At 40.3% G+C, this 56,639-nt stretch overlaps 3 protein-coding genes across 4 annotated transcripts in view; 2 read left to right on the top strand and 1 right to left on the bottom strand.

The window, feature by feature from the left end:
• Window positions 1-3,064, bottom strand: part of emp2 (epithelial membrane protein 2) — a 12,072-nt gene extending 9,008 nt beyond the window's left edge. The window contains exon 1 of the mRNA XM_040156615.1: window positions 2,870-3,064. The gene's annotated coding sequence lies outside the window, so the exon portion shown is untranslated. The remainder of the gene's footprint in view (window positions 1-2,869) is intronic.
• A 17,107-nt stretch (window positions 3,065-20,171) lies between these two features.
• Window positions 20,172-31,446, top strand: nubp1 (nucleotide binding protein 1 (MinD homolog, E. coli)). Its single transcript, XM_040123959.1, has 10 exons — window positions 20,172-20,318; window positions 21,400-21,504; window positions 21,766-21,899; window positions 25,139-25,207; window positions 25,436-25,468; window positions 25,583-25,673; window positions 25,757-25,911; window positions 28,294-28,404; window positions 29,346-29,532; window positions 30,014-31,446. Exons 1-10 carry the CDS (start codon window positions 20,288-20,290, stop codon window positions 30,064-30,066), a joined length of 969 nt encoding a protein of 322 aa, XP_039979893.1. The 5' UTR covers window positions 20,172-20,287; the 3' UTR covers window positions 30,067-31,446.
• Window positions 31,447-33,514: 2,068 nt separating this feature from the next.
• Window positions 33,515-56,408, top strand: ciita (class II, major histocompatibility complex, transactivator). 2 transcript variants are annotated; one of them, XM_040123923.1, is made up of 22 exons: window positions 33,515-34,968; window positions 44,593-44,655; window positions 45,798-45,836; window positions 46,019-46,075; window positions 46,960-47,064; window positions 47,260-47,325; window positions 47,857-47,904; window positions 48,730-48,930; window positions 49,887-49,937; window positions 50,074-50,187; window positions 50,286-50,345; window positions 50,448-50,665; window positions 50,860-52,214; window positions 52,502-53,038; window positions 53,615-53,794; window positions 53,919-53,990; window positions 54,077-54,157; window positions 54,265-54,348; window positions 54,517-54,600; window positions 54,749-54,832; window positions 55,218-55,301; window positions 55,804-56,408. In XM_040123923.1, the coding sequence occupies exons 1-22, from the start codon at window positions 33,561-33,563 to the stop codon at window positions 55,877-55,879; spliced, it is 5,067 nt and encodes a 1,688-aa protein (XP_039979857.1). In that variant the 5' UTR covers window positions 33,515-33,560; the 3' UTR covers window positions 55,880-56,408. The 2 variants fall into 2 exon arrangements, with proteins under 2 accessions (XP_039979857.1, XP_039979858.1); XM_040123924.1 differs by lacking the exon at window positions 33,515-34,968 and adding an exon at window positions 43,151-43,313.
• Window positions 56,409-56,639: the final 231 nt, after the last annotated feature.

The raw sequence follows: 56,639 nt of genomic DNA, 5'->3' as shown, positions 1-56,639 counted from the left end.
TACATCACAATGGCCAAAATGGCTGTCGCACTTCAAAGACTCCTTAACATGCAGACGAGAAACACAGCCTTCTTTTGACTGAATTTGATGGATGCAAAAAGTAAATGGTGAAGCCCCCAACAAAAGGTTTTTCATCCTGAAATCACAGCCAGTAAGACCGGCTGTGGAAACGCCACATAGGGAATTAATGCAATTCAGGATCTGTAGTCGACAATTTGAATTCGAAGAAAATCGTTACAGCCACATTTAGGTATAGCTGCAAACATCTAGTGGCTAAGGAGTTCATAAACCCCAGATCAACATTTTTGACTGCACACAAATGAGGTATTCATTCACGGTGATGCATTCACATCACAAATTGACAAAAACTTTTGAAGCAACCAAAACTTAATAGTCATGAAACTATCTTATTACTGAAAACACAAGCCTAGTGCCTCAACATCCACTAAGTCTTTTACCATAACTCACAAATCTCTAAGTGCATCTGCACTGTTCATATAAAGTTTTAAAACACTTGAGAAATAAAATATTTTAGCTATGTTGAGTTTTGTTGAATAACAGGAGAGAATGGACAGTCAACACAGCAGACGTTGTTGTAAACAATGAAGCCTACATGGTTGCAGGGGCATATGCTGTTTGTGTGTGTGTGTGTGTGTGTGTGTGTGTGTGTGTGTGTGTGTGTGTGTGTGTGTGTGTGTGTGCGGTGTGTACTACATGCCTCCTTCCGGAATAAGAAACCTAGAAAATGGACAAACGCACACACAGACAGACACACACACACACATATGCACACAACTGTTTTCCTGCTGGGTTTAGAGACTTCCCTCTGACACAGGAATTCTTTCATCTTGGACACTAACACGGTTTTTAGGTGTGTGTGTGTGTGTGTGTGTGTGTGTGTGTGTGTGTGTGTGTGTGTGTGCGTGTGTGCGTGCGTGCGTGCGCCCGCTGTCACATTCCTAATGTGACAGCACTGAGTAATGACTCCCACATGGCAGAGAGAAGTTGGGGACCACCTGATGGAGAGGTAAAAAGGAGAACCCCCCCCCCCCCAATTCTCTTCCTTTTGTCTATTCTACCCTCCGTCACTTTGCACTTGTTCCCTGATAGTTTTCATCGGTCGGTACCTTTTAAGACTGCACACTAACCCACGCAACTAATCCACCCCCTATCAAATGTCACACACCTCTCTCCTCCGGTTATGTTCGGTATGACTGAAAATACTTTCAAATTAGCACGAGCGCTCTTGAGGCTTTCTGTCCCCTCACGTCAAAACAGTAGGAGCCAGAAGGCGAGTAACCAAATGTGCAGCACTGTCCAAATACTTAGGGAGCTTTGCTACTGCTTGCTACTTGATTCTGCAGGGACTCAGACACACCGCCTTTACTGTAGATTCCTTTCTTAAGACCAGTAGCGCGCCATCAGCTGCACCCCGGAGACTATTGTCTGTCTTGGCTACAACGATATATGAATGAGCGACAGTGGCCATCAAAAAGCTACCACATTTCATGCTGCGCGTCGAAACTTTCATCCATTCATGCATTCATTCATTCACTTAGCTGCTCATTCATGCCTCCATTCATTCAGCTGCCTCCAGGGTCGCGTAACACTTTACTTCGCATATTTGCATGTCTGATGACTGTGGGGCTTACAAAGCTCAACTAAAAGCTGGAAGAGAAGAGAAGAGACATTCTGTTATTGTCTACATCCGTCTCTGCCTTTTTTCCATGCATTCTGTTGAACAGTTCATGACTGCATGTCAACAGGGGGGATACAAATTAGTTTCCAGTGATTCTTTTTTTTTTTTTTTTTTATAACGGAGCCTTCCCATTTCATATGACACCGTTTTTCTGTGGCTTTCCACGGGCTCCATTCTCCCTCCGATTCCGTGCAACTTCACCACTGATACACTGTCCGGTGAGAACGCAGCCCAGTCCCCCCCTCCCCCCCCGCAACCGCAATCAACAGCCTCATCACGGCTGAAACGCAGCCGACAGCGGAAGATTGGGGAAACGGTTTCCAGCGTTACGGTGCAGAGAGCGCACGTCAACGGGACGCTGGACGATCATAGACCTAAGATCGTCTGATTATGTTCCGTTTAATAGTGCGCTTGCACTTGCGTAATCCTAAAGTAGTGTTACCCCCAAAACTAAAAGATAGCTGCACGAAAATAAGCAACAGCAACAATTAAATAAACTTGTTTCAAGGCACTGCAAAAAATAAGGTCACAGGGAACTAACAAAAGCAAAAGTCCGAAGGAATATGAATTTAGTGTTACCACACTAGCAGGCTTACAGAAACAAAGTACCTGAACTTTTTTTTTTTTTACCGGAAAGTCGTATGATTAATACAGCAGATACACTTTAAGTCCCAGTGAGACACACACACGGACACACTTCCTGTGTAAACTGGGGAAAGAAAAAGGGGAAAAAAGACCAATTAACCTCCCTCGAGACGCATTAAACACTGATTCTGTGAACTCAGAAAGACATAAATGTTAACTCTCTCACACACACACACACACACACACACACACACACACACACACAGGCCCACACACTGGTGAGTGACAACGCCCCTTTCATTTCCAAAGTCTGAGACTTGGAGCCAGAAGCTGAGTTATGATCTGCGTAAAAAGAAAAATACCTTCAGTCAGCAAAGCCTCCTGAAAACTACTCAGTGATAAAATATTAACAAATAAAAATAAACCTATACTAGTTTTCGGAGACGTACACATGTCCTGACAGAGCTCCAGTTAAAATCCAATTATTAGTGGATCATTGGATTTGGAGGGGACGCGAATCCCATTTAGAAAGTTCCGCGCAGCATTCAGACAATATGCAAACCAAAAATACCTCAGTTTACTCACCGAGTTCGGAGCGAAGGGGCAAGCTGTGTGGAGCTCCAGATGGGACTGTGTGTCTAGGTGGAAGAGAAAGGGGAATTGTGGGGATATGGAAAGTGAAAAAGTGTTGCAAGAAAGCAGCCTCCAAACGGGACAAAACGCGAGCTGGAGATCTTACTAGCAGTGCCAAAATAAAAAAGTTAGAAGCGCACGTTCTCAGGCACGGGCACTGTCGTGAGCGCGCGTGGGAGGGTTCGAGAGGTGAAGCTGGGTGTGGTTTGGGATTTAATATGCTGGCAAGTGTGTGTGTGTGTGTGTGTGTGTGTGTGTGTGTGTGTGTGTGTGTGTGTGTGTGTGTGTGTGTGTGTGTGTGTGTGTGAGTGTGTGTGTCCATCTACATGTCTTTATATGGTTGTGTGGACACATTTTAGTTCTAAACCATCGTTGTGAGGACATTTCACAGCTTCAAAAGGCTGTTTGAGGGTTCAGACTTGGATTTAGGGGTTCAGGTTAGATTGAGGTTTAGGTTGAGGGTTGGGGTTGGGTACTGAGTTGTGATGGTTAAAGTTAGGGGAAGGGAATTAGGAATGCATTATGTCAGTGAGGGTCCTCACAAAAATAGAAGCACAAACGCGCGCGCGTGTGTGTGTGTGTGTGTGTGTGTGTGTGTGTGTGTGTGTGTGTGTGTGTGAGAGAGAGAGAGAGTGTGTGTTTAAAAGTGACACGTGAGAAGACAGGTTTAGAGCTTGGCGGGAAAAATGTCTATAAAAAAAGTCATAGTGGGAGGTTTAAAAGTCAGTTTCCTCACAGGGCAGACAGACTGAAAAAGACAAAAGCAAAAAAAATGGCAGAGGTCAGACGGGGAGGGAGACAAAAGGAAATTAAAAAGATAAAAAGGGATGAATAGTGAAGAAGAGGAAGGCATGAAGAATGGAACAAATGCTGAAAATGGGGACAGGAGAAGAGCAATGGGAGGAAATGTGGATAAAAGAGAAATGAAGAGGTGAAAATGAGCAATGAATATGAGCAGGTTTTGCACACACTTTCCCCTGCACTCTCACTCTCTCCTCTACATGTACATATTTGTCATCATTCCCTTCTTCTGCTTTTTTTTTTTTTTTTGCAGGGAAAGTTCTACCGTTGCTCCTCTCGCTGTCGAGCACCACCAGCTGTCGCGCACAGTTTCCTTTATGGCAGTTTCTACACTCATTCTTACCCACAAAAGCATATTTGGTCAGAGATTGCTCGAGTGGTCCAGGCTTTACACTGACACCGCTGGTCATGCGTGCAGTCTCGTCTCTGAGATGTCACAGGTTTGCATTTTTTTGTACGGTGCATGATCCGTGTGGTTTTCGACTAAATGCTATGTTTTACATGGCTCTGCAAACATCGGTGTTATTTGAAGGGATATTTTTGACATTTTAGAAAATTTTTCTTCTTTGTTGAGAATTAGATGGGAAGATTAATACCCCCGAACTAGGCCAAGAATAGTCCTGCACTAACTCCCCATAAACACTGCGACATGCCATATTTATGCTTCGGTTTTTGTACCAGTTGAAACACAGGAGAAATAACAAGTGAGATTTAAAGGTGTTGGTTACCTTTGGAAAGAGCCAGGCCAGCTGTTGCCCCCTGTTTCTAGTCTTTTTGCTTAACTAAGCTATACGGCTGCCAGCCACAGCATCATGTTGAACTGACTGATGTGTGAGTGGTATCGATTTTCTCATCTAACTCTCAGCAAGACAGCATATTTTCTCAAGAAGTAAAACTATTCCTTTAATTTCAAATGTTAATCTCAGTGGGACCAACCAGCCTAAATAAAGGTCAGATAAATAAACGAAGGTCTGGCAGGAATTTAATGAGTGGTGCAGTAGAGGCATAGTGTCTTTTTGTGGGGTCACACTTTCAAATATGAAGACAGTCTAATGATGTTGTTCCAAAGGAGTAATTCTCAGAGGGTTTCAACTTTTCTCAGTGTCACTGCATTATTGTTTGTATTAATTTACTGCTGAGGGTGTAAAAAGCCTGTGTTTATACAATGCCACACCCGTCTCTAAAGGCATATCATCTCTGGGGCTGAGTCGACACAAAATAATTGATAATAATTATAATAATAAACAATAACTGAAAAGTCAAGACTTGACTGAAACTTCAGCAACTATCAAACATGCAAACTAAGTTTACATTGTGACCTCAGGATGTCAGGTTCTTTGTCCTCTGTACTCAGTGGTCCGAGCTTACCACTGTGACTGGATAGGATTCTTTCGTGGGGTCATACAGAAACGGTTAGCTCCAAATGGCGTGAGGGAATGAAGAGGGCATTGTCAAGGTCTCTGCAGCACATAATTCTTGGCATTTTCCTGGCAACTCGGGACTGCCACCGAGAATGAGTGTGAATGGTTTGGCCTGATGTCCACAGGTTGACATTCAAAGTTAAAAATCTTTACATTTGAAGTGAAGCGAGAGTGGCACTGGACTGCCTAGTTCAAGTGCCATAATTAAAATTGGGGGGGGAATGAAACATAGATGTGTCATGTTAATATCTGCTTGAATAAATGGCCCAAAAAAAAAGGACGTGGACTTGATGTCAAGAGAATCTGACAGTTCACAGTTGATTTTTCACTGATCAGCGCATATTTTCAGGTCTCCAAAGAGTTCAAGCGTTGGATTAAAAATAAGAATTTCAGGCTTTAAAAAAGCCATTACTATGATTTTGCTCAACCCCAGCATGTATACATGTTCTTATAACAGACAGCAGGAAGTAAGGTTATTGGGATTTTTCTAAAAAAAAATCTCCTCGTGTTTCTGCGTACGAATAGCAGGTTGCCAAGGTCAGCAGTTCTCGTTAGACCAAAAATTGCTCTCTGAATGTTTGCACACATGCAGTATGCACACACTCATACACATCATCTAGCAGTATCACATAATATATGTATACTATTAGCAATACACACACACATAATATGATGTGCAGTCAGGAGAAGAATGGATGGAATCTGTATGTTGAGCTGATGACACCACATCGTAACACTTACTACAAGGGAACTTCTCTCTCATTCGCTCTCTGTTTTTTCCCCATCAGACCTGCTAGTAGACATCCAAGTGTGTGCACACACATCCAAACACACATTTTCTTGCATTCTCTCTCCCATTTATATGTTTGTATATGTTTGTCAATGTTTCCTAAAGCCTACAAGTAGTAAATGCCTGTGAATTGGCACACGATTGCAGGATTATCTCTCCTTGGAGGTGATATCACAAAATTTAAAGAAAAAACAAAAAAAAAAACAGATCCCAGGATTTTTATAGGCAGAGTAGTCTTTTGGAAAATATTACCACCAAACCAGATATCATTGCCTGTCTGCCACCTGTGTGTTAGCCAGCTGCAAGTTTGTTGTTCATTTCAACATAGCATTGCTGCATGTAACAGCACACGCACACATACATAGGCCCACAGCTAGTGCCTGGTCCAATAACAAAGCAATCCTCATCACATTCGTCACCACTCTCATCCAACTACACTGTTGCACACGAACACACACAGGAGTGGTGGGAACAAGTTTCACCTCTCTGCCAGGTGTCAAGTGTCACACCGCAAACATCAGCGACCCACTTACATAAATACACACACACACACACACACACACACACACTACACTGTACGTCACTGTCAACATATTCCAGTTACCTGCTATCGAACCATAGGTGGAAACAATAAGTTGTACACATCACCACCCAATAACCCCCCCTGCCTTGTGCTTCTTCTGTGTGTAGTTTTCACATTTAAGTCATTCCTTTAGTATTAAGCCACATTTTATTCTGTAATCCTTCATCAACACAAAGTCATTAAGAAGTGTTCCTGTGAATAGATTATGGATGTTCTCACTCCATGCTTTTCTCTTTGTCAAAAGGTGAGTGGGAGCTTTTGTCTTATTAAAAGAGGAATTCCACCCAAAACTCAAAGTGTAATGAAGGGATGTGCTCCATTTGTAGCAATATACTGTAGCATGTAAAATTTTATGATAATAAATGCAAACTTAGTTTCAGAAGCAAGACAGAGCCATCCCAAATGGTGAAACACAGTGCTTTGAGTGTTTTGAATGTTTTCCCATTCCAGCAGCATATGACCCAGAAGCGAAGAGTATTGCATAAAACGTGGAAGAGGCCCAACTGCGGCAAATCTACATGTGCACGTCAAACATGACTATCATGGTGGACGAAGTGAGGAAGTCTTCCAAACCTTTATCTAAGTAAAAATACTTAATCCTTCCAGTCGTATGTAAGTATGTAAGCACTATCACCAGATAAAAGTGCTGCTTATGCAAAATGCCCTCTTCCAGGGTGCTGTATTATCGTATTAAAGAGAAATAATATAATATGCCATATATGTGAGTAACATTTTCATGTTATATCTGGTTACATGCTATTTTAAAAGGTTTTAAATAACATTGGGTAGTTTAATCTGTAACACTGAATTACAGTTATAAAATGTTTCATGTTTGTGTAATATCTTCAAATCGGCAAAGCAACTGTCACTGACAAATAAATGTAGTGGTGTGAAAAGCACATCTGTAGAAAATTATGGACTGTTATTGGCTACAAAGGCCAGACCTCTTACCCTACCCCCAGTCTGTGCATCTCATGTATTACATTCAAGTCACAGAGATAAGCTCCTTATTCTCCAAAAAGTAAATACCCAGCAATCGTTGAAAAACCTCAGAAGGTTGTTTATTGACATTTATTGCTGTGCTGAATGCATTTCCATAATTCTCAAGCATTTCTTCTAATCATCTTCATCTTGTCCAATGAAAAAGATTTTTCACCCATATCCCAAGCTGTGCCTTTTTTTTCCACATCCAAACAATTATGGTAGCCCAAAATGGCATATCTCCCTACTCAAGTTGTACAAAGTGAACCAAAATTTAAAACTTTATTATCATTTATATTCGTATCAATTGATGTTTATTTCCAACATTTATATTTTTGAACAAAATAACGCATTAATATTAGGTTGCGTTTTACAAAAAGAGCAAGGTCATGTGTCATTTCTAGCTATCTTCAGAACGGTGGCCAGTGTTTTCTAGACCTTGTATATTTTTAAAAACATTGCCTGGTATTTATTTTTCAGAAAACTGGGTGCAGAGCTCTGTGACTTGAATTTAATGGTAATACATGAGGGCACAAACTACCCTTGCCCTTCTTTCATGTGTCCTGCATTAGCACAACTTTTTATAGAGTTCCTTCTGAAGTGACATCCTGCGCAGACCAGCAGTGCAGCACGTATGTAAGAGTGGGAGATTAAATCTAAATTTTCTTGCAAATAGTGAGTGAAATGTTAGTCATTTAAAAATATATGACGTGCATATTTAGGCATGTATTTTCATGAAACTTTACACAAAGACTAACTGGAGCTTCCTACAACAGGCTGCTTCTGTTTCTTTCATCTACAGTAGTGCCTCCGACACTTCTACGACCTGGATGTGTGCCAGAAACACATTCACATACACACACACACACGCACACACACACACACACACACACACACACATGAAAACACACACAGATCTAGAGCCAGACAGGAAGCACCCCCCACCTCCCATGTTCCTGTTTCTCACAGCATGCATGCGTGTGTGTGTGTGTGTGTGTGTGTGTGTGTGTGTGTGTGTGTGTGTGTGTGTGTGTGTGTGTGTTTCTTAGTGAGTGTGTGTGAGTGTGTGTCCACTCGAGGCCCACTACTGCCGGCAATCGGCAGGAGGCAGATTGAACAGCACAGGAAAAAAACCACACAAAGAAATGAGATAGAAGATAGTGGAGGATAGAAGCATTATCACTGGAGAGGAAAAAATATGTAGAAAATTATACAGAGAGCAACAGACAGTGATAGTGACCAAGTCAGAAAGATGTGATTATGGAACAATGCTGGCGGTCAAAATGTTTTCTACACCTCTATCCTCCCTCCCTTCCTCTGGGTTAGGCTCAGGCAGTGTTAGCACTGTTGCACATAATCAGTGTTCTCCATTCTCAGTGCGAGGCAGCAAACAATTTTAAATATGTTAAGTCTCTTCTTCCATTTTTAGCTTGATGAAAGATGTACATTTATGCCATCATCCAAACCTTTCTGATAAACACTGACATATAGAACAAGAAATATAGAGGCACTGTCATTGCAACATTTTTACAGTTGATGTCAAACAGCTGCCTGATTATGAAATAGTGGCTTTATGGAGGGTCATACATACTACAGCACATACAAGGGAGTCTTCCCTGCACGTGACAACACAAGACATTTCTTCAAATGTATCCACTTTGGAGATCCACTTTTGGTGGTCAAAAAAACTGTCTAAGTGGGGACTGGTGGCTGGGGGGAAAAAAAAAAAGGAACACATGCCCTAAAGATGAGGCGCTTTAGGGTGATTACTGTCTCAGAAATAAAAAGAAAGTTGAAATGACACTTTTAATTATGTAACTAAGGTCACTGGGAACGCATTCGTGAACGCAAACAGAAAGAAGTAAAAAAAAATTCAGCAGGTACATACCTCTTACCAATGTTGCTTCCACCTGTCGGTAGAGATACACACAAGATCACACACATACAGTCACACAAACACGTGCTACTTTCCATTGCATTTGCATCCCCATATTTTCATTCATTTGCTTAGACACCTGGCCACAGGAGGCAATGTTGGACACAGAAAGAGTCCATAGAAGCACAGTGGGGGGGGGCTGACTGCAAATTTTAGGTCATGAGCAAGACGATATCAGGGTTTGTTCCTTTGCAAACACCCGCACACACAAAAAGAAAAGGAGCAGAAACACCCAAACCCCACAAGTCAACAAGGAAATGACCACTGGCACAAGTACTACACTGATAAGAAGGCCGCCATTAGCGATCTGTTATTCACACAGTCATCATGGTTTACCAGCACTTTCTCTCCCAGCTAATGGACACACAAACACAGGCGCACCCACAAAAAGACACACTCATACACACACCCAGGTGTGTACACAATAGACACACACAGTTTAATCAAATAATCACAAACTTCTGTCTAAACCAAATATTTTTTGACACATTTAGGTTACGTGTGTGTGTGTGTGTGTGTGTGTGTGTGTGTGTGTGTGTGTGTGTGTGTGTGTGTGTGTGTGCCTGTGATTGAAAACCTTTGCTAATTTTTTTCATCAACACATTGTCTGAATTGTTATTGTTTTTGAGAACAATTTTATGGCATTACAAAATAATAAAAAGCAAAAATAAGAGTACTATTAACTGAACTCCTGTAAAAAACATCATTTTTATAATGAGTGCAAAATACATTTTAATAGTTTATGAACACATATATAAATTTGTATTGATGCTGAAAATATTTTGCTAGCTGAAAATAATAATTTGCAGTAAAAATGCATTTGTCAAATAAATTATTATTAATTAATTACTGACCATTCAAAAGCAGATATGGATGTTCCTAAGTATCAAACATATATAATAATAATAGTTTCATGTTTAGGAACCACTCTCATGTAAAGCTACAGCCAGGAGCCATTTAGCTTAGCTTAGCCTAAAGACTGGAAACAGGGGGAAACAGCTAGCCGTTCTCATCAGAAGATATTAAGATCTGCTTACCAGCATCTCTCAATCTCACTTATTAACACACTGTACTCTGTGGGTTTTTTGAATCCAGACAAAAAAACCAAAAAAAAAATGAACTGAGGGTTAAGTGCTGGGCTATTTTTATTTTGTTCAGGGAGTCACCGAACCCGGCCAAGAAACAGTCCCGCTTGAGAGCGGCATTGATCGCCTCGGCAGTAAATGGATAAGCATATTTTCCAAAATGTTGAACCAGTCCTCTAACCCCAGTTTTGAGAGATATTTCCTTTTTACTTGAGGGGTTATTATGCACTAAGCCTATTTATTTGATTTAGTCCCTGTGTGCCTCTAATGCACTCAGCCTATTCCAGTTTAATTTATGTTGCATTTCAAAAGTGCACTTGACAGCTTGACTTGACAGCTAAATAACTTACAGTATATCCCTGTATATCCTCCTGATTCAAACAGGAGATGCCCCTAAACACAGAACATAAGGTTTGGAAACTATCTCCTCAGTGTCAAAATGTATGTAATTTAAAAAGCTTTACAAATGCAAAATGGAATAAATAAATAATGATAAAAATAGCCCTACTTTGCTACAGGAATCAGCTCCTGTTTGTGATTATGTATATTTATTTCACTATATAGCAGATATTGTATTTTTCCTTTCAATGGCAGGAAATCCTGTGTTCAGAGTTTAAGACCATTGTGTATGTGTGTAGAAATGCAGAGGAAAACACTTTTATCTTACACTGTGTGAACAGAAATAGGCTGTTAGCCCAGCTAATCTTCCTTCCTTTACATAAATACTCTGACATGCGAGGACACCCACACATAACTGGCTTTCCTTCCTTGGAACTAAGATATTTTCATCATCATCACAACTGCCCTCCAGCTGTTGAGTTCAGACACACACACACACACACATAATAAAGCCAGACAGAGAGATAACAACAGTTATTCTGGGGTTATTCTGTTCAGACAGTGAGTCAGGACATCTGAGAGGGAGCAGGGGACACCGCCATCAACCAACATATGACCTCTCCTCTCCAATGACCCCTCACCTCGTCAGATTCTATATGTGTATGTGTGCCTGTTTGTTCACATGTACACAAGCTTTCCTGCTCTCAGCGTCGTGATGGAGGCTGTTGGAAGTGTTAAGGTTGAGGCAGGTGAAATGTCTAGTAAGCGTGCTACTCCCACACCAAAACACACCAAAACACACCACCATCTTATATTCACACATGCCAACAGTACATTGTTCTCCATATTAAAACAACGTCACAGTGAGTGCTGCTACTTCACTAATCTTTCTGTTGTCACTTCTTCACAAGATGCTGTTGTCTTAATTACGAGCATCGAGCCACATTAGGAGCATCTACCAAAAGTTAAAAACATTAATCCATGAACTCCGAGCTCAGCAGCATTCTGAGGCTGAGCTCTGATTTGGAGGGATGAGGTAAAAAGCTGCAGCCCATGGAGGGTTAGCCCTGGTCTTAGCTGTTTGGGTTGGGGAGGGGCTGTCTGATTTGTTTGGTCCAGCGAGTGCAGGGCTGTATGTGGTCACTGGTTCAAGTTGCAGGCCGGTGAGATGGAGGCTCGGGGATGGAAGCAGGAAGATAGAGCCACTTTCTTGGATTCCTTTGGCTTCAGACTGACCAGAATAACTGCAAGAAGCATCTGAAATTCCTTTTACACATTTGCTCTGTATGTGTGGGTGCAAATGCTATCTATTGCTCAACTACTGTATGTAGTACAATATTGTATAGATACTGCCTCTAACATTCTAAAATGAATAATTTTACATTGTGTTGAGAGGGAATGTGAATAATTTTGTCAAAGAAACAAACCAACAAACAAAAAAACAAGACCATTGCCAAGAAGTATGATCGCTTCTTCTTGCCTTCACATTGGTTTTGTAAAGTGTGCCAGTGGACTAGATTTTGTAGTGGAGCGCAAGTGGGTTTCACAGTAATGTTTTTGGTGTGTGTGGGAACCTGTTGAGGGATCATGTCTATGGTTAGTTTAGTTTGGCATAAAGACTGCAAATAATGGGACACATCTAGCCAGGCTAAGTCAGAAGGTAACAGAAATTTGCCTCCCAGCTCACTTATTAACTCTCACTTATTAACACATCTTGTCTGTTTATTCTTTACAAAAACAGAAGTGTAAACACCAGAGACTCCTGTAATTTACTGGTCTCAGACCCTGAGAATAAGTGACCTGCGACTCCATGCTTATCAGAGAATGCATTTAGCTGTCTGCACCTTCCCCAGGCCATCGTAGGGTACAGCTGCAGGGATTCAGCATTTTTGTAAATTAGGAGAACATTTTAATTCACCTTATTTGCTTTCTCAGCACTTCATCATCTGTGATCATACTTTCAGGACATTATGAGTGTGACCCAACTTTTAGCTGACTGTAGTCTCATCTGAGCGCCTGATTTAAGTCATTTTTTTCTACCAAACCCAAAATGTATCACTTCTTTGTTTGTGAACTTCTTCGTCAGTCTTTCTCTCTAAAAAGAAATAATAACCATAATTAAGTAAGATCTAGTTGGGTGACTAATATAGATTTGCACGTGTTGTCACTCAAGACGTTACCACACACACACACACACACACACACACACACAAAAGATGAACAAAAATGCATGCATGTCCACAATGTGCTCCTTATGTTGGTGAGCAATGGTTTTGCATAGCCCGTGTTTAATGCTGCTGGGTGAGTGTAATTTCATTTTCATTAACTGCAGACAGAATAACAAACATTCTTCTGGAGTGTGGAAAGAACTTTAAATAAAGGCATGTGAACTGTTTATTAAATTAAAATGTCAAATGCAAACTTCAAAATCTCTGTAACTCTCTATAAACTGAGACATATTGTATGATCAGACATTGGACTGTTGGCCAACAAGGTGCAGCAAAAAAAAACTTTAAAACAGTCTCTGAGGGGATGAGAGGACGAAAGACGAGGAACTGAGGGAGAGGGATGAGGGAAAATGGGAATATCTGAAACAGAGGAACGATGGAGGAGGAACTAAAACCACACAGGCGTGGTTGATAAAAGAAGTCAACTTGTAAGATTCTGTCGTTGCTTTTGGAGTAGGCTCTCTAACCACCAGCCCACACTGACTTCCGTTGATTTCAATAAGACCACTGTATTGATACAGCAGTGTGCTGCTGAAGTGAGCTCATCCAAACAACTGTTGTAATTTAAATGGAAAAATACATTGTAATTGCCCTCCAGATCGACACATATAAGGCTGTTCTGATCTGATGTCTCTGTCAGCAGGAAGACATAATTTGTTAGTTATGATCTCATAACACTATGCTTAAGGTTTAGGCACAAAAACAACTTAGTTGGTACTATGGAAAGATCATAGTTTGGGTTAAAATATGTCAAAACATCTTGATTTGGGTAAAAATTACCACTTCGTTAAGGAAAGGAGAACTTTGGCAGCAAGGTTACATTAATATGCAAATATGTCTAACCACACATTCATGTTACTGTACCCTATACACACCCACACCTAGGCAGCCCCTTTCATTGTTGTTCCAGAGGGCAGTTTTGCGTCTGAACACAGCCATAGACAAGACTAGGACTTTACCTGGAGGACTGACACACTGGATTAAGATCTACTTTTTATTTTCTTTACTGTGTTTTTAAAGAATCAATAACATACTGTGCATGTCTAAGGCACCTCTGTGACATTTGGAAGGTGGTGAACAAAGCTTCTGTATAATTGATGGTAGTGTTACTATATGTATACTGGCTTAGGCCAAGTAGTGAATTAAAACATAAGGGCGATGTCAGGTTCGTTTCATTGAATCTTCGAAACATAACAGCTGCTAAAGTATTTGCGTTACCAGGTTCATTCTGTAAAAGTTGGTCACTAAAAATTCAGTGATAGTTTGTTTTTGTATTCATGAAAGACAGAAAGAGAAGGGTGACCACTTCATGAAATCTAATGAAATCTAAAAACACTTTGTTTCCTGGTGTACTTCATTGTTTTCACATGCAGCTCATTAACAACAGCATGTCCAGATCACACCCATCTTTTTTCCATAAACGACTTACTTCCTCTTTCCTCTTCAGTTGTGTGACATCTCTGCCCTGTCACGCACTCTCTCCCACAAAACCCCTTCTGTTAATCCTTATAGAAAAAGCGTGAGTTATGTTAAGGCTGGTGTGTGTGTGTATGTGTGTGTGTGTGTGTGTGTGTGTGTGTGTGTGTGTGTGTGTGTGTGTGTGTGTGTGTGTGTGTGTGTGTGTGTGTGTGTGTGTGTGTGTGTGTTTGTGTGGCATTGTTCCCAGTGTGATGACCGCTTGTGCAGCCAAGGCTTAACTTTTGTGCTGAGTAACTTTGTGCACAGAATCTCTCTGTGTGTGTGTGTGTGTGTGTGTGTGTGTGTGTGTGTGTGTGTGTGTGTGTGTGTGTAGGCCACTTGCTGAATGGACAGAATCTGTCTGACTTCATGATGGGCTATCTAGTCAACTGAACGCTGTGTGTTTGTGTGTGTGTGTGTGTGTGTGTGTGTGTGTGTGTGTGTGTGTGTGTGTGTTTGTGTGTGTGTGTGTATGAGAGAGAGAGAGAGCGAGACTGAGAGAGCAAGGGAGAGATTTGACAGGTGATGTCATCGCTCATAGACATGTATGTGCATGCAAAAACTCAGAATAATCCAATCCAATCCAAATGTCCACAGCAGTTACAGTTAATGATATGAGTATAATCCAGTGTTTTATTAAGGAGACCACATGCATCACATCAATACTTATTACACATACATCACTTTTAGCCTCAGCAAAGTTGGTCAGTCGATCTGTTTGTTGGTCAGTCCGGCACATCGGTCCAGGCTGAAATATCTAAACATTCAAATGTTGATATTATTATACAGTTGATCCCCAGTGGATGAATCCGAATGACTTTGGTGATCCCCTGACTTTTCATCTAGCTCCATCTTTGGGTCAAAATTTAGATATTTCTAGTATTTGGGTTTAAGACCAAATACCTGTAAAACCAATGACATTCACCTCAGCATCAGCTGTAGTCTGTGTTTGATGCTAATTAGCAAATGCTAGCACGGTAACACGCCAAACTAAGGTAGTGAACATGGTAAAAATGGTACCTGCCACACATCACCATGTTAGTTGTCATTGTGAGCATGTTGCCATGCTAACGTTAGTCTTATTTTAACTGTAACTTCTGTAATAAAATTATTGCAACATATGCCAATAAAGGAATAGTTTGGTGTACCGTTATTTGCTTAGATGTGGAGACTTAGATGAGAACACTGGTACAACTCTCATATCTGTCCCATCAAATTTAAGGCTACAACCTGCAACTGGTTAGCTTAGCGTAGCACAAAGACTGGAAATGGGGACTATTTTTTGAGCAGTTTCACATTTCCCGTTACTGCTCCCAGGTAAGATATAGTCAAACACACAGCCTCCTGGAAAAAGTTCAGTTCTTAAGTTTTTCTACAAACATAAAAAAACAAAATGTAATGTGTTTATTACTGAGATTTAGAGGTGGTGGTAGATGGATTTTGTTTCCTTTGGACAGAGCCAGGCTAGTTGTTTCTCCTGTTCCCAGTCTTTTGTGTTTTGTGCAGTTTTACCGTGTCAATATGAGAGTGGTATCAATGTTCTCACCCCACTCTTCACCAGAAAGCAAATGAACATATTTTCCAAAATGTTGTCTGTACATTGCAGCGTCAACACTGATCTCCTCACTGCAGGGTTTTCATTTGTTACCACCTCATTATGTAGATTCAGCACTTTTCCAACACATGCTAAATGTAGTTCCTTTTCAACCAGAGTCTTGTTCTCATTTGTTTGAATGTCCATTTATTGACTTTCTTCCTGTATTCTACAAATATGCAATACATACCTAATATAAGCTATATGTGATCTGCAAATAGACATGGGCATTAAGTGCCACAATAGGAGTTAAATAAATTCCATAAATGCATGAAATATATACTTTGTTTTCCCATCTGCTTTGAGTGTCTTCTCTCTCTCTCTCTGTCTCTCTATTCAAAGAGTTAATTCAACCTTTTTAGCACTTCCATTATAGGGTATGGAGAGGCAGGGGAGGAATAGCAAAGGGGAGAAAGGAAGGATATTATAGCCATTTCATAAACGACTCCAGCAAACTACAGTGTCCAGCTATACTGTTGGTTGTGTCTGCTTACATGTAGCCTCGAGGGATGAATTACACACCTAATTACACCCCTCTCTCTGCTCTCTCTCTCTTTCTCTGCACCCCTTGCTTGCTTTGTTTACGTCTTTGTATGTGTCTATGTCAGTGTCTGTCCCCATCTCGCTTTTCATGTCTACTTTTATATGTACTAGCTGTCACTCAAGGACTTTTCTAGTCTTTCTGCATCTATGACATCTCTAACTTAATGTCCATTCATAACAGCTTCATCTGTAACTAGAAATCCAGGACAAGCCCATGCAGCCATGATATATCAGTCATATTTTATGGAAACTTACTAATGTAATTTTAGCTAATATGTACTACCCGGGGTCTTAATGCCATTTATAATCTTTAACATGACTGTGAAAATAGTGCTAAGCAGTGAATACAGCTTGTTAATGGTTTGTGTGAATAGGTTTGCCAGTTAGTGATGGATTGTCCAACACAAAGAAAATATCACATTACACAAGCTTGAACGGGCAAATAGTTGGGGGAGGAGAAGGCACATAGATACACAAACACACACAGACACGCACTTACATAGACACCTAATACACTAGTATACACGTGTTGTTTTACATACACATATATTGTACAGATGTACCCAAACAGAGACGTGCACATTCACACACATTCACATCTAATGCTTATCTTTGTTCCCCGATTGCAAAGCCAGACAGATGACGCTCTTCTGACCAATCACCTCATCCGGAAATGTCAATGAGCCAATCATACAGCTTGTTCCAAAAGGTTAAATGTGTTTGAATAGAAACAACTGTGGACTGCAAAGACCCACCTAACGTGATATGCAATACACACTCACACACCTATCAGAAGAGTGAGAAAAGGGCTAGAGAAGTGGAGAAAGATGCCACAAGTGCCGCAAATGAAAGATGTTGTGTGCAGCACTTTTTTTTTTAAATAATGTCAACTGCATGGCCAATGCTTCCTGAGGATATTAGTACCCATTACACTTTACAGTAAATGTCCTCTGAGGTCCTCCTAAGTCGCTCATATCTCTCACTTTTATTAAATGTTAATTGTACTCAGATATCTTCACATTAATATTTCCCCACTTATTTCGCAATAAAGGGAATAAATGACGTTAAAATGCCAAATAGAGCAGCTTCAAAATTGCACTGGATTACAGCATACTTTGTGTCAGCATAATTTTTCAGAAATAAATTCATGTCTATTCACTTCAGCAACTTTAATTTCAAATTTGTATAAAACGTGAGCATGTACAATAATGGAATCCCCTTCTCCTTGTCTCTGTCTCTTTCTTTTCCTGTGTCTATCTATATGATGATACCTTTTCCTGACATAACTGAATCAACAGCACTCCCTAGTGGGCACAGTTCTAGGATAATAAATCAACTTCCTGCTGCTGATTCAGTTTAACAGTAATGATCATGTGTTAAACACAGTATTGAGGAATAGTGAATGCTGAGTTAATGCTACTAGATGGAATACCGTAAAATACTTTTTTCTAGCTTCAGTTCCCTTTGGTAATGTGTCGGCTGCTCTTTTTCCCACGGCAGCTGACACTGTTAAATTTAGTGTTTTCCATAAAGTGAGATCTAGAGAGAGGGTAAAATTAAATATCAGTTTCGTATTGTGTTAAGGCCCGGTCACACCAAAAACTGGCACAGCGTGATCTTAAGATGTTGTACCCGTGCTGCTCTTTCCACAGCACAGCTCATCAGCCGCTGCTGCCCCTGTCCAGTTTTGAATTAAATAGTACTGATACGTACAAGATAATATAACTCTTGGATGATGTGAGATATTATGACACACAGAATACAGTAGGACTGCTCCGATCAAATGTATCTGTCAGATTGCACTGAAATTTAAATTCACAGTTTCAAAAGACTACACCAAACTGCATTAAATAATGTTTTCAATTAAACAAAGCACAGGAATTGTTTAAGTGATTATTGTAAAAATTCAGGAAATGATTTTCATGAGGACTTTTTTGTAACAGTGTGAACAGTTTTAACAATGTGTCGCTTTTCACTCTGTTTTGACAGGACTATTGCATAGAAACATAAACTGAGTGCAACCTTAATTATAAAACAAAGCAAAATAAACTTAAAAAGTGCCTGTTTTTTGGTGGCCCAACTAAAACTGTAAATGCACATGTGTCTGCTAAAATAAAACCTCATTGTTATGGTTGGAAAATATGATGACTGGGGGGGACTGAGAATCTTCACAGACATGATGAGTGGGCTTTCAGTATATTCAGAAATGTGCATTCTGTGATACGTCCTCTGAGGGCCAACTTGTTTGGAGGCTATGCAATGAAGCAAGTTCAAGTCAGGCTGTCTTTGAATGATCTGGCGTCACTAAGTGGATAGTATGCAAACACTGGTCACACAAGGTTGGATAGCAGCTGCTAGGGCTAGCTCAGGATTTTACAACCCAGCTATGAATATAGAGCTGTGAAAAAAGTGGCATTAGCAATTGCTAGCAAATGTCAAAAGCAGTGAATTATATAAGATATGATAAAACTAATCCCTAAAAGAAATAGAGGGGTGTAGCACACAGATTAAAAAGTAGGAACAGAACAAAGCTGAATTTTTTTTCAAATGTGTTAGAGTAAACTGCTACGGTAAAGAAATTCGTCACTAATGTTTTCCTTTCTTACCATGAATGAATACTGTAACAAAAAGTAATGTTTCTTCTGAGAGTTTAATGGAGAAAACAGTGTAACTGAACAAGTAAAAGGCAGGAAGACAAGAATGTTGATGACTTAGTTCAAGATTTTTATGTAACCAAAACAAGCCGAGTGAAAAAAATACTGGAAAACTTAAAGGTTGAGTGTGTACTTACTCTCACTATATTGTATTTTATTGTATTTGTAAACTGTAAATTTTATTCATTATTTGTAACTAATTCATTAGAAAACAAATTAATCTGTGTAGCTGATAGAAGCCATGTTTTACGACCGACTGGGCAACTGGCAGTGTTAACTTTCATCATGTATCTGTCAAGATTCGGGTGGCAAGCCCCTTAGAGAAGGTGGAAGATAGTGGTGGATGCAGCCGCACGGACTGGGACAGCAGCAGGGGGTTACCTCAATCTGTATCATCTCATCTAACAATAACTTTAACACTGTATATACCATTTCCACTGCCAAAGTCCTGCTCACAGTCAGTGAGCTGGTTGTGAGAAGGACTCATATTATTTGAAAATATATGAACCGTTCGCTTGAAATACAGTATGACCCCAGTCTCATAATATGACTTTTTTTCTGAAAAAAAAAGTAATTCCCATAACTTTTTTTTTTCTCAAAATGTTCCACCTTTATTTTCGAATTTATTCTTGAGTATTTCTATAGTTTATATTCAGTGCTCTTGTTATGCATACTTTCTGGCAAATTTCAGTGGAAGAAATGGACTTAAAATCCTCATTTTAGACATTTTTTTTTGCTAGAATTAAATGAATATGGCGCCAAAATCCAGCCTGTTTCAGCTGAATCATAAAAGTAATGAGGCATATGAGCCTGGCACTTTTACTCTGCCCCGAGCTGCCTCAAACGGCACCTCTGTTACCACAGAAGCAGGTACATACGACGGCCCCGAAGTTTCATGTCGTGCGTATCCGGAACCATCGAAGGGGGCAGACTTTAACGGGAGCACACTGTGTAAAGATGGCTGACGTACCAGATAATGCTCCAGAACGTGAGTTTTTTTTTTTTTTTTTAACTTAAATTAACTTGAACTTTCATCCCCAAGACAATAGAGTCGGTTTACGATTTGGCGTTTTACAATATTGTGTCACTGCAAGGCTGTGTTGTGTTTTTAAACAAACGTGTCTGCTGATGTTGACAACACTAACTACACCTGAAATATATCTGTTAATTTTCAGGATTTCTATATCCCGGCAGGTTTATCGGTTATAATATTCCCATCTGGACGTACAGGGCTGGGAGCGTTTTCATTGAAATGAATAACAAATCGCTTGTTGAATTCTGAAGTTCAGTGACGCACTTAGTAAAGTGTTTTTCTCCCAACCATTAAATTAGATAAACTTCAGCGGATTAATGCCATTGCAAAAACTGGTCTTTTTTTTTTTTTTTTTTTTTTTTTGCCGGAACCAGAGATAATAAATACAGACGACCAGTTAAACAGTGCTGAATGATATTGTAATGAAATGCCACAGTGCTGCGTGAAATTTTGCTGCGTCATTGTGACACGGTTGTCGGCGTCCGGATCAGTGTGGAAAAAGACCATCTTGTGTTTCTCGGTCGCACACCACAAATCATCACATTATTCTGCAATATGAAATTGTATGAATAATATAAGTTGCTCTCCCCTTTAATCAGCTTCTTAGTCATCTTACTCACCTCTAAACTGAAACTATAGGATATTTGCACAGGGAGAAACATTCAAACCCAAGACATGTTTTTGATGGCTAGGCCAGTCCATCAAGTGGAAATATTCCAGATGTCTTGTGCGATGATTTTATGCGCATTTCCCCAAAATTCAGCTTGACGTGTTTAGTGTGTTTGGATGCTTCAGCATCTCCGCTAGAATTTAAAGAAAGTCATGTGGGTTTGATCAGAGTTTTTCTGCACATCAGGAGTTTGAAAGGACCCACCAGTTGACGGTGGGGTTAATGAAGTTAAAGAAATGCAGTTCAACTGTAGACTTGAGTTTTAGCCACCTGAAGCAGGCCCGGAACAGGTGCTCGTTCTGATCAGTTTAAGATGCTCTGATGAAGCCAGCTCACAAATAAGTGGACTCCTTTTAATCCTTTCAGATTGTCCAGGTACAACAAGTGAGCAAGCAGGAAAGTCAGCGTCATGTCAGGGCTGCCCCAACCAGAAGCTGTGTGCTTCTGGAGCCACCAAGGCTCCCGACCCTGGTAAGACTGTTATCACATCTTGATATTGTGGTAATTTGATTTATACATTAGGGCTAATCTTATATAATTCACAGCAAATACATGCCGGATTAGTGGTGGATGTAAATTTGAATCTAGTGACCCATGGTTATGCCAATTTAAATTCAACAGGGAGGCTTTAAAGCTATTTCACTGAACCCTTGGTTTGTCTCATTTGAAATTCCTGTGCTGCTGCTTCACACATCTCCATCCCTCAACTCCTCCCCCTGTCTCTCATCTCAGCCATAGCAGAGATAGGAGCGAAGCTGTCAACAGTCAAACACAAGATCCTTGTGTTGTCTGGAAAAGGAGGAGTAGGGAAGAGCACCTTCAGTGCTCACCTGGCCCATGCCCTGACAAGTGACAGCACAAAGGAGGTAATGTTTTGCAATGTGTCTCATTTATGCCCATGCAAATCAGTGAGACACCAGTTTGTAGTTAAAAAAATGAAACCTGGCTACCAACCTGTTTGTTTAAACTCAGAACTATACGCATATTATTGCTGGTATAATATTTTTTTCTTCAGGGTCGAAGAAGGAGGGGTACTGGATGACTGTTTCCTCTTTTAAGGTTTAAGATGAGTTCAAACCTGTGTTGTCTGGAAGAAAACGTGATAGTGATCTGTTAAACCCTTGCTGTGCCTTTTTGAAGCTGCAGTTTACACTGTATCTGATGTTTAGTCTAAATCCAGTTGCTGTGTTCTGCAGAGCTGCTCTAAATGCCACTAGAGGTCACTGCAGACACGGTTTAACAGAGGCTCCAGGTCAGAAACTTCAATGTTAGGGAAGATTTCAAATCACATTATTCATTTCTAAAAAGTTATCTGTCACCATGTATAATCTTATTAAGGTAACATTTAACACACAAGTGTCCGACTAATTAAATTGTATAATTAGACTTTAAAAAATGCCACATCTGCATCAAGAAAGAGGGTTGTTGATTATCTGACAAACTGAAGAGGTCAATTCATAACAACCACATACTGAATGATTAAATGCACCAGCATATGTCCTGCAAGGACAGTGATATAAGCAGGTAATACATGTGAATTGATAAGTTACCTGAGAAAAATAGATGTGATATCAGTGATTCCTACTGGAATTCTATTGCATTGATAGTATATTTTACGGATTATTGATGCAGCCATAGAGTTGTTATTACAAAAAAAAAGTTTTTTAGTAAATGGTTTACAGTTAGGTGCATAAGTATTTGGACAGTGACACAGTTGTCATAATTTTGCCTTTGTACACCACCACAATGGATTTGAAACAAAACCATCAAGATGTGATTGAAGTGTAGACTTTCAGCTTCAATTCAAGGGGTTTAACAAAAATATCACATTAACCGTTTAGGAATTACGGCCATTTTTATACATAGTCCCTCAGAGGCTCAAATGTAATTGGACAAACCAACATAAATATAAATATAAGGATTATTTTTAATACTTGGATGAAAATCCTTTGCGGTCAATGACTGCCTAAATTCTGGAACCCACGGGTGTCACCAAATGCTGAGTTTCCTCCCTTGAGATGCTTTGCCAGGCCTTTGGTGCAGCTGCCTTCAGTTGCTGCTTGTTTGTGGGTCTTTCTGCCCATAGTTTCGTCTTCAGTAAGTGAAAAGCCTGCTCAATTGGCTTGAGGTCAGGTTACTGACTTGGCCATTAAAGAATATTCCATTTCTTTGCCTTGAGAAGCTCTTGGGTGGCTTTTGCTGTGTGTTTTGGGTCATTATCCATCTGTACTGTGAAGCACTGTCCATCAGTTTTGTAGCATTTAGCTGAATCTGAGAAGATAGTAGAGCCCTGTACACTTCAGAAGTCATCCTGCTACTTCTATCAGCAGTGATATCACCAATAAACACCAGTGACCAAATTCCATCGGCAGCCACACATGCCCATGCCATAACACTCCCTCCACCACGTTTGACAGATGATGTGGTTTGCTTTGGATCAGGAGCCGTTCCTTTCCTTCTCCATTCTCTTCTCTTCCCATCATTCTGGTACAAGTTAATCTTGGCTTCATCTGTCTGAAGAATCTTCTCCCAGAACTGGTTTTCCAGCAAAGTATAATCTGGCCTTTCTGTTCCTAAGTGTTACGAGTGGTTTGCACCTTGTGGTAAATCCTCTGTATTTACATTCATGAAGGCATCTCTTGATTGTAGACTTCCACAGTGATACACCTACCTCCGCCAGAGTGTTCTTGACTTGGCTGGATGTTGTGAAGAGGTTTGCACCAGGGAAACAATTCTGCGATCATCCACTTTAGTTTTCTTCCATGGTCTTCTAGGTGTTTTTTTTTGTCTCTGAGCTCACCAATGCATTTCCTTCTTTTTAACGATGAACCAAATTGATGATTTGGCCACTCCTGAAGTTTCTGCTATCTGTCTGATAGGCTTGTTTTGTTTTTTAAGCCTAATTATGGCCTCCTCCATTTGCATCAACACCTCTTTGGACCAAATATCGAGAGTTCCCATGAACAGTTAGGAAATGCAAATTCAATATGTCATGAAATAATGATGGAACAGGCCACACCTGGTAATGAAACAGATTTTCAGTCAATTTTCCAATTACTTTTGATCCTCTGAAAATGATGGACTATGTATAAAAATGGCTGTAATTCCTGAACGGTTAATGCGATATTTTTGTTAAACCCCTTGAATTGAAGCTGAAAGTTTTGTTTCAAATCCATTGTGGTGGTGTACAGAGGCAAAATGACCAAATTTGTGTCATTGTCAAATAATTATGGACCTAACTGTATATTTGATTTTGAATTTTTTTTTTTTTAAATACGTCTTTGTGATGATGGCATGTGTGACTAGACTATAAGCATATTGATAAAACCACTGTAGGCTATACTGTTTCAGTGGTATTTCCAAAATCTTTCTTTAGTAATGAGTAATCTGTTCTCTGAACCACAAATTACATAGCTAAAACCAGCTCCCTTAACTGCCATTTTCTGAGTTAATGTACAATGTTATTGTACAATTCCTGAATCAAGTGAGTGAGACATGTACTTTACGAGGTAACTTCGTCATGTACCCAGTTTAGCTGCTGTATAGCTGTGGTCCTGTGTAGTTTGCAGTGTGTAACACATGAACAGCTTCCTGTAAAACATAGAACTTGGCTGATTTTAGTATGGAAGGTCAAACCAGATTTTTGAAAAATCCGTTTTCAGATTTAGCTGGCTTAGTGTGAATGGAACATACTTGTGTTACTACTGGACGTTTTCATACTCAGTTGTCCTAATCGTTACCCCATTCCTTCACTCTGTGAGATTGAATGCTTCTGATGTGTCACTACATATCAGTAGAACTGAACCCCTCACAATATCTCTGCTAAAACTACTTCTCTACAAAACCACTTTTAGCTGCACATGTAGCTGCTGTAGTAAAACAACAAACTTGTCAGCCATCCTCCTCCTCCTCACTGATGTCCTCTGTGTAGCCTTTGAGAAAAACAGGTCAGCTTCCTCACCCTCAATGCTTGTTGCAGAAATTTGTACAGGATTAAAAAAATAAGCCTAGGTTTAAGATCAGTTCAGCCTGTCACAGACTCCACTACACTAGAGACTAAGGAGTGGTTTTTTTTTCTGCTTTCTCTCCCCTCTTCTGTTTTTAGGTTGCCCTGCTGGATGTAGATATCTGTGGTCCATCCATTCCAAGGATCATGGGATTGGAAGGAGAACAAGTATGTTGAGGCTTAGTTTTTGAAAAAGTTTTGCAAAGGACGGTGTCCATTATCCTCCATTTTTGCAGCCCAGATTGAGATTCTTTCCACGTAAATTACTCCAAGTAAAGTTTTTTTCCACCACATATAGTATTTATTCTTTCAATTCATACCTCCTTTTTCTTTTGGTTTTTTTTTAATCAATCTTTGACTTCGGAGTAGGTGTGTAATCTGTTTTCTTGTGCGCAGGTTCACCAGAGTGGCTCAGGCTGGTCTCCTGTGGTGAGTCAATTAAAACGATGCTGCTGTATTTTTTTTTAATGTTTAATTCTCCGAAGAAATTATCGTGTATATCATAAATATGTGTATATTTGTGTGTGCGTGTGCATGTTGCAGTATGTGGATGACAACCTGGCGGTCATGTCTATCGGCTTCCTGCTCAGTAGCCCCGATGATGCTGTGATCTGGAGAGGACCCAAAAAGAATGGTACGTTTGTGCGTGTGTGCGTGCAGTTATTTTACTTTTTCCGTATGTAGTGCCACTGTAACCTGTGTGGTGTCTCCAATTAGGGATGATCAAGCAGTTTTTGAGGGACGTTGACTGGGGGGAGCTGGATTACCTCATCGTGGATACCCCCCCCGGCACCTCTGACGAACACCTGTCAATTGTCCAGTACCTTAGCTCCACCCACGTTGATGGAGCTGTCATAATCACCACACCGCAGGTGCAGACACGCATGCTCAAATGTATAACTTATGACAGTAATTGCAGGAACATTAACAGCAAATATAACGGGAAATTCCGCCCTCAGTTGTCTTCTGTAAATACTTTCAAGACTACTTGTACTTCACTTGGTGATTTCCTACAGAATGAATTTCAACCACCTGGCGCTGTTCGTTTAGCTGGTAGTTTTTCATGTCACTCTAGAGAGAGTAATAATGAGTGATGGTTGCAGTAAAAGTCACTACAAGATAAACAGACAACAAATGAGATCTGCCAGTGTGATTAAAAGCAAGAATCACATACTCAAAACGCAACATTGTTAAAGCTGCATGAGATTTTGCTGCTATCGTGACATCTCTGCTAAACGTTAGGCTACATTGTAATGTCTCTAATAATCAAGAGCAAAGAACTTAAGTCTAGAATTTGCCCTAGAATATATTCAGCATTCAAAAAAGAAGAAAGCAACAGTAGAAGAGAAGAGGGGTAACTTTGGAAGTCCATTACAAAGTGTAGTTGGAAGTGTCTTAAGTTAGGGGTGATCTCATTTTATCTCAACTGGAAAACCCCTCAATCCCCTACTGCTGTAACTTTCACCAGTCCTTTCTCCAGCTACATGTTTAACCCCCAGCTAAATGTAGTAATGTACCGACTGTACCGATTGTTAGGGGCTAGTGGAAAGTAATTTGGGGGGGAGGAGGTACATGAGGCCGATGGAAATTACATATTTTGGTGATTTTTGAAGTGAAAAGAATTAAATGCAACCTTGCAGCAAACAGACATTTAAAAAATGAGCCTTTCTTCAAACGTTATGGCACTGTAACCTTTTATTTTATGGGTAGATCTTAGACTCACTGTGTGTGCAACACAGCCTGATAATATCTCAGAATTTGAAGTGATCTATGGGAAGGAATCAAGAATAAAAAAGAGGTTTGCATTCTGTGATAATTGCCAAAGGGGGGGTAGTTAAGTACTGACTTGGTAGGGTGTCCACATTTTTGCACATGCCACAGTTTCTGTTTAACTCCTTTCTTTTTTTTAATTTCATGAAATGTAGTAACAATGCTTTAACATTTGAAGAAACACTCAATTTAAATATTTATTTGCTACAGTGATTGTATTTACTTCTTTTCACTTCAAAAATCAACAAAATATGTAATTTCCCCAGGGGGGTGAAACTTTTGCAAACAACTGTTCAGTATAATATATAATATACACTATCTATATTCCAGGATGCACTTAAACTTCTTCTCCTAATCTTATCCAAAGTTTTTTACTAGCCTAAGTTTACAACATTTGAATTACCCTTCATAGATATCGTAGGAATAACCAGGCAACGTTACAACACGAAAACATGTACTTCTGGTTTGTTTGTCTGTCTTTATGACAAGGGGACACACCTAATGTGGTGGCAGAAAGTGTGCTACCATAGCAACAGTACAGACTCGGACCTTTAGACACACAGATACACACATATATACATGAACCGTTTCATAAATATATACATACAGCTTCATACTGTAAATTAACCCAGCTAATCGCCATTACTAAGACAATGCTCAGTAGTCCAGCTATCTGACCCAATACTGATTAAAAATGTCCACAGCATACTGGAGGCTCTCAGTTTGTAAACTGATAGCAAGTGTGCTTTTACTGCAGTTTATGTACAGTATCAAGTAGAAGCTAACGTTAGCAGTTAGCTATTATCATTGTTGCTAAAAAAGAAGTCTGTTAGCTTGTTAGCATGCTAAAAAAAAAATCCCCAACTTTCCTGTGTGTTCAGGATATAAACTAACTATCTTTAAGCTAGAGTGCTCTGGACAAAAGAAAAAGAGCTTTGAAACAAATCTATTGACAGTATGTAAAAATACATAGTAATAGTCTTATCCCTGCACACTGGCTTTCAAAATGAGTTTGTGCTCTTATTTAAATTGTTTCTGCTCTTGTTTCAAAGCAAACATTTCCTGATACTAAAGTTAGGTCGGGAGCTGTGAGGTCAGACAGCAGTAGAATCACTTCCTCATTCCTTCAGGTCTCACTTAACCAAAACTAACCACCCTCCGAGGTGGGAATTACCCAAGGAATTTGGCCAGTCTGTTTGACATCAAGAGATGAGTTGCTGAGGTCTTGATATTAGAGTATTTTCTCTTACTGAAACATTTCAACACATTTAAACATGGGAACTAATCGAACAGCTTTTCTAAAGGGAACAGTGATAGCAACTTAAACTCTTTCATTCTTTTGTTTCATTCTTTTGAGGCGTGTTTCCTCTCTGTCCCCATTTATCCTGTCCTCTGTCTTATCTGTCAATCTCTCTCCCCCTTCTCTCTTGCTTTGGCGCTCTTTCTCTCTCTCTCTCTCTCTCCCTTTCTGTTTCTCTCTCTAGGAAGTGTCCTTGCAGGATGTGCGAAAGGAGATCAGATTTTGCCAGAAAGTCAAGCTGCCAATCATTGGAGTGGTGGAGAACATGAGCGGCTTTATCTGTCCTAAATGCAAGGTCACTGACAAATTCACATGCACAGAGCACAATCAAACAAGATAAAAACCATGAAAATTTACAGTACATAAGCTTGGGAAGCAACTATGTAGAGAGCAGACTAAAGCTCAGGTGAATCTGTCACAGAAATTGGAAAACTATCTAATCCAGTGGGGTAAATCGCACAGGCAATGCAAGAATAATGTATGTCTAGACTTTTTGTGTAAAAAAAAAAAAAAAAACCACTGAACAGACACACACAAAAAGGTACATTGGTTATAGGTCAAACTGCAACAGGGTGGATAGATTTGTTAAAAACCAACATAGCCACAGAGAGGTCACCATTTGATACATCAAAACAAGTTGAAATTGGCCGTTGTCTGGAGTAAAGTTGAAATATTTTTGACACCTAGTATTCTCGGTGCGTAGACTGTGCTATCAAAAGCGTTTCTCTTGCAGTCTGAATCAAGTCAAAACCAGAGCTAGCACTGTGAAGCAGTTCTCTGTTGACGTACCAGCTGCGAGAGAACGCCAGGCCAACAGCCACACAAAAACGATGATTTAAGGTTTCTTAAATTATATTCACTAAACTGACTGATTTACAGATTTACCAACCTTTCCCATCTGTTCCGGGGTCGATTCTGCTCACTCCTACCTGCAACACATTTTCGTATTTAAGTCTGTCTACCCCATCCCACATGAAAAGACATGTGTAGCATCTGTAGGTATTTTTATTGTAGTTACTCAACTTTTAAAGGGCCGCACCACCCATTTTACACATGAACATCACTGTATTTGTCATGAGGTGTATTACTCGGCCTCTGAAAACAGTTGTATAAGGTCTTCTGTGGCTCTAGAGTGAGTTTTGTGAATTTTTAGGTTCCGTAGAATCTTAAAATGCATACATAGTTTTGATTTTTTTTTTTTCTTTTTTTTTTTTTTCTTGGTCCTCTCATTTGCAGAACACATCACAGATCTTCCCTCCCAACAGCGGAGGCGCCGAGCAAATGTGTGCGGATCTAAATCTGCCTCTGTTAGGTAAAATACCTCTAGACCCGAGGATAGCACGAAGCTGTGACGAGGGCAAATCTTTCCTCTCTGAAGTACCTGACTCTCCGGCTGCTAAAGTCTACCAGAGAATAGTGCAGAGTGAGTGTTTACAGGATTCCATACACAACACACACATACACAAACATGTCCAGAGTGCATTTCTACACTCTTTCATCATATTGTGGATTTTGATAGATTCCTGAGTAAGGAAGTTAAATACACAAACACACATATTTCGCCTTCCATCGAAGCCCCTGATTATTTTTGATGACTAGATGGTTTACTTAATAGCCCAATTCCCGATTAAATGAAAGGAAAGAGGAAGTGATCACTTTACAAATGGGAACCAGTCGACTAAAGGGGAAGAGGGAGGTTTGTATTGAAATTCAATAACTGTACTTAGAGCATGACATTTTAAGTTGAGGAATGAAATAGGGCTTGTGTAACACATGATTGACTCAATACTTTTGCCCTGTGCACTTACATAAACATTTTGTGAACAGCAGAGGTACCCCATAATTTGTGTCCAAAACTACCATTTCATCAATATCACGCTCCTCTCCTCTCTCTCCTCCGCCAGGTATCCAGGACTACTGTTCCAACCGTGTGACAGAAGAGCAGAGCACTACCTGAAGACACTCCTGATGGGGCCCATATAGAATGACAACGCTGACACGGATCACATGGAACACACATCAGTATTGCCTTTTTTATCAGTGCTCGTCAGAATTTTATCAGCAACAACATCATTGTAATTGATGACAGGCAGCAGCTTCGATATGAGGTTGGTGAGCTGGCCAAATAAGCACTTGGGCCCAGTTTCGAATATCGATTCCTGCATTACAACTCGTTCCTCGTGAAGACGTAAATCTCTAAAAACAGGTCACAAATATATACTTTCAATTTCAAGACAGGTTAAATAATTTCCTAAAACAGCTGGGCACCAGCAAGTTTTTACCAAACGTTACCCTTAACAGGAGTGATTAGTACATTTGCTCGGGACTCTTCTCAGCTGTGGATTAATACACAATTGCTCAAGTGAGTGTTCACGGCTGCAGAATAGTGTTTGCGATATTGGCTCAAAATAAACTGCAGTAATAGTAGTGGTAGTGAAAGAACATGCCACCCAGTGCAGTGGTGTGGCTTATTGATGTGTTTTAATATTTTTTGGACATTAGAGAGACAGAAAGTGTCCCCACAGAGAGTGCTTGGCTGTGGGATCAATTCATTTTTGGTTTTAGTCTTTTTATGGGATATGTTGAAAATAAGAAATACAGAATATCACTTGGCTTATCCTTATGTAAATTCGGGTACAGGTGGGGGATCTGTGCAGTACCAGAGGCTCGGGTAAAATCACACATAAATAAACATCCTTTACAAGATGAAAACTGATCAATTTTCTTCCCCAAGTACCATCTAGTATTTGGGGAAGTTAAAAACCTTGATGATGTATTAATTCGAGCAGTGGTGACATTTAAACAGTTCCTTAAAGGACATTTTTGCTGCCGAGAATTGTGTTTGTGGATCCGTTGGCCCTCGTTGTCACTGTTTGCAATGAATCAATAGTACGCAGGAAGAGAGTTAAATGATGGCACCAATAGCTGGCATTTTAACCCAGGTAGGCTACCAGTTGACAAAGTCCTCTGAATACAGAGCACAGTATCAGCAGCGTTTTATGAAATTTTGGCTTCTCATTTGATTTTGCTTCTTCAGTGATTGTAATCATTCCACCTTCCAAATCAGCAGAGTTTTGTAGACAGATATTAAGCTTCTATCTAAAGTTAAGTTTATATAACGATTTGAGTAACTCTGTTTTTTCCTCATTCATAATAAATATACCAGCAACAACACAACCTGTAAAGGTTGATACCCTGTTTTGAAAACTTTTTTCTATGATTTGATTAATGATTTGTTGAAAATGTGTTTTGGATAGATGTTTTGTGTGATGTACATGTGTTGACCAAACATGAAATGGCCTTAAATGATTTTCCTATTAAATTTACCGAACCCTCACTGCAGGTTATTTTTGTTTTGTTTATCTGCTTATAAACCTAGGATTCTTGATATAACCTTGGTTTTAATGTTAAAACCCACAGTTCCATTTTATTATGTATATTATCAAGTATTTTGACAAAACATTTCACTGAGAATAATGATGACGATGGCCCTACTATGTGGACATTTTTCAGCAGGTGTCTTTGAATTTGTGTATACTTTGTGTATATTTGTGTGTATACTTGTATTACTCGTGTTGTGGGGATAAATCCCATTACATAGTCACATTTTGGGCACAAAAAGCAAGTCTCAATGTTAGAGGTTAGGGTTAGGTCTCCAGGCGCTGAATGAATGTCAAAGGTAAGTCATTGTAATGTAATCTGTGGTAATGGAAACACGACTGTACATAGTCGTAGTTCCTTCAGGGTTCATTAAAAAAACACATGTGAAACTGCATCTGCATCCTGCTAACAGACAAAGCAGCAGCAGCCTCAGTCACAAACATAACGACACAGGCAGGGTTATTCTCACATATATTGGTCTGTACGCCCCTCGTAGCTCTAGTTTTATTTTATGATAGTTTTGGTTGCAGTTTGCTGAGTTATACAAGTATGACTTAAATTTTAAAGAATGAAAGTAATGATTAGTGTCTCCATAACTAATATGTTACTTCTGTAAAGCTGTGATACCTGAAGGTTTCAATACTTGGGAAAGCTTATACAGAGGGTCCAAAATAGGTTTCTCACTATATTAAAAAGTGCAAAGCAACTGCAGTGGTTTCAGTGTGGGAATATATTAATTTATTTTGTACACCTGTAAAGGCAGCGGTGTCTTCCCATTACCGCCACATTTACTTTTCCTTCATGATACAATGCAAATGAAGCATGGTGAATACTGGGTATAGCAGGAAGGCATCAGGCATTGTTTTTACCAAACAAATTCTAACACACAGAGTAAATAACAGACTAGACTCATTTGCTGCTCAAGGTGACACAGGATTGCACATTTGCATTTGTAGAGCGACTGACGCTTACTGTTTATCCATGCTTGGTTACGTGTGAAGAATTCTTATGCGTTCATGTTTGAAAACAAGAAAATGTGCGAAAATGCTGATTCGTGACTGACCCAAATGAAAGTTGGAGAGGTTTTAAAATAGGAAATGAACAAATGTTTCTCCTCCATTGTTCGTTTTGTTACACAAAGAAAAAGTCCCTAAATCAGTAAAACTGATTCATCAAACCTGATTTTATCAGAAAATCTGGTGATTTAGTGAGACCTTTTGTGTAGAAGTTGCGCTGCAAAATTAAGCGACAAGAAAAAGTATTGGAAACAATGGAATAATGAACAATTTATACACTGATAACTGTGTATAGTATGTAGCTTTGTTGAAGGTAATGGTTTTCTTCGTTGTAGTGTGTGATTGTGTGTCTGTGATGCGTACATGTCTTTCTTTGGATGATTGGACAAATCTTGGTTTGAAACCATCATTGTGAGGACATTTTGGCGGGTCCTCACAACTTCAAAGGGCTGTTTGAGGGTTAAAACTTGGTTTCATGGTTCAGGTTATAATTAGGTTTCGGACTGTTTAAGGTTTGGGGTTAGGCAGTTATTTGTAGTGGTTAAGGTTAGGGTAAGGGGCCAGGGAATGCATTACAAGCGTGTGTGTGTGTGTGTGTGTGTGATACAGCACTCAGTGATGTGTGTATGTTTTTTTTAATCTATTAAAAATAGCAAAAATTAGGTACCATTAGACAAAATTAATGCTAATCAATAGTGACAAATATACAGTTGAATTGACTTTATAAGATGAAATGGGAAGTGTGAAACATAAAGACTGTCTCCCATAATCACTTCTCCTTGTCTGAGCATGTAACCACGCTTCTCAATAATAATGACATCACTGCACCCAGGAAATATAAGTCTATTTTACATACATTCCCACCCAAAAAAAAAAAACAATTCTTCAAACAGACCTGCCTTCCAACCACACAAACACCTCCCTCCATTAATGTGACGCCTCCTGAGAAATATAATTCTGTGTCCCTTTAAATCAAAAAACTAAAACTCAATCATCTCTACTAGAAGCTGTCTCTTTTGCTAGATCTCAGTTAAAGGGAGAAGACGTCCTCACCATGGCCCAGTTCGAGGAGGTTCTGGACGGAGTGCGGCTGGCTCTGACCTGGGCCTCCCCTGCTGAGATCCAAGTTCTGCTGGAGGGTTTGGTTGAGGAGCGGATCATCTCAGACGCCTACAGCAAGACCTTGAGTCTCCATCGACTTACTGAGGGGATCGCACATGTGTCTAATCAGGGCAAACCAGCATGGAAACCAGGATCTGATCACATTCATTCTCGAGGATCCACCACCCACCAAGGTCTTCTTAGCCAGGTGAGGAAATATGAGTCATCAAAGTCGAGAGAATCTGCCGTCATTGACCACAACCAGACAAGACTGGAGTCTGTATTATCACTGCATGAAAATAACAGCACAAGGTCCAGTCCGAAAATGCATCCAATGTATGAAGATCAAGTTAATCATGGAAATAATCCTACACTAATTCGGGAATTGGGGAGGGGGGCAGAGATGGACGAACACTGCCTCAACCACATGATCACGCCTACACCAATGACATGTGATGACCAGTTCACTTTCAGATTCAATGATGAAATCTCAGAGTTGCTGAGAAGTGCAGAATCTATGCAGAAGCGAATAAGTGATAATGACAGAATGGTTGAAAGGAATACGGAGGACGAGAAGGAGTGGTTAGAGCAGGTAGAGGAGGCGGCTAGGAGGATAGCTGTCCCTCTATGGCAGCACTGGGACAGAGGACGGAAGTTGTTATTGCCTCTGGTTCCTTGTATGACTATTGGGTGTGCGACAAGTGAAAACACAGTGACCGGCTGTGAAGCACAATGCCATGATTTGAATATGGAAGTTGAAACAGAGCTCGCAATTTCCTGCAGAAAACTGGATTTGTACACCAACAACTTTAAGTGTATGGAAGCAGATATTACAGACACAAGCTTCACACTGGATACGGAAGGACCAACTGACTTGCTGAAAGACCTCTGTTTCTCTGCATTTGACAGTGTGGCGACGGCTGGATTGAATACCGGTCAGGTCAGTAACTGCGGAGAGGCAGCAAATGCTTCACTTGTAGAGGCCTGCACAGCCACGGCCACAAACAACAACATCACAGACACCTATCTGGGGGGACATCTCAGTGTCTGCTGGTTAGCTGATGGGACAACAGCCACAGCAGACGACCTGATATGTTTGACAGGAGACGCACAATGTCGCACAGACGCCGGATTTAAAGACGTGACAGATTTGCTTTCACCTTGTACTCCAAAAGACACTCAAACTGATGCACAGGATAGCTCATTTTACTCAAAAATAGATCTTAGCATGACATTCGGTGTTCTAGACAACTTAGAACATGTTTTCAGGACTGCTTACAGCACAACAAGATGCAGCATTGATAGCATAACAGACTTCCATGAAAATAAAGAGGATGAGGAGAGAGATGAGTCACACTGGGGTAAGTTTGCTCTCATTAATCATCATATCATGTCCCCTATTTTAATTCAGCTCTGCTCCAAATACTATCTGTATTATATATTTATATATTCTTCAGTGTTTTCTGTTCTTCTACATTCTCTCTTTCTGGTTACAGAAATACTGTCAAAGCCTTGATTTCATGTGCATTTGGGCATCACTATAGTGCCAAAAGAAACTTTTCTGTCCAAGCTTTCTAGGTGCTTTCCTTTGTTCCTTTTCTTGCTATGCAACAAAAATCTCAAAGCTAAAGTCAACTCCCTCCCCTGTATGAGATATGGTGTGTCTTGAATCAGGAGGCAGACAGTATTTGGCTCCTTTTGTTTAAATTAATGCCATGCCTGGGTTTGGTAATCAGGGTTTGCCAAACTTTCAGTTTCATTATGATTTATGCCCATGGCTTCAAAACTGCAGAGGGGATGAGGAACCACCCTGTGCCAAAGACACTTTCTCTTTCTCTTCCTATAGGTTAAGACAATCAAATTAGTAATTTCTTGAAAATATTAATAAAATATTCATAGGCTGGACACTACAGAGCCGTGATGGAAACCTGCCCATTGGTTTGCATAACACAAAGTTTTGGCAAAGGACAAGAATGTTGAGCCGAAATAATGGGCAGCCCTGTGAAGGTTACTCATTTCCAAGAGTGGAGCTTCCCTTTCATATGTATAGGTGTGACCTATTCTGTTGTTTGTCAACCTAGTCAAAAGTCTTTATTTCTCTGCCAGCATTGCGCTGAGATTTGTTGCATTTAACCCTGAGTTATTACAGATTCAAAATCACAGCGAGGTCAGCAATTTTGCTCGAATGTGCCACACTGTACAGACCTACAACTTTGCGGGTTTGTTTTAAAAAAAAGAAGAAAAGACTAGACTAGAATTCCTCTGTACCATATTTCCCAATATTAAATGTGTGTGTCTGTATGTGTGTGTGTGTGTGTGTGTGTGTGTGTGTGTGTGTGTGTGTGTGTGTGTGTGTGTGTGTGTGTGTGTGTGTGTGTGTGTGTGTGTTTGTGCATGTAAATACTTTATGTGCATGCACATTCATTGTTTCTAAAGAAAAGAGTTTGCAGTACATAGTAACCGCTATTAATGTGTGAGATGTAATACATAGTGGGGGGTGGCATAGCCCATAAGTGCTTTATCTGGCAACAATGAACAGGTAGAGCAGGTACTTTCCACTTTATTATCAGAACTCCCCATGTTTCCTCATTCTACCAAGAGGTGATAAGTGTTTTGGTTTTGCTTTTCACCGGTTGAGGTCAGACAGGGAGTCAAGGGCTCAGTGGCCGTGTTTAAGCAAAATGAGCCAGTTTTCAAAATCAGGTATCAAAAGCATCAATGACATATGAGGTAGGAAAGGGGGCTTCTGACGAGACCCAAACAGAAACAATACAAAGGCAGCTGAGCAAGCACTTTGCTTGCAAAAATATGCACAAAGAGCAACAGATGAACATACTGTACAAACTGTGGCATGCAGTTAGGTAGAGCTCATTGCTTTTCCTTGGGCAGCATTGGATAGGGAGGATAGAGGACCTTAGAAACGAAAGAACTGAATGGAAAAAAAGAAGAAGAGGCATGAGCTCTTCCTGGGACAAACCACAAAGAAAAATCAATGAATAACAATGTTGATAATAATAGGAACACTCGTGTGTATGCAGATGAGACTTATAATATGATTAAAGTACTAATAGAGTACAGTAATGACTGATCTGTCACAAGATTTTTCAGTTACGTGATGGATGTCTTCACATTCAAAGGGAGGTTGGTTTAGACTTAAGTTCCATTACCACAGGAATATGTTTATGCTTTTGGTACCTTGGTCTCGCGGGGTCTGTGAGAGACCCGTTTCCGCCACAAAACTGCCAGACAGTCCTGGAGAAGTCCCTGTAAAGATTTGCAATCAATTAAAAGGGAATTCCAGAGGCCAGAGCAGACAGGGATTTTTAAGGACAGGAGAGCTGTAAGCTTTCCTCTTTTCCCCAAGGTGAAAGTGTAGTTTATTTGATGGTGTTGCTGATGTGAAGAGGATGAAGGAGACTCCGCTGACACTGTCTTGATTGCATATAAAGGTTTATTACAAAGAAGAACAGCGTCAAGTCAAGCATCTGCAGATCTGCTTGTGGGAGGGTGTGAAGCCGATGAACCACTCTGAAATTCAGCCTTGGTGACCAACTCTTAAATAGGACAGTTGTTTTCCTAAAAACTGTCACTCACATATGGTTTTGGTTACAAAGCACTACCTGCCTTTGGGAACTGCAAGACCCCTTCTGAGGACCTTTGACCTATGGCCTCTGAGCCATATCTCTATTTTCACACATGGTTTATATTCTACATATATGACCATACACCTCATTTCCCCCCTTTGAGGCTTGCAGAGCCTCAAAAAGAAAAGAATTACCCATGCATGTTTACAAATGTTCCAAGAAAGTCGGTTCTTCCTATACTGCTTGTTGCAGCTTAGCCTTAGCCAAACAACAAATTTATGGAGTGTGAGAGCAAAAACCTGTCAGGCGGCTGTCCTTTTTCACAAGTTTCATCAATCAATCAAGACAGGAAATTCTTCTCACGGCCCTCGCTGCCTCAAGCGACCACATATAGTACTCCAAGCCAATTAAGAAAAATTTGGGAAAAAAATATAGATATGTCCTAAGCAAATACATATGGAAACCTCAGAAAATAAAACGAAATAATGTCCAAATTCAGGCTGGTCGTCCCATTTGACCCTCCAATGGACCTTTCCCTGCCTAGCACCAATCTCCCTAAGCACCGAGAAAAAGAAAATAAATGAGGTCCCAGTGTATTTACCTACTGACAAAGAACAACATTCCTAAGGCAATTAAAGCAAAAAGATCCCCAAGTAACGCAAATTAAATGTCCTACTTTAGATATTATCAATATCACAGATTAAATTTCACACTGTAAAATATATACATATACATAAGAGAAGACATAAGAAGGTATCACACTGCAGCTCCTCAACATCATCGACTCGCGTTGTAGTGTTGATGGTCTTTTGAGTCCAGATATTTTAGTCCCACAGTGTCCTTGTTCAGGGCCCTTCGTCCATTTTTCACCCTCCTTGTTTTGAGGGTTTGGGAATATCAGGGTCTCCGAACAGTCAGCCACCCTCACAGTGGTTTTTCCCCAATACCATTCTAGGTGAAAAGAAGGAAAACACCAACCAGTATCTTGCAAAAAGAAAAAACATCAGATGCAGATTATCACATTATCCCAAGTTAATATTCACATTTCCATTTCCCCCCTTCAATTATACCTCTCCATAGTAAGACACTACAAAATAACTAAATAATACCAAAAATAAATGCATCGAGAATAATGAAATCATATTCAAAAAGGATATTTCTCAATCAATTTGCATTCTACCACCAGTTCCTCATCTTCGTCGTCTGGGTCAGTCTTACGTAGTAGTGGCATCTGTACCTGATGTCCAGGCATCACAACTCCAACCCATCTTAATATTATCACTTTCCTAAAGGTCAGTAGCAGTGTACAAAAGCAAAACATCACACACAGTGATATAAGAACTGCTATCAAAATTTGAATCAATGCCGCACCTAAGACTCCAAATCTGTCTCGTAACCAAACATTAGCAGACCATCCAGCTCCTTGTGCTGCGCCAAACGCATCCCTAATGTTCTTCAATGCATCTACAACACTAGTGATATTATCAGAGTTGTCAGGAATCAAAGTATAACAGGCATCAACAGTTAAATTCAAAGCCACACATAGGCCACCCTGTTTCGCCAAAATATAATCAAGAGCCATATCATGTTTCAGCAATGTCAGTCTGTGACTCCTTTGGGTGTTTGACAAGTATTCAAACCCCTTTACTCTCTCATTTGCAAAACCCTGCAAGGTGTAGGTGATATTATCAATATGATCTGCCAAAAATATTACTCCATACCATGAAAATAGTCCTATACCCCATTTCTCTCCAAGACAAATCCTCCCATGATAGGACTCCAGATTATGAAATTGTGCCATTTCCCTTTTCTTCCTACTACCGGGAACAGCAGTAGATTTGACCTCATCAGGTGCTTGTCCCTTCTGGACCGCCAAAACTTCATATGGAAGCTTCAATCTTGCCATGTAACAGCATCCAGTCCATCCATATGGCAGAAATAAGTATGCTTTATCACCACAAATCCACCAAATGTCTCTAAAATTCCCTATAGTCACATTTGCAGGCAAAGTTTGGTTCTTCACCTTTACCTCAGTTTTACTCTGTTTGCGGTGCGGTGTATGAAAGGTCACTGTATATAACCCATCAACAGTCTTGTGTTCACGCCCATTAAATTGCATCATATATTTATCACAGTCTGCTATTCCCATAAGCATACCAGGGCCATAATGTGTTTCATTCGAACAAAAACAGTCTTCAGCCTTTACAGGTGTCACGTCCTGTCCAACAGGAACTGCTGTTGTCATATCCTTGTGTTTGTCGAGTAAATCTAAATATGGCAAGTTTTTCAACCAAGAGCAATCAAATCTGGGTCTAAACAGATGTACTGATAAAGCCATAACCTTATCTTCTCTTGACTTCTGCTGATACAACAGCCATGATAGTGCATAAGACTGACACTTAGGAAGCAGCGGTTCTGGTACTGTTTCCATAATTGCAGGCCATGTGCCTGGTGGTGGAATTCTCACCACACATGGGCAATTCATGTCCTTAATCGATCTTACAGAATGAGTCAATTGTTGGAACCACAAATTTCTACCTGCCCATGGGTCTGAAATTTGTAGCACCGAGGAGTCAAATCCATATGCCTTCCACGTAGTTTCTCTCTCTCTCTTTTGTAAATATAGCTCCACTTGATGTGCTATATGGTCCGTATAGACACCCTTTGCCATGCTTCCAAGACCAACCACCTTGCTCCTCACTAGTAGGGGCAACCCCTTCTGTATTTTCACTCGTAAATTGATTGCTCCATCTGAGTCAAATCCGGATCATTTCCTGTGACATTTCTCCACACTTGATGGGCCCTTGACACATAAGCCCTTGGGTTCTCTTCCTGTCCGAGGGGTTCAATAAGGATATTATCAGGATGTACATTTGTTGGAAATGTATCTCTCACTGCTCTCCAAACATGACCTCTATTTGCAGCAGACAACTCTGGATCGTTCACAGAAGTTCCCACATATCGATTTAGTCCCGCTTTCTGCAAAATCTCTTCCATAGCTGGGACTCCAAGGAGGTTAGCCAAAAGTCTCTTAATATCTCCTAGGGCTGACTGTGTTCCCACCATTATCTCTTCCAACTTTGAAATCCAAGGATGCGCTCCATCTTGAAGAGTAGGTAACTTCTCAAGTATGTCTGACATATCTGTACTCTGCCAGGGCTTATACTCCAGAGTCTGTCCTTGAATAACCACTGGACACATCTTATCTGGTGACTTTCCCCTTCTTGGGCGTAATGAGTATTTCATCGTGTCTGACTTTTTAGAGTCTTTTTTTCCGTAAGTCTTTCTTAGCTATCTACAATTCCTGTAATTGATTCTCCAGTGCTTCCAGACTTTCTAGACTGGTAGAATTATATATGTCAATAAGACATTGATCAATACATTCCTCCACCTCTCTTAAAGTCTGCCATCTGTCTTCTCCATATCTGGTACTGGACGCCCTTGGGAGAAACCCTCTTAAAAACGATGAACCCTTGCTCTCTGAGTCTCCATTGCTGTTTCCGTTCTCACTTTCATTGGAGCTGTCATCTCTTTGATCCTTTTTCCTCCATGTTCTGACTCCTTTTCTCTCCGCTTTAGCCAACATCCGTCTGACTGCTGGGTCATATCCACCCATATTTTCACCCGAATCACTCTGATCATCCTCTCCACTTTCCATCTTCTTGATCCTTAGTCCCCCCTTAGTTTCTAAATGGGCCATTTTCTTTTCACTTTTGGTGTTTGGATACATCTTTATGGTTGTTTCCGCTCTTCCTGTTTCTATTATTCGCTCATTGTCATCTGTAATGTGATAGTTACCCTCCTGACTAATCACTGGAAGTTGGGGATAAATCTCCTCAAACTTCACCTTCTCCTCATAAGGTGGGGGTTTCTTTATTGGGGCCGTATGTGAGAATGGTGAATTAGTTTCTGCCATTAACTTTTCTGTTTCTTCTACATTCTTCTCTATTTCTTCTGCGCCTTTCTCCCTCTTATGTTTTGCAGCTTACAATAATTTCTGTCCCTCATTTTCAAACAACTGGAGAATGCCAAGCTCTGTTTGTCTTTTTTCTTTGCGTTTCTGTCCCTTTCTACCTTTCTTCCGATCCGCCTTATATGTAGATATAAGCACCTGCATTGTTTTAATTACATCTGGGTTTAAGTGTCCCTTCCACTGGCCAAGGTTGGTCAATTTCAGGCCAACGCTTATGCCACTTTTCTGACATTTTTTCTACACCTTTAATTAGGGGATTACTCTTCTTTACTCTCAACCGGAGTGATTGTTTTCAAAGTATTAATGTCCTCCTTCGGCATTGTAATAATTACCTTATACTCCCTTATTAGAAATCAAATCAACCCTTTTTTTTTTTTTTTTTTTTCAGGTTCTGACCAGGAGGGAAGGGAGGGTGCAGCACTCTCTCACTCTCTCTCTCACACACACAGAGAGGCAAAAAGTAAAAACAGAGAAAAACTACAAGCTCATCAATCACTCATATTGGTCCCTCATCAATACCAAATGCGTGTTTTAATATTGGTAATTTTATCAGGAGGTTATCTTTCCCTTCCTATCTTATTTCTTGCTCATTCCTGTGCACACAAAACATCCTCGCTGTTCTCCCCACTTTTTATACAATAAAAATGTTCTTCTCGGGGCTCATACAGATTCAATACGTCTTCTCAATGGAAGCTCATAGATATTATCAAACGTCCCTCAAGGGCTCATGTATGTATTTTAACAATCTTAGTCCCCTTAAAGACTCATAGATCATTACTTTCAAACGTCCTTTCAAAAAGGCTCATGATTTTTATCAAAACGTCCCCCTGAAAGAGGCTCATATATATTTAACATTAAAGGCAAACATATCTGTCCTTATGAATCGATAGATCACTTATTTTCAACCACAACTTATGTGTGGCTGTCACACATGAACCTTCCACATCCAGTCACACCCAGCTGAAGCACCGCTGACACACCACGGAGCAGACACACACACAGACAGACCAATCGTTGAAAAAACAAAGACACAGAGCAGAATACACCAAACAGAAGCTCACAACAAACTCAATCATCATCCCAAATTCCTCAACGTTAAGTCATTCATACTTTTCCCTACTAAATGCGCATTTTTGCCGCTCACTTTTCTCTTTTTTCCTAAATTTATGCTACCTTAATGAGATGCAGACATTTCAATGAGAGGCTGCTTCAGACATCGTTCGTCAACGAATGTTCGAGTGGGAGCTTACAATTGAATTTTCTCCATCTGCACCTCCAGTTCTTAGAACTGACCTGAAACATCTCCTAGTAACATCTCAGGTTTTATGGCCCGTCTAACACCGCAAACAGAGCCTAAGGGCTTCATCCAAATCTGCGGCTTAACCTCTTTATTCCTCTTTTTTCCTTTACATTTCCTTTTTTCCTTTACATTTCCTTTTTTTCCCATGTTTCTTTTACGTTATTTAATTGCTCCTAATTCCTCCGGGCCCGGAGTTACAGTCCTAATTTCCAGTCAAATTCCACTATTCTTTAAAAGCCAACTTTCACGCAACACGCTAAGACGCATGTCTTACCGTTAAGGAAGATAAGGGCCCTGTCTTCATTAATCTCGCATGGCGTTTATTTAGCGCACTTTACCGCTACTAATTAGGCTATTCTACCGTTTCCTACATGGTTTATATTCTACATATATGACCATACACCTCAAAAGTCTGAGCATTTGGTTAATGTGATGTTGTGGATTTTATTTATGTTTCAGCTTTGATTTGGCTCTCACACAGTGGCACAGTAGCCCACAACCTCGTCTTGCTTCAACTGATCACTTAAGGCGCGATGGGGGACTTTTAATAACTTTCCAATCTAAACCGCAGTTCGCTCCAGAAACAGACCGCTGACGCGCTCCCCCTGAAAAGCAAACGGCCTCGGCTTGGCGTCGCTGAAGGTGACTCTGGGTGAAGTGAAAGTAAAAGAAAACATTTTTGTTGGAGTCCAAGAGAGCAGGTTGCACGCACCAGCCAGAAGCGTGAGCCAACCGAAGACATATGCGGCGGCCGTTGTCATTTACAGCGGCCGGGAGTTTACTGGCACAGGGAATATAGAGCGGGAGTTCAGCGGACCTGAGCATCATCCGGTGAGGCCGGACCGGCAGGTAAATGTTACCCCGGGCACCTTGTGCGCATTTCCCCAAAGTGCGCAGGCATGGGCAGGAAAAGATGTCGGAGAACTTTTCGTCCTCCCCCTCCCGATGCGTATGAGTCATTTTGCAGCGGATTTTCATTTTCATTGAATTATTAATTGCATTATGCACAGATGTAGGAGTTTTACCTATGACTTACCTTATTGGATGATCAGCACAAACAAAACTAAGTCTGCCTTTAAATATTTTTTCTGCCTTTAAACAACCTTAACTATTAAGGTTATTACCAAATAACCTTAATTATGCCTTTATAATAAATGGCTTTGATAGATTCCGCCAACATGTCCCCCAAGTGTAAAGCGTTGCTCGAGTCAATGAGATGAGAGGTCGTCGTGAGGGGAAGCTAGTGGAAATTCGGTATTTGGGGGGACTCCCATGGAACTAGGTGACAGTCATTGCGTTGCTTTCAATCACTGCTTCGGTAACAACAAAGCAATGGCTACTCGATAGTAGACAAGAAAGGAGGTGCGTAGGCGTGGGTCTGCCCATGTGGCAGAACCAAAGAATTTCACTCTTCCATGATAACGATTTTGCAGTATTTAGGGCTTAAAAATGAAAATGAAGCGTTATCAGAGTAGTACCAGTAGAAACTGTAGCAACGTTGGCACAAACTTTGTTTCCACACATGCCCCTGGGTCTCAACACTGAACAAAGGAACCAATCATTTTTCCACTGTGCCTGTGATCTGTTCTTCTTGCCCTGGTCTTCCTGAGTTTCCTTTCTCTATTTCTTAATGCCTCTGCCAGGTATACTTTTTTAGCATTTCCTTTGCCTCCCATATCATTATGTAGGGAGAGACCGTGTAAGGTTTTGAAAGCATTTTGATTTTGCAAACCATAATGAAGCAGGAAATCCTGCTTTAACCCAAACACATTTAGCTGGACACGGCACAGACAGTGCATGAAAAAGAGCGAAGACTTGAGTCAGAAGATTACATTTGCTTCTAGTATTTTTCTACTCATCACAACAGCATTGTGTTTATAGGAAGAGGAATGCGGAAATTTCCAAACTTAATGTGGGAACATTGTTGTGGCAGTAATGACACCGGAAAATCTTCGTCTGAGGTTGGCTAATTTGTGACACAAATCAGGAGTATCTGCTGATCAGTACGCTCAGCCATGACTTTGATACAGGGTTCAGGCATCTTCAACATGGCACTTGATGCTTTTATTCCTTATGCATCTTCGTTTCTTCACTTCATTTTCTTCTTTTTCTATCTGTGTGTTATCAGGTGCCAAGATGCAGGAAGTAGATCTGGACCCATTTATCCCTCCAGATTTAGGAGATCTACCAGGTTAGTATTGTTTGAATTTCAACTACCTGTCTGGGCTGTGGTAAGCAGCTCTACAGAATGGTTCTATGTGAATCAACACGCTGATTAGATGAAAAGCTACTGTAGTTTGCTTCATAAAACTACTGGAACAAATAAATCACTTTTGGGGGGTACCTGAAAAATGTTGAGGCCAATAAAAAGCAGATAAAAGAGTATACATATATATAAAAGATTATACTCTAGACTCAGGTGAGATAATTAAGCACTAGAAGCTCCTGCTGCCTTTGCCATGTTTTATCCATTATATGAAAAAGATCTCGAGAATTCCTTTAGCCTACTAAATGATACAAAATTCAGGCTAAACTCCAAGTGCAAGATACTGTATATAGATATAAAATTACGGGAAATATAGTAGGTTTAAGATTATTTATTTCACCGGGATCACCAACATCAGTCGCACCAATTTGAATAACAAATAGGCCAACATTTAGATTTTCAGACTTGCATTAAATGGAACATATCATGCAATACAATCAAATCAGATACCTACAGGATATTTTCAAGATATTAAATAGATTAAGGATGGCAACAAAGGCACTTAAAAGTTGGTCTGGAATCTGGGCTGGTTGAGGGAGAAGAGATTTTGAAACATTATTGGCATTGTATAAAGCAGTTTTACTAAACTAGTAAAAGGAGGAGACAAAGAATTGGCTAAAGACATTTGTTGCTCAGAAAAAGTTGACAGGTAGTGCTCTCTACCTCCGTAACCACCTTATCCACCTGAACACACAGCACCAAGTGTGCACCTATGCCCCTTTTAAGACAGCTCTAGCTGCATATCTGAGTCAGGTGCAGAGAAGCCCAGATATCCCATAGGACCCTGGGGGCCGTAACAACTGGACAGTTTTAGAGTAGCAACCTATAGCTTGTTCTGCTCCTCCCGGTGTCCTCCTGGTCATTCGGGCTTCGTACTCCTGGAGAGAGAGGCCTGAACTGGCAGGTTATCCAGTATTCTCAGCCTCTTGTCTTTATTTATGCTGAAAAATGGTCGGATCTTTCACATGAAAAAAAAATGCAGGTAGAGAGTTTTGTGAAATTTAAATGGTTAATTAGCTGACTGATTCATATGTTTTGTCTGATAATGCTGATTCTTTGTGTTTTAGATGATATATCTGAATTCATGAACGATGATTACCTGTTGGGTAAGTTGAAAACAAACCAGAACACATACTTCTTTTGGATTTTGACATACACATTCTCACTCAAATACAGTATGGAATAACACACTTAATAATGGTCAGTTAGGTGACTTACACACACATATTCAAGTACAAATACAAAGGTGATCTGCTGTCTAATTCCCTTTATGCATTTTCTTAACTAGGTACAGATGGGCTCTTTAGCGATTTGTGGTTGAATTGTGAGGAATTCAACATCTTCAGTAAGAATCTCTTCTTTTCATTTTACCATTATTGATACATGGCAGGCAATGAAATATATTAAAGGAGAAAAAGAAAAGGTCCAAACATTAACACAAATTAATAATTAATGCTCACATTGAAAACTGTAGATAAAGAAGTTCAACTTTTATTAGATAGTGCAACATTTTCAATCCTATGATGTTAATGAAATTAGATTCTCAAAAGGTGTTGAAGCTACTCCTAGGTAGGTGATGTCACACTGCCATGACACCTAAAATCTGAAATCACCATATTTCACATACCAAGGTTACTGCTGTGTCTTTACATTTAGACACAAGCAGCACAGTGATTCACTGGGTTACTTTGCAGGAAAAGGCAGGTTCACCTGATGGTTGTATAGATCATCCTTATTTACATTCCATTTTACCAACAAGGTATCTTTGCAGCTGAAATTACCTCTGCAGATCAACACTGCATCATATAATTTGGTATTAATATAGATCTCCTGCCAACAATCTGCTGCCCTTTCCCAATTTTATGTAAATTGCTTATGATTGCTTTCTGATCTTGAATTGATGACATGTTTCAGAAGTCAGAAAACCACACTACAGAAAACTACTTGGTTTTGGGCTCCAAAAAAGTCAGTAGAAAAAAGAATCTGAAGAAAAAGTCCATTGTGACCTAAAACACAAGGGTTGAGAACCATGTTTAAAGTGGCAGTTGCCCAAAGTGTTCCCTATATGCCACATCCTTTGTCAAATCTTCAAGACATATACAGAAAAAGGCTTCACTGTCATGAGTTTCAGATCAGTACTGAAATGCACGAGAATAACAACCATTTCTGGTTGCTGTGTCTGCTATCTGCTTCACTGACTCTTTTACTTCCTCTTCTCATGCACAACAGGTGACCCTGCTGTGCCAGTAGAGCTGCCTTGCCCTGGCAACCACCAGCAGCGACAGGTGGACAGACCAACAGGCAAAGCAAATAACAGGAGAAAACGAGAAAGCGGTAGATAACCCGCCGCTAAATAGAACCTAGCAACTGCAGCTCAGTGTCTGCTCAGTTTTTGTGAAAACTGCCCTTGTCATATAAAGCTTAATTTTGGGATTGCAGCTACAATGATCTTCAACCCTGAACTAATGCATCGGTTTTTCTTGTGCGTGTACCAGATCTACATATTCAATTTATATTTTCCATGTCCAGTTCCTCGGTCACGGCGGTGCAATGATGAGACCACACCATCCAGACCAAAAAGGCACAGAGCAGCAGGTGACCTACCCAGACTGTTTGTTTGGGGTACTGGTTTATGACGTCTAGGCTTCAAATTGGGGTCAATGTTAAATATACAACCTGCAGAGTGGCTTGTTACTTATATTGTTCCAGAACAGAGTTCAGGCTCAATCTTAAAAAATCCAACCACAATAATCATGTACAATAGAAGCGAGAATTTTAATGACAGCCATACTGCATTTGTTTTGAACATTATTCTTTGCTCCTTCAGTTCAACAATCTGATAACAGTAATAAATATTTTTTTACAAGTTTTAAGCATTTAAGCAGAGCTAGAATACTGGATCTTAACAGTGGTTTTGCTCATTTCAGCCCATTGACTGCAAATCAGTTATACTTGATATAAGCATAGGATAGTACCATAGGAAGGTTATTCCAATGGCCAAAGGACCAAAGGAGCAATTATCACCTTTTGATCTAAAGTATAATCCTTCTGAGCGTTTTTGTGGCTCTCTTCATGTGAATTTAGCCAAGATTCATGTTTTAATTGTTGGTTCTTCAATTTTCGCAGGTAAACCACGAACGGAAGCGGTACAGGTGGAGTCAGCTGTCACTCAGAGTAAGTGTCCATTACTCCTACTGCAACTTGATGCAGCCCTTAGGAGAACAGACAGACATTTTAGGTTTTTTAAACATTAAAGGGGTATTATGAAAAAAACTCATCTGCCTCAGAAGTGAAAATCTAGGGTCATTATGGGGCTGGGAGACAAGAACAAGAAAGGTGGTATCAGTATTGCTGCAAACTGGACATGTTTGCAAAATAGGTCATTCAAGTCATTAATCACTCAATGACGTATTAAATATGAACTAATAGCTACTACGGCACACAGTAAAATGCTAATGTAATATGTTGCCTACAGGGGTAACGTTGAGTTATGTTATTAAACAGAACAAAACATCTGAGCACTATGCACTATGAGTTTACTACAGAAGTATAGTGCAATTTTACAGACAAGGCAAAGCACACACACTACAGTAATAACATTAGGCTCATTGGTGAAAGGGATGTTGGCTGACGTTGCTTGACTTGGTTCTTGCATGGCATCAGAATGAAGAAGAACTTTAATTTTGGTCACATTGATCAACGAAAAGAACTCTCACCTCACCTGACTTCCTCCAATTTGGTGTTTTTTAAAATATTCAGTTTATGAAGCCGCAACACAAAAACAAATGAGATACTCTGAATATAAAGTACAAATAAATTGAAGTTTATGGTCTAAAAATATTTTTCAAGTCTTAATGTCAGAAAATCTGAAATCCCTTATTTCCTGGGAAACTGAACTATGAGGGGTTTTTTTCTAGTTAAACATCCTATTTTGCTAAGCTCTGTTGACCAAAACCTGTTCAGGGAATGATAACAATGTTGTTTCTGGTTGTTTTGCAGGCACAGATGCAGGATCAGAGCCTGCAGAGACAGCGGGCCTTACCACCACTCCACCAAAAATCCTTCACTTCCATCCCTCCATTCAGTTCATCACCATCCCAGACGCTCCAGGATATCAGGTTGTTCAAGCTCTGAGGCTCTCTCCTCCAGTTATTAGACTTCCACTCCCCAATACAGCCACTACACCTACATACATATTAGGTAAGTTAAATATTAATATACACTGAGTTACCATTTTTTAGATACACCTGTTCAATCTAATTCACTCCAATACAACTGTAAAAAAACAAACAAAAAAAATCCTCTTTGTGAAGGCTATAGTATTCAGTTTTGTTTTTGTTGATATTGTGTCTGAGAGGTGTTGATTGTGTAGAGGAAATTAAAACTCAGTTGAGGTGCGGTTTTAATTTCCCTAAAAACTGGATCATCAAGCTTCTTCTAAGAAATGTGCACTAGATAAAGCTATGATTAGTAACCACACATCTATAATCATTCAATTGTCTGTTTAATTGTAAAATAATGAAAAGAAAGTTGTCTACCAAAAACTTTTCTTACTCATCTTTCTTCCAAAATTTCAGTCCTAGTCCTACAGAATTTTAATGCTGCATTTGACTCAATTAAACATGTATCCCTATTAAACAGAGTGGGAGTCCTTTGTCTCAGTCAGCAGTTATGTATCTGGTGACATACCAACATGACATGTTCATCAGTCAACACTTTCCCAAAAAGGATTTGAAATTTTCTGACTTTGGGAACTCCTACTGCTCGTAGTTAATTTAAGAACTCATATAACAGCAATGCACGTCAATCTGTATTTGGTTATTATGCAATACATACCTGGAATAAGCTCCCAAACAGATTTGAGTTTTTTTCTGTCTAAATCTACATCATGGACTTCTTCCAATTCATTCTTCCAGTCTGTTTCCATCTTCTACATTTCTTTTGCGTGTTGTTTTTGTCCATTTAATTTGTGCTAATTGGTTTAGTTACTCTTTGCTCTTTTATTATTTTCTGTCTTGTCTTCACTATGAAAAGCACTTACTGTATGAAATATACTATATACATTAACTTGTCCTCCTTTGCCCCCTCCTGAATGTCTATTTATTGCATATGTACTGTATCAACAGTTCATACTCTAACACTTATTTCTAATATAGTTCCTGCTGCCTCACAAACCTGCAATCACCAAGTACAACCACTCTCCCCGGGTGAGTAAAAAAATTGTCTGGTGGTGTTATGTTCGTCATGGTTCCACATTTACTGTTTCACTTCTGCCTTATAGGCATCAACATTGCAACCACTTTCTACCAACTGCTGTGTTCTTCTCTTCTCTTGTGTTTGTAGTTGACGGTGCGGTAGTGCCAGTTCAAATGAGTTCTTCGCCACCAGGATCTCTGTCAGACACTGCTAGCAAAGCCATCTCTTCTCCTTGTAACTCACCACTCTCCCCCAGTAATGGTGTGTAGTGGTATCTATTTCATCTCTTCTTCTGTGTGCATAAACTACCCAGCAGAGTTGTTGCCATGTTATAAATATCATGACTTTTTGAATTTCAGAGATGTCCCCATGTAAAGACTTACCTCTTCCTCAGTCTCCCACTGTCCTTGATATTCCACGCAAGTTACCACATACTATTAATCCTCTTTTCTACTTGATCTAAAATTTCCTATATGTTTCGTGGAGAGGCAGCTAAGTAATCAGTTGCGTTTGTTTTTCAGAGGTTGTGAAGGACTACATTCAGGAAGTCAAAGCCCACATGAGTCAAACTTGCCAGGATATGGATGAGGGCCTTAACCTGACATCTCATTATGTGGATATGCAAGTGAGCCTGAGGGAGATTCTTCGCTCTGGAAAAAACACAAACAAATGCCTGGACAAGGAGCTAGTCATCATGGGAGATACAGAACGGCAACAAAGCTTTTTGGGGAAGAGTCAGGTAAGAGTATCACTTTTATTGGATAGGAAAACCAGTTGCCATTTGGTGATGTGCTTTTTGAACCCAGCCGAATTCGATACGATGAAGCTGAGTATTTTGATTTGATTATAAGACTTATGAAACAAGTCAAAAGCATTGCTGAAATCATTGGCAGAAACTCACTAGTACCTTTATGTTGATCTTTTTCCTCTCAGATATTCGAAGGCTCAAATGGAGATAAATCCAGACGCTACATATTGCTACTTGGTAATGCGGGCATGGGAAAAACCACCCTGATCAGGAAGCTGTGTCTTGACTGGTCTAGAGACTGCATCCCACAATTTGACTTTGTCTTCTTATTAGATGGCAAAGCGCTCACTTTGACGACGCCAACGTATAGCCTTCAGACCCTCCTGTTAAACCTCTCCTCCTTTGCCCCTTCCTGCATGGACCCCGAGGAAGTGTACACTCAAATCCTTGCAGCCTCTAAGCGTGTGCTCGTCATTTTTGATGGGTTTGACGAGTTGCGGGACTATGAAATTCTACTCCAGACTCAAGAAAAAGACTTGGTAACATCATTACAGAAAGACAGTAAATCACAGACCTACACAGTAAGACAGTTATACTCTGCCATACTTCAGAGGGTCCTTCTTCCAGGATGCACTCTCCTGCTCTCTACCCGGCCAAGAGGCACTGCCAGCCAGCTTCTGCGGCGGGCAGACAGCTTTCTGGAGTTATGTGGCTTTACTCCCACAGATGTAGAGACATATTTGTCCCAGTACTTCACTGATCCTGCCCTCAGAACTGCTGCTTTGGACTGCATAAAAAACTGCAGTTATCTACATCTCCTCTGCTGGAACCCTGGACTATGTCGGTTGGTTTGCCTGGTTTTGGAACAGTCCAAAAGTTTGGAGGACCTACCAAGAACTTTAACCGGGCTCTGCCATCAAGTGCTTTGTTTGAAAATGGAAAAGGACAGTAAGAGCACACACTCACAGGCCGAAGTTCAAACACAAACATCCCCGCAATCTGAAGAAGAAACCCAGACACAAATCTCAAGTAACAATCAAACGAAAAGGTGTCACAAAAATACTCAGACAAAGTCCAGAGCACAAAGAAGAAGAAGAAGAAGATGGGCAAAAAAGGAGGAGAAAGAGGAAAATGAATGGGATGGAGGTGAGATGAAGAGTGTTGGAAGGGAGATAGTTAGAACAGAGGAGAGAGAGTTGCTGTCCCAGCTGAGCTCTTTTGCCTGGGAGGGTGTTAAAGCCAACTCGTCCATCCTTCCCACAGCTCAGACATTATCTGCCAAACTCAAGGCTTTCGGCCTCAGGACAAGGCTCCTCCTTTCTCACCCCCTGAGGACAAGGCAGGTTGTTTCAAGTGGTGAGTGGGAGGGAAGAGGGAGACAGGACAAAGATGAAATGGGAGGAAGAGAGAAGGGAGACAGGGAGGGAAACAAAGGGAGAAAGGATGATGAAAACTTTGACACCAGTGATGACCACATCGTGTCGTGGGCCAACCCTTTCCTTCAGAGTTACTTGGCAGGTGTCCATCTGGCTTTGTCAAGGTAAAAGTCAACAGTTTATCAGACAAAAATAGTTTTCTTGCTTTCCAAAAAATAATAGGGATAAAATGGTAAGTTTATATGTGGTTGACGGATAGATTGGACTGAAGCGCTTGAGGTAGAAGTGAATAAACTTAACTTTTAAATAGGCATGGTATCTTCTATGTCCCTTATTAGAATAAAAATGAAAGAGTGGATACCTTTACAATCATAGCCTCTTCTCTCTTTCGCTTTCAGTGCTCTACCTTGTCTGAACTTCCCTGACCCCCTCTCACATTGTATTTCCCTAGGAATGTATCAGACCGCACCTTCCTCCAGACCCTCCCTTTCCATTCAGGACCGAAGGGACGTCGGCGACCTCAAAGAGAGGAGCTCGAGCTCACTCAGCGATTTGCAGTTGGCCTCCTCTTCCACAACAGAATAGAGCTGCAGAGGCTTCACTCATACACAGAGAAATCCTTCAGAGATATCGTGGTCAGCAAGCAGGCTTTAGTAACAAATCACCTTGAAGGTCTTTCTCACTGTGACCTGAGTCCCGCCCAGGTCCTGGAGGCATGTCACCATGTTTATGAAGCAAGTTTCACGCACGGTGATGGTAGCAGAGACAGTGGTGGCACACGACTGGTTTCTCACCTGGCAGCAAATCTTCCAGAAGTCCTGACATTTCATGGAGTTCCACTCAACTTGCCGGATGTGTTCACTATGCAGAAAGTTCTCCAAAGGGGTGGAACTGAAGGGAGAAGTTTCTGCTTGGATCTGGAGGATTCTGGGATACAGGTTTCTGGACTGAGAGCACTGGTGGGGCTCAACAACATCAACACATTCAGGTACTGATTACAGTCCACATCTCAAAAAGGTACTTGGAGTTGTCTAAACCCCCTCCCCCAAAACAGCTATTGTCAACAATCCTAATAAAGCACATGAGAGATGTTAAGCTTTGGATTTCTCAACATTCAGAACTGGTCTATATGGTGTAAAAAGTCAGCTGGAGCCAGAGTTTTTCATCCTGTTCATGGGGCTACCATTACCATAATGAGCGAGCTAGCTACAGCTGATAAATCTGTCAGCGACAGTTATCATTGCAGCTGGCAAGATCGCTTTGGTCTACCTCTGTCTGAAATTAAGGTAGTATTGTTTCAAAAATTTGTGAGAATTTTGAGTGGTAAATCTGCCACACGGTTGACATAGCAAAGTGCTGTGCAAGAAAAGGAAATCTTGAAAGGCATTGCAGTAGTTATTACGCAAGGGAGCTTAAACTACATTAGTTATTTCATATTAGGTGCCCCAATTTGCTCAAGGACAAGCCCTGCAGTTTTGTGCATTTATCCCTCCATCAGTGCCTACATAGTCCATTGATACGAATGTCAGACCTTTTGAAACTGAACCTTTGGGTTTCCCCCTAGGGCTTGCATTGCTGATGTTATCACCCTATGGGAGCAGCTAGAGCAGAGTGGTGAAGAGGGGCTCCTACGAGGGGCGGTGTCCAAGTTCAAGATCCACCCTCTGAAAGCCACACAGGTGTGTCATGTAGAGCACCTGGCAAATCTGGTGAACATACATATGCACAAGAGGCTGTTGGAGAGGTAATACACTACAGACACACACACACACACACACACACACACACACACACACACAGATACACCCAGTTATACTTTGCAACTCTATGTGTCTATCCACTGAAGTGCGTGTGGTGTTTACTTGTAGTTGCAGCCAATTAGATTCCATCCTGGCAGAGGGGGTACCAGCTGTCAAAGAGCTACACAAGCTGGAGTTTGAGTAAGATATGACATTTGAATTTATTATGATGACGATGATGATGATGATGATGATGATGATGATGACGATGATGTGTGTCCCTTTAGGCTTGGTCCAGAGAAAGGTCCCCTGGGTCTTCCCAAACTGTCGGAGCTACTGCCAGGTCTACATAACCTACAGCACTTAGAGTAAGTATACACACCCTTGCTTCTAGTTCTCTGTCGGTGCATCAGTCTCTCTGTGTTTGTGTGTTTGTTTCTAGTGTCTGACATTTGCTCTCTCTCTGTTCTTTCAGTCTAGAGAACAGTAAGATAGGGGACAAAGGAGCAGAGAAATTGGCTGATGCTTTAGCCTCACTCTGTTCCCTTGAGATACTGAAGTGAGTACAACATTTTGGCACCTTTCTCATCCTGTTTTTAATCCACTCCCTGGCTGGGTTGATATGCAAAGCACACTATTTGAAATCACCACACAAAAAAATCATCTTGCTTTCAATATAGTAAGATATTTATTGATGTGTATTAAACCACCTCCTTCTGGTTTCCAGTCTGTCACAGAACTGTATAGGAGACCATGGGGTGAAGAAACTTGCAACTACGCTGAGGGATCTCCCCAAACTGCACTGTTTAAGGTAAGAAATGTACAGACACACACACACACACACACACACACTCACATACATATATACACTTCCTAAACCTACACGACAGTGACCAAAGTGACACATACTGTGAACCCGCAGAATTTCACTTCCCTCCCGCTCCTCCTATTTTTTCCAGTCTCTACAGTAATCTGATTTCTGATGAAGGGGCAGAGAGTTTAGCAGCTGTCCTCCCACACATGGTGTCTCTCACTGACCTGGAGTAAGTTTTATCTATTTCACATTTTCATCAGAGATTCATGGCAACTGTGTCTATTTATGTGTATGTGTTTGTCTGCTGTGACAATTCATTTATGACTCCGTCTGTATCTCAGGCTATGGCTGTCTCATAGAAACAAGGAGGAACTGTTTGTAATACCTCACTAATTTAATTAAAGAGAAATTGTTATGAACTGTGCTGTGATTTGTATGTTTTATGTAAGTTTCATCAAACATTCAGCACACAATGTATCATTAAAAGAGGACCTGCTCAAATATGATTAGATGCAAGTAGACTTTTACAAGGAATTCAGAGGTTTTGTGGAGAGATCAGTAAGGATATCAGAAGAGACAATTAAAATCTAAACTTGCTTTATTCTGTGTGATAGTGTGAAGTATAACAAGCTGACAGATGTTGGAGCACAGAGCCTTGGAACCAGTCTGAGAAACTGTCAAAGGATAAAGACTTTAAGGTGAGAAAAGCCTGTTTGCATCTGTATGAGTTTGTGATCATTGTTGTTTCCTTTGCCTAATTTTTTTAAGGCAAGATGTTTAATTGCTCCACGACAAACACCAAAACTAAAGTATTGGGAGGCTGTGGATCAGAAGGTAGAGGGGGTTGTCCACTAATCGGAATGTCAGTGGTTCAATCCCCGCCTCCTCCAGTCCGCATCAAGTGTCCTTGGGCAAGTTACTGAACCCCAAATTGCCCCCGATGTATCAACGGTGTGTGAATGTGTGTGTGTGTAGAAAGCGCCGTATGTATAGAAAAGGGTGCTGTGTGAATGGGTGAATGTGGCAGTAGTGTAAAGCGCTTTGAGTGGTCGATAAGACTAGAAAAGCGCTATATAAGTGCAGTCCATTTACCTTTCCTTTCCTATCATGTCATATTACTTAAATATATATATATTTTTAATCATTATCCAAATATTATTTTTCTCATCTTGATTCTTCGTTTCTCTCATCTCATCTCAGGATGTGGAACCAGTGTATTCCATATGGAGTGTTTGAACGTCTTCAGCAGCAGGACAGCCGGATCCTTTGGCATTAGAACCATATGAAACCTCTTTACTACAAGCCTGTGACCTTTTTATCATGCATCTTGGGCATGTAGTTTACACTACACATTACATTTTGTAAAGCATGAATGCTTAAGAGACAATAGCAGGAACAAAGCGAGAGCATGAGAGTGAGAGAGAGAGTGAGTGTACCAAAACAAGCCAAACTGGAGAGTTATTTGCTGCTTTATTCAAAAGATTATCCTGTTAGAGTGTTTCTTAAACTCCATTCAGTGCCAGAAGGAAATAATGAATCGTTCAGCGTCACACAGTACTGCGTGTGTGTATGAGAGTGTGGTAATGCTACAACAATTTAAAGAAGCACATTTGCACTATGATGTTGGCTAATTTTTTATGTAACACATTATAGATTTTTTTCCCTGCCTGATGTCATTACCTAAAGGGTATACTGTGCCATACTTTTTTGTGTTTGTGTTTTTGTGGAAATAACAGTATTTTTGTTCACACTCTTTCTGTGGCGGTAAATTATAAATATTTTAACAATCATCTGACACTATTATATGAATAAAACATTTCATGTTGTCACCAGTTGCATGTCTTCTGTCTTCTTTTTCACTGATCATTTCACGTTTTTAAAATTCACTGGTATATTAAAAACCTTTTCACTTCCTTCACAACAGGTTCCTGTTTTTCTATTTTGATGGCAACTCTCTGCAACTCTACGTGGTTGATTGAATTACTTTAATTGCCGTCACCCATACAGTTCAGATGGAAAAGAGTGAGGGCAGACTG

The sequence above is a fragment of the Xiphias gladius genome, chromosome 3 (assembly GCF_016859285.1).
Source record: "Xiphias gladius isolate SHS-SW01 ecotype Sanya breed wild chromosome 3, ASM1685928v1, whole genome shotgun sequence".
NCBI lineage: Eukaryota > Metazoa > Chordata > Actinopteri > Istiophoriformes > Xiphiidae > Xiphias > Xiphias gladius.
Note: the sequence above shows the minus strand (reverse complement) of the source record. Positions and strands in the feature narration are given on the sequence as shown.

What these genes read in the sequence shown, in the direction of transcription:
- nubp1 (XM_040123959.1), top strand. Translation starts at nt 20,288, where the DNA reads ATGGCTGACGTACCAGATAATGCTCCAGAAC. An exon ending in CAAGTGACAGCACAAAGGAG is followed by an intron (nt 21,900 to 25,138) that starts GTAATGTTTTGC and finishes TTCTGTTTTTAG; the next exon opens with GTTGCCCTGCTGGATGTAGA. An exon ending in TGGGATTGGAAGGAGAACAA is followed by an intron (nt 25,208 to 25,435) that starts GTATGTTGAGGC and finishes TCTTGTGCGCAG; the next exon opens with GTTCACCAGAGTGGCTCAGG.
- ciita (XM_040123923.1), top strand. Translation starts at nt 33,561, where the DNA reads ATGGCCCAGTTCGAGGAGGTTCTGGACGGAGTGCGGCTGGCTCTGACC. An exon ending in AACAACATCAACACATTCAG is followed by an intron (nt 53,039 to 53,614) that starts GTACTGATTACA and finishes GTTTCCCCCTAG; the next exon opens with GGCTTGCATTGCTGATGTTA. An exon ending in CACAAGAGGCTGTTGGAGAG is followed by an intron (nt 53,795 to 53,918) that starts GTAATACACTAC and finishes GTTTACTTGTAG; the next exon opens with TTGCAGCCAATTAGATTCCA.